The following is a 72,089-nucleotide window of genomic DNA, read 5'->3' as shown; positions in this document are numbered from 1 at the left end:
TCACAAGGGGATAAAGGGTCAGACAACCACTCAGCAGAGAATGTACAAGGAAAGGAAAAAAGTTAAATGGTCTTGGTCTGCAAAATCCTGCACCCAAACAAGGCTGAATAAATTTCTTTAAATTTATCTGGAACTTAGGGACATCTATCCCAAAGCAAGTGAAATACAACTCAGAGAAATGTTACGAAATCTGCTAATGTGAACAAAAACCAGTTATGTAACAAAAGAGATGAATATCACCAGTCAATTTGCACAAAGGCCACACACACCACCAACAGCTCAGGGAAACATATTTTGCAATCAAAACATTTCATGGACATTAAAAAGCCTCATATTATAATGGAAAAAGAAATGCACAATCATTTGCATAATAAACCCTGTAGTAACTCTTGTTGTCACGATAAACACCTCTACGTACCTGAAGGAGTAAAACTATCAAAACTTAATACTAACATTGCTAACTTACTGACATAGCTAGCTACAATTTATTTTGATTATATTGTTGAAATCATGATATTCTTATTGATGTTTCATTATTATCTTGCTACTATTGTCAATTCATGATCATTACATGTCATAAGATTCTAGCATGATAAATACTGCATAATAGATGTTGATGTCTTATCTTAATGCATGATGTTTAATTTTACTTACCTGCTTGCAAGAGTTTGACCCTGTTTGTTATGGGGCATAGGTAACAAAGAATGATGCAGTGCAAGGGTTGGATGCGCGGTGGGACCCTGAATCCAAAACCTCCCTAACTAAGTGACGATATTGGAACCAACTTTTGTTTATCTCATTTTTATGGCATATTGTGATTAGACTTTAATGACTGGTTATATTTTAATGCATAGAATGGTTTTAATTTCTTGAGATCATGCAATTCTCTTTCAAACATATTTCTCAACTCTATAACACCACCAGATTTGTTTGACTCTTTTAAAACCCAAATTATTTTCGTTGTACTAATTCAAAAAAGAAATGGGGTTAAAATTCTAAGTTTTAAAGTTGGAAATTTTGGGGTGTTACACTTTATGTATTGTATCTTGCATTAGCTGCATGAATTTTACTGAGACTTTTTAAATTCTTATGCTTTTAAAATAAAATATTTTTAATAAAATAGTTGATCTGTGGAGCGAGTGCAAGATGTCAGAGGGGGCTATAAGGACTGATGTTTTCAAGATCCCAAGGGCTATTTGTCTCTTTTTAGATTGAATAATAATTGACTGCTTATTTAAACAATTGCTTTAATGGTTTAATACTTAAATGTGACTATTTCATGTTCAGTTAATTTCTCTTAGTGGCATGTGCTGATAATGTTTTTAAAATATAATGTGTCTAGGAAATTTAACCAAAAAATCTAGTTTATTAAATTAATTTTTAAAATCAATATTTTTCATTGTGTTTGCTCACGTGAATAATAACTTAAGGATTTTGTCAATTGGATGCTTTATTCTCAAACTTTGTTTTAAGGAGCTATTAAATGTCAGTGCATGCACAGGCTGACTCCTTAGAGCTTATTTTGGTTAGGGCAATGCCATTGATGAAAGACTTAGATTAATGATTTCTTCTATGTAATGATTCAATCAAATTTGTTAACGGTGGTTTTGTACTGGATCTGGTACTAGAAGGCTAAGACACGCTCATGCTTGCGCTCAAGCGAGCCGTCTAGTACTTGGTATGGTTGGAACAAATCTATTGGTGAGACTGATGTATTATTACATATTTAAAAAAAATAGTATTTTTGGTTTGAAATATGTCAGACCGTTACACGTATCCTCATTCATATTTGGATCATCGACAAAATATGATCCATATCACTTATTGAGGAAATCCCCAAGGGTATTTTTGAGATTCTTAATTTATTATACGCATTACGAGGTAGATTTACGATAACTTATGTACATACATGGTTTTAGGTTATTTAAAATGTTTGAATTTTCCTATTTATGTAGTTATATATATATAGTTATATATATAGTTATATATATGTGTGTGTAGTTTCAGAAATTATTTATGTTGCATGATTTACGAGAAAAATGTATATTCACGCAAACACTGAATTTTTATGAGCGAAAATATGCATGTGAGCAAAAAAATTTGAAATTCTCCATACGTGAATATTTCAAATAAAAATACATATATGTTCAAATTTATGAGCATATTCATGTATTTTGAATTTTTGTGAACATGTAAATATGAGTGTATTTCAAAATTTTATGAATAAATATATGTATTCGATTAGCTTTCTGAATATGCGTGTTTTTTAATTATTATAAAGTTTTAAGTCTATGTATGAATGAAAAACCAGATTTTTGTTGCATGAGTATAATTTAAATTTAAGATGTATGTTAGCATGATATCTCATGCTTATAACATGATAAATGATGAAATACATATTGAATGATGTATGTTTGTATTGCATAATATCCATGATGAAAAGCATGTTATGAAATTGTTATTTTACGATGGTGCAAGCTTGGATGAATGGCTTCTGACCTTATGTACGGTTAAATAGATTGATATGTGTAAGTGCCCCAAATGGGTGGATGGGAATGTTATGATGAGTTAAATGTAAATCATATGTGCTTTTGCTTGATAGAGGCTATTGAATCTATAATCGATTAATTATTGTTTAAACATGTATATCAATAGAATTAATAATAAAATATATGCATGATAATTCTCTTGTGGGCTTATAAAGTAAGCAGTACTTCTAGTTCCATGAAATATTGTTAAGCATGAAGGATTGTTTTCTTAGCTACAGAGATAAGAGATAGCTACCACTGATGTCGCGGGGTGGTAGTGAGATTGTTTCAACTGAAAGTAAATTCAGATATATCAGGTTGGGGGTGGTGGGAGCTCTCTCTCGACATGGTCGTCTCATACTTAGAATCAGAAAAGTTGAGCAAAGTTAGGGTAATAAGCCATATATTGATTGAATTTACCCCTTGGGTCGAGCCTCTGATTTAGATATTGTCTGTGTAGTACCCGCAAAGTAATATGAAAGAAAAATGAAAGTATATTTTACATATAGTGAAGCATGACATGCATCTTCTATGAAATAAAACATAAATGAAAGAATCGTAAGTTATCCATGCCTTTTGAGAACGTTTCGCTTGCACAAGTAAGTCATGAATAAATTAAAAGATCATGCATGAGTAAGATTATTGCATATAATATTGAACTGTTATGTTATAGTTATTTGTTTTGCACTGATAATTGCTTATTTACATGAAAAGAATATCATTTTATGTATGCTTGTTTCTATGAAAATATTTTTTGTTATTGTATTACTATTGGGGGGGCTTGTAGATATTGACCCCTTACAAATTAAATGTATAGAATAGTTGTTGGGGTATAGCAGGAAGTTGTGTCGGCATCGAGAGACAATCATCTTCCTTTCTCAGGAACTAGATTTTTGAGTACTTGTTTGTACAAATTTTGTAAAGACCTTATGATTCATTTTGGAATGAAAATACTTTGATTTCTGGATCTAAATCATTTTAAAAATGTTATCCGCTTTAAGGATTCAGCCTTGCTATTATCGATCAAATTTGTAACCCGCCCAAGATTTTCAACCAGAGTCAAAAAGGGTTTTTTCTTTGTTACTTTTACATGTTTTTCTGGTTTTAAATTTTTGGGTGTTACATTATCTCTGTTTTGTATAGAAAATTAGCATGCATGATCATTAATTTGCAAGAACATTGTGTGTCATTTTGGTGTACCTAAAGACCTAGTGAGTGATAACGGTTCTCATTTCAATAATAAGAAAGATAGGAAGATGTGCAAGAAATTTGGCATAACCTAGCATTTTTTGAGCCCTATTACCCCCATGGTAATGGTCAGACCAAAGCTACCAAAAAAACTATCATTCATATCATTGAGAGAACCACAGAAACAGGTCATCATTGGCATGAAAATTTGTTGGCATATTGCACCATCATTCGCAAACCTACCGATGTCATTCTATTTCATTGATGCATGGAACTCATGTTGTGTTGCCTCTACAGATCCAGTTGCCTTCTCTTAGGATAGCTCGTTTAGTCGTTGAACACAATGATGAATATCAGAGAAGAATTGAATGGTACTATGATAAACATGTGATTGAGCAATCTTTTTAAGTCAACGAGATGGTCCTGAGATTTATTCCCTATGCAAGACCACACCCCTTGGGGAAATGATACCCAAATGGGGAAGGGCCTTATGTAATGAAACACATCTTACATGAGAACTCATACCGGTTAATCAATTCCGATGGAGCTGAACTACCCGATGCAATCAATGTGATGTATTTGAAAAAGTTCTATTGTTATATTAGGTGTGTTTTTGAAAAAGCTTCAAAAATGCTCTCCTTGCCTTTGGAAGATTAAATGAGAAAGAAAACTACAAAAGTCTAAAGTCCAAATGGAAAGGTTATCCCTAGGAAAAGAGAATTGACGATGAAGCAGAATTACCCAAATCATATTGATCATGGGTCTTTAGATGTGAATCGCAAAGATTTACAACTCGATGTCCCAAAATGTAGGACCATATAAGACTTCCTTAGATGACCTACTCTATGGGCTTAAAGATAAAATAAAGTTACTTCTTGCTTGACCTTGCTTGTCAACCTTTTTTGGTCGATCAGAAGAAAACCCTAATTACTAACCTAAGGGAGACTCCATCTACTAGCCAAACCAGTTGAGAGGTAAATAAGGCCAAAAAGGTACCAATGAGAGAAAAATCACGTATTCCAAAGTGAGAAAAGGCTTTGTCGTACCTCTAAGAATGGTGATTCCATATAAAGTTATCACCCAGTTATAGGTTCAGGTAGCAATAGTCTAAAGAAACAAAAGAGCCAAAAATAACCACACAAAAAAATCAGAAAGAGCGAAAGAGGCCACATGTGAAAGACTGAAATCAAAATTTTGTTGTTATATCATATAATATGGGAAGGTCAAAAGTTGGAAAAAACTATGAAAGGGAAACAGACTTAAGATGAACCTGAACTTATCTCCAATGTTCTTTTTCTCGGGGGCATATAAAGACTCATAAGGTACTTTTCATGTTTGGCAGCAAATAGAGTCTTAATCTTGGAAAGACCAAATATGACTAGTATCACGAATATCCAACTATAAATCTCTATGACCAGCAGTCTCTTTATCCTACAAATTTTGGACATTTAGATGAGTGATGTCAATGTGATCATCATTCCATGTATCCTTAAATTTTGGAAGGAAAAAATAAAGGTAGTCCGGAAAAGAATTTGGAGTAAAAATGAATCAAAATTTAAGATGCAAGAGAATGTGGGGTTCACTCTTCAAGCAGTGAAATTTCCTCCTCCGATGAGCAAGGGTCAACTGCTCCAAGAACTTCAGAATCTTCAACGGCTTTAATTTAGCATGCAAGTAACTCGTACCTCGAGCATATCCTAAGAAAAAGATGAGGCTGATGGTGTGAGTCACCATTAAGGATCATGTGCTTAGGTAGCCCTACTATGACTTTCGATGAGTATAGGGTGAATCTGGCAGAGGCTTTGTGGGTTTGGATACAGTAGAATGGATGTAAGAACAAGTGATTTGACTTAGATTTGGCAAGTAGTTTTGACAGGGTGTGGATATTTAGGCTAGGTTAAGCTCTCACACTCATGATCTAAATGTTGTAAGAGAAAGCCTGGCTCTATATATAGATTTTTTATCGGGTATGGATCCTAATCTTATTGGGTTTGTGGTCCAAAGATTTGAATCCACCTTTAAATGATGATGAAATTGTATTGGTTGAAAGTTTTGAAGTCTCTTTCATATTGGTTCTTGTTTTTTAGGCCGAATCCTATTGGTTAGAGCCACCTAAAGTGGAACTAAGCATCCAAGCTGACCAAGGTAAATGAATAATCCCTAAGGTTCATTGAATATATACTTGGGTATTGGATTTTGGATCAAGTAAAACAATTTGAATGACAATTGGATTTGGATCGAGTCTTATGATGAGAACAACAATTCAATCTAGATCACGTTCAATGATCCGAATGATAATTGGATATGGATTAGGTCCAAATATCTAAATGATAATTAGATTTGAATCAAGTCCAAAGATTTGAATGCCAAATGGATTTGGATTAGGTTCAAAGATCATTCATGTCAAATCTGGATCCAGATCAAACCCATTTTGACATCTAAAATTGTTTTAGTCATAACTTTTGATCTGTCTGTTTGATGTGATTTTTGGCTTGTTGGAAAACTTATAATTCTTATTTTGAGTGCCAAGCCAGAAAATATCAGTTTCTAAGCTAAAAATATATTTAAAATAGATCTAATTATTTTGGACTTAAAACATCAATGTTGTTAGATGCCTTCAGGTGAGGCAAAGCATTGTGACCTTCATAAAGTGAGGTGAAAGCCTCGAGGCATTGAAGCACAAGTATCATGATTAGATAATTAAAATATTAACGAAACAAAATATTTAAGAAATAGCCAAACAAGCAATAAAAGTTTGTTCATATAAGTGAATGTGTTTGTCCTACAAATTTGGTCACATTCTTGCCCAATTAAAATTAAACAAAATTACAACTATATAGTTTTAATATTCTAATTATTCATGAGTTATTGTTCTTCACATGCTTTAACATTTTTTTGTTTGTTTTTATATTTTATCATTTTTGGTGTATGCAATGGTAGAAACATCAAATTTATTGCACTATTTGTGAAAAGTTGGAGAAGCTACACTTGACATATTACTTTGGAGGGAATCAAATGAAAATAACCCATTAAATTGATGCTACACTTGCCATATTACTATGCAGGGAACTAAATGAAAACAACACATTAAATTGTTGCTATGTGATACCAAACTAACATGAAAAAAATGATATGTAGATATAGTTTCTGCTTTGTATTAAAAAAAACATGGAAAAGAAGATACATGATTGTTTTTACCTTCTTAACACAAGTGGTCAGCAATTTCATTACATTTCCAAACAATAGAGGAAATTTAGTGAGTTTTTTTTAATTAATATTCTAAAGTAGCAAGAATATAACTGTGCATTGTAACCAAGCGGGGTTGACTAGTGGCATTGATTGAATCACAAACCAACCATGGATCTAGTCGAACATTTTAATGTAAGTTGTTTGAGAGAGAGAGAGATGCACCCAGACCCAACATTGGACCCACTTGGTTACTTAAAGAAAGCAAGCACCAAAGAGCCCATCTTCAGTGCCAACCTTTCCCCTCTTCATCTTTTCACTTTGCATTTACTTTTCTATTTTTAAATCAACACTAATGTATTAATCAATAGAGAGATTGACTCTCAATTTAACCAATGTAACATAGGCATGAGACAACTTCAACATGATTGTAAAATATCTTACACTTTGACCCTGTGCTTTGAGGCATAGGTATTTAACATCATTGTAAAATATCGACACTTTTAAGAGAGATGCACCCAGGTATTTTGGAATGAAAATACTTTGATCTCTGGATCTAAATCATTTTAGAAATGTTATCTGCTTTAAGGATTCAGTCTTGCTATTATCAAGATTTTCAACTAGAGTCAAAAAGGGTTTTTTCGTTACTTTTACATGTTTTTTCTGGTTTTAAATTTTTGGGTGTTACATTATTTTTGTCCTGTATAGAAAATCAACATGCATGATCATTAATTCGCAAGAACATTGTGTGTCATTTTGGTGTACCTAAAGATCTAGTGAGTGATAATGGTTCTCATTTCAATAATAAGAAGGATAGGAAGATGTGCAAGAAATTTGGCATAACCTAGCATTTTTTGAGCCCTATTACCCCCATGGTAATAGTCAGGCTGAAGCTACCAAAAAAATTAGCATTCATATCATTGAGAGAACCACAATAATAGGTCATCATTGGCATAAAAAATTGTTGGCATATTGCACCATCATTCGCAAACCTACTAATGTCATTCTATTTCATTGATGTATGGAACTCATGTTGTGTTGCCTCTACAGATCCAGTTACCTTCTCTCAGAATAGCTCTTTTAGTCATTGAACACAATGATGAATATCAGAGAAGAATTGATTGGTACTATGATAAACATGTGATTGAGCAATCTTTTCAAGTCAACGAGATGGTCCTGAGATTTATTCACTATGCAGGACCACACCCCTTGGGGAAATGATACCCAAATGGGGAAGGACCCTATGTTATGAAACACATCTTACATGAGAACTCATACCGGTTAATCAATTTTGATGGAGCTGAACTACCCGATGCAATCAATGTGATGTATTTGAAAAAGTTCTATTGTTATATTAGATGTGTTTTTTAAAAAGCTTTAAAAATGCTCTCCTTGCCTTTGGAAGATTAAATGAGAAAGAAAACTACAAAAGTCTAAAGTCCAAACGGAAAGGTTATCCCTAGGAAAAGAGAATTGACGATGAAGCAAAATTACCAAAATCATATTGATCATGGGTCTTTAGATGTGAATCGCAAAGATTTACAACTCGATGTCCCAAAATGTAGGACCATATAGGGCTTCCTTAGATGACCTACTCTATGGGCTTAAAGATAAAATAAAGTTACCTCTTGCTTGACCTTGCTTGTCAACCTCCTTTGGTCGATCATAAGAAAACCCTAATTACTAACCTAAGGGGGACTCCATCTACTAGCCAAACCAGTTGAGATGTAAATAAGGCGAAAAAGGTACCGATGAGAGAAAAATCATGTACTCTAAAGTGAGAAAAGGCTTTGTCATACCTCTAAGAATGGTGATTTCATATAAAGTTATCACCCAGTTATAGGTTTAGGTAGCAATAGTCTAAAGAAACAAAAGAGCCAAAAATAACCACACACAAAAAATTAGAAAGAGCCAAAGAGGCCACATGTGAAAGACTGAAATCAAAATTTTGTTGTTATATCCTATAATATGGGAAGGTCAATAGTTGGAAAAAACTATGAAAGGGGAGCAAACTTAAGATGAACCTGAACTTATCTCCAATGTTCTTTTTCTCGGGGGCATATAAAGACTCACAAGGTACTTTTCCTGTTTGGCGGCAAATAGAGTCTTAATCTCTAAAAGACCAAATATGACTAGTATCACAAATATCCAACTATAAATCTCTATGACCAGCAGTATCTTTATCCTACAAATTTGGGACATTTAGATGAGTGATGTCAATGTGATCATCATTCCATGTATCCTTAAATTTTGGAAGGAAAAAATAAAGGTAGTCCAGAAAAGAATTTGGACTAAAAATGGATCAAAATTTAAGATGCAAGAGAATTTGGGGTTCACTCTTCAAGGAGTGAAATTTCCTCCTCCGATGAGCAAGGGTCAACTGCTCCAAGAACTTCAGAATCTTCAACGGCTGGAATTTAGCATGCAAGTAACTCGTACCTCAAGCAGATTCTAAGAAAAAGATGAGGCTGATGGTGTGAGTCACCATTAAGGCTCATGGGCTTAGGTAGCCCTCCTATGACTTTCGATGAGCATAGGGTGAATCTGACAGAGCTTCCACAAGGTAGAGGCTTTGTGGGTTTGGATACAGTAGAATGGATGCAAGAACAAGTGATTTGACTTAGATTTGGCAAGTAGTTTTGACAGGGTGTGGATATTTAGGCTAGGTTAAGCTCTCACACTCATGATCTAAATGTTGTAAGAGAAAGCCTGGCTCTATATATAGATTTTTTATCGGGTATGGATCCTAATCTTATTGGGTTTGTGGTCCAAAGATTTGAATCAACTTTTAAATGATGATGAAATTATATTGGTTGAAAGTTTTGAAGTCTCTTTCATATTGGTTCTTGTTTTTTAGGCCGAATCCTATTGGTTAGAGCCACCTAAAGTGGAACTAAGCATCCAAGCTGACCAAGATAAATGAATAATCCCTAAGGTTCATTGAATATAGACTTGGGTATTGGATTTTGGATCAAGTAAAACAATTTGAATGACAATTGGATTTGGATCGAGTCTTATGATAAGAACAACACTTCAATCTAGATCAGGTTCAATGATCTGAATGATAATTGGATATGGATTAGGTCCAAATATCTAAATGATAATTAGATTTGAATCAAGTCCAAAGATTTGAATGCCAAATGGATTTGGATCAGGTTCAAAGATCATTCATGTCAAATCTGGATCCAGATCAAACCCATTTTGACATCTAAAATTGTTTTAGTCATAACTTTTGATCTGTCTGTTTGATGTGATTTTTGGCTTGTTGGAAAACTTATAATTCTTATTTTGAGTGCCAAGCCAGAAAATATCAGTTTCTAAGCTAAAAATATATTTAAAATAGATCTAATTATTTTGGACTTAAAACATCAATGTTGTTAGATGCCTTCAGGTGAGGCAAAGCATTGTGACCTTCATAAAGTGAAGTGAAAGCCTCGAGGCATTGAAGCACAAGTATCATGATTAGATAATTAAAATATTAACGAAACAAAATATTTAAGAAATAGCCAAACAAGCAATAAAAGTTTGTTCATATAAGTGAATGTGTTTGTCCTACAAATTTGGTCACATTCTTGCCCAATTAAAATTAAACAAAATTACAACTATATAGTTTTAATATTCTAGTTATTCATGAGTTCTTGTTCTTCACATGCTTTAACATTTTTTTGTTTGTTTTTATATTTTATCATTTTTGGTGTATGCAATGGTAGAAACATCAAATTTATTGCACTATTTGTGAAAAGTTGCAGAAGCTACACTTGACATATTACTTTGGAGGGAATCAAATGAAAATAACCCATTAAATTGATGCTACACTTGCCATATTACTATGCAGGGAACCAAATGAAAACAACACATTAAATTGATGCTATGTGATACCAAACTAACATGAAAAAAATGATACATACAGATAGTTTCTGCTTTGTATTAAAAAAAACATGAAAAAGAAGATACATGATTGTTTTTGCCTTCTTAACACAAGTGGTCAGCAATTTCATTACATTTCCAAACAATAGAGGAAATTTAGTGAGTTTTTCTTAATTAATATTCTAAAGTAGCAAGAATATAACTGTGCATTGTAACCAAGCGGGGTTGACCAGTGGCATTGATTGAATCACAAACCACTTGGTTACTTTGAGAGAGAGAGAGAGATGCACCCAGACCCAACATTGGACCCACTTGGTTACTTTGAGAGGAAATGTAAGTTGTTTAATCAAAATCCATAAGATTATAATTGGTCAAAATTAGTGTGTTCACAGGATTATAGACTAATGAAACAACAAGAGGGAAGGGATAAAAGACCCACTACGCACTCATGGGACTCATGTTTTAGACAATAGATTTGATGGAAATCGAAGTCACAAAAGAGATACATCCATTAGAATTAATTATTATATATCTAAATGTGGTAATTAAAATTCATAATATGATATTTTTTTTTTATGCCTAGGCTAGAGGATCAATTTCTCATATGATTCAAACGTGTGGCTTTTCAACTGGGGCTACATAATTTTGCTAGTCCATCCATATTTCTTAACTCAATGTAATTTAAGATTTCCATTTGCTTTTTTGGTTAAGTTGAAAGGGTTGTAGATTGATCCCTCAAACAACAAAACGTACGGAATGAATAAAAGGCCCACTATGGACTTGTGGGAGGCAAATGGGTTTTTTTACCACTAATTTGACGAAAATCCTCAGGCACAAAAGAAAATGCATCCATCATATAGAAACAAATTATTATACTTAAATGTGGTAGCCAAAATTCGTAATATAATTGGCTTTGTCCTTTTGGATAGCCAGGCTGGAGGACGATTTCTCATGAACATGAGATCCTTGAAATTGAGAAAACACAAATTTACTAGTTTAGTAAACAATTTTAATGAGTAAACAATTTCAATTGAATTTATGATTCAAATAAATTTATTGAATTCCTATTAGTGAAGTTTTAATACCAAATTAGATGCCCATGATAGGTTTTGCACATAAATTCTTGCATCTATACTAAATTAATGGTTTAAACAAACTAGAATAGAAATTGTTCAATGATAAAGTTATTATTCCATCAAAAAATGAAAAAAATTCTGGAAAGTGGAACGTTGTAGCATTATACAAGAGGCATTTCTTCCAAAAGACATGGTTTTTGGTATAAGCTAATTCGATGGGACATTGCATGTCCATTCTTTTTCATATTAGAAAACCAATAGTCTTTTTTTTTTTTGTTTCTCAGGGTGGTGGTGGCTGGGAAGCTGGGTTAGATAGAACCTTACCGAGTTGCAGCCTTTTGCATGCACCTTTTTTTAAATCGTAGCAATTGTATATGTATATGGTTTTGATTCATGATAACTAAAAAAGCGATGAAGTTTATGAACATGCTCACATTCATAGAACAACTTCTAGTAAAAAAACATGTGCTCATGCTAGACACTAGAAGTTCAAATACGGAATCACTCCCAGGGTTCAATGATCACCCAACTTATCTAAATCAACCTAGCCCAAGGTCAACCAACTCTCCAAATTCAACCGAGACCGAACTGAGCCACCAATCTTAACCAAGACCTATAACAGTAATGTGCCAGTGGTTGCTAGGCAAGCTGGCATTTGACTAGGACCAAGTTTGAGTCCACTGCCAACCTAGACCAGACTCTAGGTTTAGAGCAAAGATCCAAAATACAAAAACCTAAGTCGTCGAAACACAAGTCAATGCCTAAGCCAAAAGAAGTCCAAGCAAGAGCGAGGTTGTACAGTATATATATATATATATATATATATATATATATATATAGAGAGAGAGAGAGAGAGAGAGAGAGAGAGAGAGAGAGAAAAGAATGTAACAGTGTAACGCTCCAAAATCATGAACTTGTAAAATTTTAGGAAAAAATTGAAATTTTACAATCAATCCATTTTCTGAGTTAAAAATGATAATTCAACAAAAAACAATATTTCAAAAGAACAAGTCGACGGACCTTTGACGCATTACAAGCAAACTTCATTTTCAACACTTTAGGTTTGTATCTTCATACATTTGTTCTAAGCAATGTAGATTAAAAAAAACAAGATTTTATATAAAAAGAGTTATTACAAAGGAACTCTTATACAAAATTATAAAACGTACTCAGGAGTGAACAACAAAGAGAGTGAATTCTTGATATTATCACATCATCGCTTGCAACGTCAACCTAATCATCACCCATATCTTATAAAATAGTTCAGACTCATAAAATCTTGGTAGGTGTATCGATATCAGACGTCAAAACAAGACTAACATATACATTAATACATTTCATAACATTCAGTTTTAAAAGAAGCAAAGTAAACATGATAATCTCATTTTGATAATTATAACATGCGGGTACTCACATGGTAATACATAGAAACAACTAAGATCATTCGGGAGTTTATTATTTTATGTATTTTGATACCTTATATGACTAGCTGAATCATTTTCAAATGAGACAGTCTAGTGACCGAGAGAGAATTTTTCAGAGACAACTTGAAACTGGTGGTCTGCAGAAGTCAATGGGATTTACCACCTATGATAATATTTGGTAGCCCAATCCTCTAACTTTGATTACTGGGAACGTCGAGTCATTGTCACTCGAGGAGCATAGTTGTTAACAACTTGTCCATCGGTGTTTGTATCTCCTATCCTCTCTCTTGACAAAACCAAAGGATAAATGAGTACGTCAAGTCTTATTTTATCTGACAAATCATTCAATATGATTTGGTCTATTAAACCAAATTGAGCAACTTGCTTGTGACGATAATTATCTCTGTTTATGTGATTTTTTTTTAATATGGTGCATTGTTGCACTACGAGGTTATCATAAACCTTCAGTCTATTCAGCATTGTACTAGCATATCGTGCATGTCTAATAATACTACAATGATAAAAAAGATATTGGCTTATTAGAAAAAAGCCCAAACACAACATTTGAAAATCATGATATCTCGCTCCTTAGGCCATGGAGTATTCGAGTCATTCTAGATACAAAAAAGAAGGACCTAATGTACGTACCTACCACCTAAGGCTACGTAGTCTGAGCCTTTTTGCTATGTTGGTTCAAAGAGAAAACTTAGTTATGAATTCATGAGTCGTGCCAATCTCAACTGATTTTAAAGTTCAAACCAGGTTGGAAAAGTATTTATAAAAAAGCTCCAATGTTAGGGAGTTTGTTCGATAAGCACAGATGCAACAATAGTGATCATGTATGCATGAGCGCCTTACTTTATACTTAAGATAAGCTATGTATGAAATTATTGGATATCACGAATATGCGAATGCAAAACACTCATTTTGCTTTTCGAGACATCGGGGCACGCGAGCTTGAAACCTCGCATCAAGATTCTTTTAAAAATTGAGTTTCATTAAGGATTGTGTAAATTTGAATCTTTAAATAGGTAAATGCTGACATAATATAAAGCAAGCAATAGTACACAAACTACGTACTCTATATAAATGTGTGTGTAATTGAAATAGTGCAAAAGTATGTAAAACTACGTACCTGTATAATTATATATATGATATATATATATATATATTAAAGCAGAAGTCGATGCACATTACAACGCAATGACAAAGTAAATAGCGTAAAGCAAGGCTAGGTGTGTGAAACCACACATCGAGCTAAATAAATTGCATAAGCAAGACCCAATGTATGAAACCATACATCGAGCTAAATAAATTACGTAAGTGAGGCCTGATGTATGAAACCATACATCGGGCTAAGTAAATTGTGTAAAGCAGGAACATGTGCACGTTACAACGCGATGATAAAGTATTTAGAGTAAAGCATGACCTAGTGCGTAAAACCACATATCCGACTAAGTAAATTGTGTAAGCAAGGCCTGGTGTACTGTGATTGTTGCAAATTTTTTCTCTTTTCCTTCTTCCTCCTTTTTGAGGGAAAAAAAAAAAGAGAAGAGAAACTCTTTGCAAGGTCTCACTTGACCTTTTGAAAAAGATGTTTTGAAATTACTCGCCTCCGTTTTGAAATTTTAGCAGAAAAATAGAGAGACGGGATTCGCTCGTCGGTACGAGATCCAACCGTTCTTGGCGCTTTTACCATAGGTAATTGAACCAAGGATGAAATTAATGCCTTTTGCTTTGCCTAAACTTGTATAAGTGATTATTTGAAATCCTAAATGCACAGAAAATCATACTTGTGTTGTATGTTTTTAGAAATATTTTAGAAATTCCGGTTTTCCAAGTGATTTTGAAATAGGTTTTGAAAATACCATTTAGAAAATGGTTCAGAAATTGAACTTGATTTGAGAAAATTGAAATTTGAATCTAAAACTTGGGATTTGAAATGAACTTGAGATCAAAAAGGAAAATTGAAATTTGAAATTTGAAATTTTGAAAATTGAATTTGTAACTGAGTTCGAAAGTTGAAATAGAATTTTGAGAATTTTTAAAATTTAGAACTTAAAACTTGAATTGAAATTGAAAATCGAAAATGAAATTGGAAGAAAGTGAAATTGGAAAATAAAAGACTGAATTGAGTTTTGAAAGTTAAGTTCACTTCTGAAATGGAATTTGAAATCAAATCAGAATTTGAAATTGAAACTTTGAATTGATTTTGAAATTTGATTTGATGTTTGAAATCAGAATTGAACTTGGAAAGTTGAATTTGAAAAAGTGAATTTCCAAAATTTGATTCAGGATTGACTTGAGAATTAAAATATAATAAAAAATTTGTGATTGAATTTTGTAATGAATATAGAGTTTGAAATTTGGAATTTTGAAAAGAAATAAATAATTTGAACTTAACATTTGAATTTTAAAGTGAAATTCAAAGTTAAAAGGTGAAGTTCAAAATGTGAAGTTCTGAAATAAGAATTGAAAGTTGAAATTTGAAGTAAGATTTAAAACTGAATGGAATTGAAGAATAAAAGATAAATCTGCATTTGTAAATGGAAGTTGAAAAATGAATTTGAATTTTAGAAATAAAAACTGTGTTTTTGAAAATTTATTTCAAAAATCACTTAGAATTTTAAAAATGACTTAAAATAATTTGAAAAAGATGGTAAATAATGATGCAAAATGATGAATGCATTGAAAGATTTTATTTAAAATTAGAATGTTAAAAGCAAATTTTATTTTTTAATAGAATTGAAATGAGATTAAACTTTAATATATTCATGACTATGGTCACAAATATATTTTAATTTAATCTTCATTTAAATTCTAAGAAAGAATAAAAAAAATATTTATGCTTTTATAGAATTAAAGCAAGATTAAATTTTTATATATTCATGACTATGGTCACAAATATATCTCGATTTGATCTTTACTTTGAATCTAGATAAAAGAAGAAAAAGCATTTTTGAAAATATGATGATTTTTAGAATAGACCTAAAGTGTAGGTCAAATTTTATTCCATAAAAGATAAAAATCCTAAGTATTGTTCGCATTTTGACTATGGTCATAAATGCAAATCATTTACTTAGGGTTATTTACCTTTTATTAGAATGGTGCATGTGTCATTCGTGTTTCACCATAGTGCTATTTTTTGAAATAAAAATAAAATAAAATGTCACAAGCGATTATGAGAATTTAAAATGCAACTATATACTCATACATTCTATTCTAAACAAAAAAGTGAAAATTTCCATTAATATGAAATTATTATAATCTTAAATTAAAATTAAATATTAAAACTTCCTATTCTAGGAAAGAAATCAGGATTTTTCAAGCTTTCCTACAATTACAAGATAGCACAAAGCAATAGAAATGCAAAATATAGAAGGAAAATTAGAAATGTTATTTTAAAACTAACATGCGTATGGTTATGCTTATGCTATTATAGAAATGCATATATATATGTGGGAAGATGTAATGCTTATGCTTATGAACAAATGTATATGCATATGCCTAAGTGCAATGCTTATGCTTATGAAGAAATGCATATGCATTTGTCTAAGTGCAATGTCTATGCTAGTGAAGAATGCATATGCAATTGCCTAAGCGCAATGTCTATGCTAGTGAAGAATGCATATGTATGTTCAAAATGGAAAATGCATATGGCTTGTTAAACTTGGATTGCATATGCATAGTAGGGATGCATATGCAATGCTTATGCTAATGGAGAAGAGCCTACCTATATACAAAATGGAAAATGCATATGGCTTATAAACTGAGATTGCCTATGCATATGCATAATAGGGATGCATATGCAATGCTTAAAGGGGAAATACAGTGAATTAGGCTTTGCTACTCAGATGGCTTCGGTTAAAACAGGTTGAATAGCATGTGCATGACGATATGCAAGAGATGAGCCAAATGAGAAATAGGTTTTTGTTGTAAAAAGGCAATGAGAAGACTAACACGCAGTGACTGCATGACATGAATAGTGATATGCAGCAAAATTTTGATGGTGCAAGGAATGGAGTGGATACACAGTGAATCAAAAGGAAATAAAAAAAAATCTGGTTTCAGGTCAACAAAGCATGTTTCCCAGTAAACTGAACGTAATAGGGTACACACAGTAAAATAAGTGGAGTGGGTGTGGTAATATGCAGGGAATTAGCTATTAGGAAATGCAGGTGGATGCATATGAAGTTACCATGAATGCTCATGGAGCTACATCAGCTCATGGGATGTTGTGAATTATGAAATGTAGGTAATGTGCAGGTATGTAAGGATTGATGATATGCAGGAAATGATGGTGTACAGGTGCTGAATGTGAATGACACTAATGTGCTGAATGATATGCAGGTAAGGGATGCACAATGAACACAAGGAATGAAAACAAAGGTACTGTGTGCAAAATTACAGGGAATGATGTATAATCCCTATACTGAAGTAAAACTATATATGTATATGAGAATGAGATACGAGCCTCATATTGAAATAAAATGCATGTGCCAGATGTGAATTAAGATGCAGAAACACACACAACCGTAGGCTAATGCAAAGGTAGGCATGACAAATAAACTAATGCAAATATATATACAGGCATGATTAAGATACAAAATCACACACCACCATAAATTAGAATATCAGTGAAAAACCACCTGCATCTGAGGCATATGGATGATATTATATAATGAATGGAAGAAGGAGAACTAATGCACAACGAACCTATGTCTTGAATTTGATGGAAGTGGGTCTGACAAGGTTATTCAGCTGGAAGCTCAAGACCCTACTGTGTCAAGTTTTTCTGAACAGAGAAGTTGGTACTCTGACCAATTCAACAGACTCAAAATGGACCAATGGGACTGGTAGCAGGGCAGAAGATACAATTGTCAATGTGTCTTTGGAAAATGATATTTTAAATGTTGAGGCTATAACTAAGGGTACTACCCACGTCTTGGATACAATAACAGAAAGTAATCGTGTATGGGTTACATGGTTGTATCATATTTTAGAATGCAAAGAATATAAGATGACATGCCACAATACATGTTTGTATTTTTGGTAGATTGCCCAAACCACTACTTCTTAAATCCTCAACTGAAGCAAATAGCTTTATTTTGAGGATGTGGATTATCCTCATTCTAAAAAATAATGAATTTTAGGCCCTCATTGTCTCTGCAAACTTGAACCAGAGCAGCAGCTTTGTATGCAAGCATCCCAACCATTGCTGGGGCCAACTGTATGATCATAGAGGAGCTGAAGATACAAGCAGCTGAAGGGAAACTATTGATACTAATAACAACTTCAGAGCATCATATTTCAGCAGGATACAAGCAGCTGAAAGATGATTATCTTTCTATCTCTCCACATAATCACCATTCTCTTTATGAGAATAGCCCTCAAATGTTGGCAAAACCTGAAGCTTAGCATACTTCCACAACCACAACATAGTAAAATATATTTAAGAAATTAAGTAAAGTGGTGACGATCATATTAGCAAGAAAACCCAGTGCAGAAAAGGTTTTTTCAAGAGGCATCCAATAACCCCATAATAATGGCTTCTTGTTCAGATTTTCAAGTGTAAGACGATGATGAGAAGCATCCAGAGACATCCATCCATCTTGGTTATGAGTTTTATCAAGATCAACAGGTGAGATTTCATCAAAATCACATATAGCAACTCTTAGGAAAACCTCCTACAAGGTTGTAACAGAGATACAAAAACTCTCAATCCCAACATGAGCTTCGTCATTGCAACTGCTCTTCTCCAGTAAAACACCTTTCTCCCTCATGCAACTTTCAAATTCCATAAATATATCCTCAAAGGATGAAAAAGATGACAAGGAAAGTCTAAAGGATACCTCAGTGCTTACCTTTACTGGTAGGATTCATTCAAGCTTGTTATCATATATTCACTCATAGACAAAAGTGATGGTCCTAATCTTGACTCTGCTACGTCAATAGCATCAGGGAGAGCTCTCTCCGAATTAGAAAATGTGTAAGACCTCGGCTTCATACTTCTGAATCCACCCCCTTTGTAACAAGTGATGCCATCTGTCTAGATTAATCCTTGAAAAGATAAAAGGGAATAGGACCACCATTACCAACAAAGGATGACTTAAATTTTATCAGATGTATGTGAAAGTGTCTATAATGAGAATATGTGCGCAAAGGCACAAAATGAACGCGATGTTGATGAGATGGAGATGCCCAAAAATGGGTAATAACTCGAGCAATGAACGTAGCTCGATGATGATGGATGAAGGATCAATGAAATGATGCTGATGACAGTTTAAAAATAAAAATGAACAAATGCAAAGATGATGCTGACCAAACATAATGCCGAAGAAGTGATAAAATGTAAATTGATGCAGATGAACCGGATGAATAGAAATGATGCAGTGTGTAGGGGAAAAGGGAAAGTGCAGAATAAAGAACCTATGAGAAATTGATGATGCAAAGATAATGCTAGATCAAATGCCGATATGTGTGGAGTGCAGTGGATCCAAAGTGGAAAAGAAGATGCAGAAAGTGCATAAGCAAATGAAAATACATCAATGAAATATAAAAGGAAAACCGAAATACAAGTATCACAAGAATGGAATCAATACTCTGTTGCAACATGCACATCGATGCTGCTATATGCAGACCGATGTTGCATCAGGTGCTTCCGATGGATAATGGGAAGTGAAAGAAAGGAGATAGCGATGCAAACTAAAAAAAAACACATAAGATATAAATTCATAGAACAACAAAGATGGATGGGAGAGGATTCTTACCGTGGCTACTGTTGTAGGATCAAACTTCTTCACGAGGTAAGAAAAGAAAACAGAGGAAAAGGGGGAAAAAAAGAAGAGAGGAAGGGGGGAAGGAAGGGGGAAGTGAAAGAGGGAGAGTAGGAGAGAGCAAGGCTCGAGAGATCGTAATGCTTGGTGGTCTGCTCGATGGATGATCCTCCCCTCACCTCCGATGGTGGTTATAAAGGGGAGGACCGTTACAAATTTCTCAGAAGCAGTCCCTCATTCTTTTGAATTTTTTTAAAAAGAGAGTTTTATTTGCAAAGATTTCTCAAAAACCCTAAAATCTACTTTTTCTGAAATTTGGCCCCCTTCATACGATTTCTGAAAGAAGATCTAAAATACGAGGGACTTAAGAGATGGGATCCAAATGAGGTTTTTGAAGAATTTAAGAAAATATTGAATTTGGAATTTTAAGGATTTTTACAAAAGGAGAGTTTTTGAAATAACAGAGTTGATTTTTTATAAATTGGGTTTTCAAAATAGATCTGGATCCAAGATTTTTGAGTAAATATCGAGCTTGGATCTCGAACTGAGGAAAAATGAAAATAGTGGATCCAAATGGAGTTTGGATCTGGATGAAATATCTGAGCCATACAGAGAATTAATTTTGGATTTTTAGATTTTGAATTGAAATCATGAGAATCAGGATCAAAATTGGATTTGGATGTCTAATCTAGATCTGAGATTAGGTCAAATATAGGAAAATGAAATTGGGCTTCAGACCTTCAGCCAAAAAGTGAATTTGATAAATAATTAGAAATTGATCCAATTGCTATTCTGACTGACTCAGAAGGTGAGTCCTAGGGGCAAAAGGGAAAATTTAAAAAAAAAAAAAATTGGTGTTCACATGTACAAAACCGTACATCAGGCTAACTAAATTGCGTAAGCGAGACCCAATGTACAAAACCGTACATTGAGCTAAGTAAATTGTGTAAAGTAGGAGTCTTTACATGTTACAATATAACGACAAAGTAAATGACGTAAATAAAATGGGACAAGAATGCTCAAAATTGCACCATTGAGTTAAAAGCATACATATATGTATATGTATATTTTACGTAAATATAATATATGTATTAAAATATTTTTTGGCAACATCTTGTGCAACTTTTCCCTATATCGGAGATGGTCAAAATCTTTGACAATTTTGAGCGTAGGTTATCAAATTGTTTGTGCCTCGATAATCATGGCAGAAATATAGTCTCGTCCATTGCGCTAATGTGGTGCACTGCAAATGGTTTTTATCATATTGTGTAAGGAACAAGGTTAAGTTCTTAAATTTAGTAGAAGTGGCGATGATCACATCGCAATAGTTGAACATGAGCCTAGTTCGAGTCGACTAGGCCGAGCCAGACTTGGTAGAAGTCGAGCCCATCTCGATGGCTAGCCGGGATGGGACAAGGAGAATCGAAGGAGCGGGACAGGATCCGATCGAGCCGGCCAAGGGGAGCTGGACCCAATCAGGCTGAGCTCGGCTTTAGCTAGGCTCAACTTGGTTTGGCCTGACTCGTGACAACAATTGTTGGTGTTGCTCGGGTACAACAAGAGGTCCGGGGTGAGGGCTCAGCAGTCAGGCCGAGCCACACCCGATTCCAAACTGAGATAGGACGGAGCCTAGCTCAGCTCTCCAACAAGGGGGAAAGGGTGAGAGGGCCGATGACTAGGCCACTGCCAGAGGTAGTGGCCATGGCGGCCAATTGACAATATAGGGGAAAGGGAGAGGCCTACGGCCAAGCCACTGTGAGAGGGTTGAGGGGGCGAGACAGGAGGGCGACGCCCTCTTGTCGATGAGAGAGAGAGAGAGAGAGAGAGAGAGAGAGAGAGAGAGAGAGAGAGAGAGAGAGAGAGAGAGACTTAAACTGGAGAGGGTCTTAGCGAGGGGAAGAAAGCTCTCGATGAGGGAAGCTCCTGATGAGAGGAGAGTACAAAGAGAGAGAAAGGGTAAGCAGAGAGAGAGAGAGAGAGAGAGAGAGAGAGAGAGAGAGAGAGAGAGAGATGGGGCGTGCAAGCTTTTAAAATAGACCCCCCCCTAGGGGGGTTAAATAGAAAGTAACGGGGGGAGGGGATGTCGACAGGGGTGTTGACATCCCAACCCGGATTCGGTTGGATCCAACCTAGATCCATCCTAACTTTAGGGTTGGAAACCCAAAATTGGACTAGGTTGGGTCCAGTAGGACCTAACTCAGTCCTTTATTATTAAAAATGTATATATATATATATATATATATATATATATATATATATATATATATATAAAATTTAAAGAAAAGGCATTTTTGATTTGGATCTTTCGAACATCCAAACCAAAACAACAAACAACCTAAAATGAAGGGTGGTTTGTAGTTGGATATCCTAAATGTGTTTGATTTAGCTCCAACCCTTTTTAACATCCAAAAGTTCATCAATTTGTCAATAGTCGATGAATTTCATAAAAATACTAGAATTAAACTTAGAAAATTTGTTGACTTTACAAGGACGACATATATTGTCCACTGTTAGTGGACACACATGCCATTTGTAGTAGGCACTAATTTAAACAAAAAAAAGTGTTTTAGCATTGTTTCTTGACTGCTGCTAAAAGCATGTTTTTGCCCAATGCTTTAGCGACAATCAAGACAACTGCTAAATCACTTGTTTCATGATTTTTGCATGAAATTAGATGATTAGCAAGTGTCTAACGATTGGGAATCTAATATTACACTTAATAGTTTATATATATATATATATATACACACCAACTAAAAAAAAGGATGACTCCATTTTCATTATCTCTATCTCTCTTATATAGAAGTTAATAAAGATACAAAACCAATGAGCTAAAAATCATAGGTGCAAGTTGTATCGGCTCAATCTAACCACATGGATGTATTTAACATGGTTTGTTTGTTAAGGATCAAGCCTTGGAACCTGTTTTTATGAAAAAAAGTGATCTTTTGAGTTATGAAATTTTGGTGTCCGCCATTGATTTTTAAACCCTTTTAAAAGCCTAATTACTTGTCATAATCACATGATTCAAAACAAGTTTCTAGATCACATATGTAACATTTGATCTACAAAAAAATAGAAAAATTTTGCAGAAGAAAATTACTCACGTATATATACACTTGACACAGCCTGAACCCAGCCCCACCCCAGGGTGGGGACTCATTGGGCCCTCAAAGTGGTGAACTAGTGGTGTGGGATAGTTTTGGCCTCTAATGGGGGCTAGTGATGTTCCGTCACTGTCATTGTCAACCTAACCTACGTGTGGGTAGGCATGTCAACGGGTCGGGTTTACCCAGACCCGACCTGGATGAAACCTTATAGGATTCAGGTATGGTGACAAATAAGAAGACCCAATTAAGACCCGGTTTCGAACCTGAATGACCGATTAATACATTGACCCATGTATAGTTTGTGAAATTTTATACCAGACCCGGACCTGACTTGAGCTTCGATTAAGACTCCCAAAAATATTATTTTATCCGGTATGATCCGGGTCCGGTTCATGTAGTTTTTATTGGATCTGGGTATGATTTCTGTTATGGTACACCCAATTAGACCCGGGTCCGAACCCGATATCATATCTGAAAATCTAGTTCAAGTGTGGTTTCACCTGGGTCCGAACTAAACCCGACCCGTTGACACCCCTACCCGCGGGGTAACCGTCTCCGTTAGATCGGACGGCGCAGCGTTATCTCCAAATCGAAAAGAATTATTTAAAACCACAGAGAGAGAGAGAGAGAGAGTCGATTTCCCGGAGACTTCTAGGGTTCCTCGCCTTTTCCGATCCTCTACTTCCGGCATCCGATCGATCAAATGTACGGTGCATCTTCCTCCTCCTTTTTGTTTTTTTTTCTTTCGGGATTTTTGCCCTAGTTCGCCCCCTTCTTCTTTTTCTTGGGTTCTTGATTTTCTTTTTTTTTTTCTCGTTTATTTTTTCTGGATCTTCGTTGCACTGAATCGATTTTTGTTTCTTTTTTTCAACATCTGTCGTGCATGCTAGATGATTTGTACCGATTAGGGTTTCGAATTGGGTGTTAGTTTTCGGGATCTGTTGTGATTGATGATTCATATGCATTTTTTGGGGATTTTTCTGTGTAATTTCTGGAGGATTATCGATAGGAATGCGCATTTTGGTGAGATTGTGTTTTTCGTTTTTTCCTGTCTCGTGTGTTTTTTAAGGTTTTTAATCGACTTTCGCTTCTATAAATAATGCAAATTAACCAGCTGCGAGTTGCGTTGTGGATTTATTTGGTTTTTGTTGAATTAGCTCTTATATGATTGGTCGTACCTTGGAGGTTTCTACTTTGTTTTGTTTTGGGGTGGTTGATCTTTGGTGGGGGATTCACTCATTGTTGGTGTTGCATGGTTTCTTGATTGGTGGTTCAGGTTTTCAAGTTAAAATAACGATGGTGATGGTTTTGGGATTGGTTTTCCGTTATTTCCGGTTCTTTTATGCCCAATGTTTGTTGTGGAATTAGGGTTTTGAGGTTGCTTGTGAAGGCGTGCTCTCATTTTGGTTGGTCCTCGTTTTTGAGTTGTGGCCGTGCCTGCTCTCTTGTTGTTCTATGTGTGTCTGAACTAGGATTTTATTTATAGGAACTAGAAGCATGATGCTGGTGTGTGATTCTGCCGTTTTTATTTGCTATTCTTATTGTTCTTCCATGTCATTTTTGGTGGTGGAGGTTGCCATATTTATTTAGATAGTTTTGCATATCTTTCTTGTATTCTGTTCACAGGGCAAGCATGAGGTAAAGCCATTCAGGTTTAAGTGTTACAACCATTATGATTGTGCTTCTCTTCGTACTGCTTCTTCCATGAAAATTAACATGAAATTGCATGATCATGTATTGGTTTAGGTCTGTTGTCAGCCTTAGATACATAAAGAGTTGAACATTAACTTCCTATGTTCCTCAATCATCTTATGAGACAGACAATGGATCCTGCAAATTGTGCATGTCTTGTTTTGAACTGTGTATTTGTTTTCTTTATGCATATAATAGGCCAATGTGTTGTTGTGTGCATTTAAGTTAACTACTTTTAAGAGTTAACCAATGATGATAATGTGTTTGTCACTCTTGATTTTTATTGTAACTTGTTTTTTTCTTTAGGACCACCATGAGTGAGGAGGGAGAAAGATTATGCCCCTTGTGCACAGAGGAGATGGACTTGACGGACCAGCAGCTGAAGCCATGTAAATGTGGCTATGAGGTCTGAATTTCATTATTGATTCTGTCACTTTTGTATGCTTTAAACATGTGCAGATATTAAAACAAGCATCTTGTGTAGTTGTGTGGATTTAGATTTAGAACTTAGACTGTAGCTACAATTTGAGATAGCATGATGATTTTGGCTTGTGGTGTTTTGACTTATTGCTCAAGTACCATTCCCCTTTCTACTTTCTTAGCTCTCCTAATTAATAAATTGTCTATTTGGAAGTTGTTTTGATCATTGTAACTATTCTTTTCCTTTCTTGATTGAGTCCCCTTTGGTATTTCTTCATGAGAAATGTTTGGTGTATGCTTAATTCACTTCTTTTAACAAACAGGTATGTGTCTGGTGTTGGAACCATATCATGGATATGGCAGAAAAGGATGAAACAGAAGGGAGATGTCCTGCTTGTCGAACACCTTATGACAAAGAGAAAATTGTTGGAGCAACTGTCAACTGTGAAAGGTATGCTTCTTTGTGGCTCTTACTTTTCATAAAATTACTTAGTCCATGGTTGAGATCATTTGGCCTTTTCCTCTTCTTCCCATGGGATGCGAATGAAAATGAATTTCTGTGATTCATGGTTATTATCATGATTTTTCATTTAGTTTGCATCAGACTGTAAGTTTTAATCTTCTTTCCTGTTCAACTAGGTTGGCAGAAATGAATTCTGAGAGGAGACAGAAATTGCATAAGTCAAAGTCTAAAGCATCAGAAGGACGTAAGCATCTCAACAATGTCCGGGTGGTTCAGAGAAACCTGGTGTATGTTGTCGGAATACCTCCTAATTTAGCAGATGAAGAGGTATATCAATTGACTCCAATCTATTTTTCCTGTAACTTACCCCTCCATATCCTGCAGTGCATCTAAAAATTCCCATGTATTGATGTTTGAGTTTTGGTTACCATTCCTCTGGAGGTCATGAGGAATGTGCATGGTCATGATTTTTGATGGATTTTATCATTCTATGCAGATTCTTGAGCGGAGAGAGTATTTTGGCCAGTATGGGAAGGTTCTAAAGGTGTCTATTTCTCGAACTGCAGTTGGTGTTCCACATAGTACTAACAGTACTTTTAGTGTGTAAGTTGGATTAGCATCTCTGTACATCCATTTTACTTGGTATGATGTTTTCCCTCTGTTTTGTTGTAATGTAGTGATGCTTTTGGAGAAGTGATTGGTGATAAGGGATGCCTTGGGATGAACATCTGATTCTACGACATCTATTGTCATCAAATTAGTTCTCTTCCACTTGTGCAGTTTTGTTCTCTTTGTTTTCTACCTCTGTTGCCCACTTTATGCCATTCATCTGCTTGATGCAGTGATTGTGCTTTTTCTCATCTTTCCATTTTTTTCTAGATATATTACTTATACAAAAGAAGAGGAGGCGATTCGATGTATTCAAGCAGTGAACGGTTTTGTGTTGGAAGGAAAGCCTTTGAGGTTAATTGCATGCATCTTTTAAATGGCATTGTATTGTTTGATAACGTTATTTGGATGAAAAAGGTGGATTAAACAGGACAGCCAATTGATTTTTTGAACAAATAATGCTTCCTTTGCAGGGCACATTATGGAACTACAAAGTACTGCCATGCATGGTTAAAGAATATGGTATGGGGAGATTGTGTTTCAGAAAAAATCTTCAATTCATGTTTTGACATATAAGTGCATTGCATGCATATGTTGCTGTATTTTACTCCATTTATTGAAGCATATCATTTTGTTCAGCCTTGCAGCAATCCAGATTGTTTATATTTGCATGATATTGGAACCCAAGACGATAGTTTCACAAAAGATGAGGTGCTAACACCTTGTATCAGGTATGATGCAACACTTGCCTTTATTTGGATATTGCTTTTAATTATTATATTTGAATATGTTTTTGATGGATATCTTATGTGCTTATATCTGCATGATATTTTAAACTTTTTCTAAACCACACTTTAGATCATTTCCCCATTTCAATATGTTAAAATACATTGTGCTTGGATCTGCCTAATATGCTTTGTTTTCTAAAAAAAATGCCTAATATGGTGTAGGATTTTACAGTTGTTATTTTCACTATACATATCAGCATGATTTTGTGCAGAGTGTATATCAACTACTTGTACACTTTATTGGTATCTAGCAATGGTGATCCGAAAACTAAGTTTGACAAAAAACTGTTGTGCTTTTTGACTTGCACCATTCTGGCATTCGATTTGAAACCAAGTGCAGTGGCGCCGATTATCATGCTCAATGCCTCTTACGGTTCCATTCGATCCAATGTTGGATGGTACCAAAGAATGCTAAGGTTTTCTTGTTGTGAAGCATAGTCACCTATATCGTTAAAGGTAATTTCTTGTCGAGGTTTTTTCTTGAAGAGATTTTCAAAAGTTAGGGTTTCTTGGGAAAATCTTGGGAGTTTAAAAAATTGAAAAAATATAATAAGAAAAAAGATAAGAAAATAATAAGTCTTGTTTTTTTAAAATATAAAAGAAACAAAAAAATGTAAGCCTAAAATATAAAAATACGAGTTTTCCCTTAAAATATCATGATCAAGGTTGTAAGTATTGTATCGATACCTATATCGGTTGGGCCCAAAGTGATACCATATCGTATTGTATTGTAAAATATCATAATTTTTAATAATTTTTTTTTCAAAAATTGAAAAAATTAAGAAAAAGTAGCAAAAATTCTAAAAAAATCATATCACATGAAACAATGATGAATTGCACAAAATACAACCATAAAATCACATATGAAGCAATTATGTCTCCATGAGCTACTGCTATGAATGCATATATCATAAGAAAAATGTAAATTGTGAAATAATAAACAACAACACTAAGCTAACAAGTCATAAGATCCATAACAATGCATGTTTATATAAACTAAAAAAAATCCCCAAGTGTCTCAATACTTAAAAATTTTACATAACTATTTTTTTTAAGTTCAAACAAAAATGAAGAATTCTTCTTCTTGCAAGAAATCAAGCCCTAAATCACTCTCAAATTCTTTAGGAGTGAACACAAACTTACCTTAAGGAGTTTTCTTATATATTTCAAAAAAAAAAAAAAACCCGAATTGAGTGCAATATAAAATGGACTAATAGCTAAGTCACACGGATTCGGCTAAAAGGTCGACGCACCCGCGTCGACACGCCCCAACACGGGTGCGACTTCAGACACAGGGCAGACACGATCAACTAAGTGTCAGACTTGGTCAACACACCGGGGCCGAATTCGTCCACATTTTGGACTTGGTCAACTTTGACTGAGTCTATTTTTGTCCATTTATTAAAATTAATTTGGACTCGGCAGACCCGACCCAGATCCAAGATGGTATCGGGGTCGTATCTTATTATTGTTATATATATATATATATATATATATATATATATATATATATATATATAACCGTGTCTCCGTGTCCAAATTTTTTGAAATTGCTCCGTACCCGTACCGCACCCATGTGACATAGACTAATAGTGTATCGTGGTGATACACCCGATACAGGTACGGTACACACCCGTATCTCGATATGGGTGTGTATCGTATCAATTAGGCCCAAAGTAACGATACGTATCGTACAATACAATACGATACTTACAACATTGATCCTGACATTATCATGATATTATTGCGATAATATCATGACATTTTGAGTTTTGGTGATATTTTGAAAATATCACTATATATTGCCTATAATATTGGCTGACCTTAAATCACTAATATTATTGCGATATTTCAAAATATCTGCGATATTGTTGACTTTAGTGTCAATATATTTCAGCTTAGACCTTTACATTGTCACAATCAAAATGCCATTCATATTGCTACAATCCAGAGTTTAACAAATGCACCAAGGACATTTATATTGATTGTCACTGCTGTCGCCAAGAGTATCTTGCAGAAACTATCTCACTACCATGTGTACCATCTTCACCCCAAGTTGCAGATTTCTTCACCAAAGCACACTCATCTTCATGTTTTCATGTTCTACTTTCCAAACTCTTGATGATTTCTTTCACATTGCCTAGAGTTTGAGGGTGTGTTAAAACTAGTATTTATTATGGTGTGTGTGTCTATATATTATATATAGGACCATCATGGGTATAGTGGTCATTTTTTTCCTCATGCACATATCTATCTATCTATATATATATATATATATATATATATATATATATATATATATATATATATATATATATATATATATATATATTGGTCTAGAGTTTAGTAAGGACATTAAGGCAAATTTTTTTTGTGTAATTTGTTTTCCTATCTTGTATTGTATTACTATACAAGTATCAACCTCCCTACTTGAAGCAAGGAAAGCTATTCAATTATTCATGGCTCACACTTGCTCTCTTCTTTTCCATTGTGAATCAGTTTGCTTGAAGAATAAATCTAAATCTAAATACAGACAAAAACACATGCACACACATGCAACATGTCAATTGAAGTGCGAAAGTCCCTTTCCTAAGGACATTTATGTAGTCACACACACTTGTTGCTTGCAAACATGCACTATGTAGTAAAAAACACTAGGCAGAAATAAGGTTTATTTTTGGATGAAAATTGAGAAGATAAAACATTGACAATTGCTAAAATGTGGTAAGTTTTCCTAACATTGTATTTCAAAGCTTTAATATTTTCTTCTTAGTTAGCCTCTTGAGGAGTCACCTAAGGGGCCAAACTCTAGTTAACCGATGGCTAGGCATTGGGCCAATATCCTAAACGATACCTAGATAAGCTATTAGGCTCCAAGGTTGTACATATCGTATCATAACCCATATCGGTCAAGCCCAAAATAAAATACATATTGTATCATATCATAAAAAATGTAAATTTTGATTTTCTTTTTAAATTCTAAAAAAATATAAAAAATCAGAAAAAATTAGCAAAATTTTTAAAAAATCATAACACAAAACAATGATGAAATGCATAAAATGCAACTATAAAATCACTTGTGAAGCATTTATGTCTCTGCGAGCTATATAACACATCATCAATTATCAAATCTCACAAGAACAAAGCAAAATAGTAATATCTTTAATTAAGAACATGCCACAAGATTCATCAAAAAGCAAAAAAACCAAGTTTATAAATATTTAATAATTACAAAATACAATACATAACCAACTTTTTAAGAAGTATACCATCCATCATCATCATTATCTTCTTATTTTTCATCTTCTTCTCTTCCTTCGACATTCAAATCATCTCCAATATATGTGAGGTCTTCATCATCTACGTCCTGAGCTCCCTTCACGTTTATCCATTGAATGTCCTCTTCATTCTTGAGGTCAACATCTTCTTCAACCCATTCATCCAATACATCAAAGAACGAGTTCAAATTGTTATTTGTGCCTCCTTGATGACAACTTTTCCATTTGCCTAAAAAGATAACATTAAAATTTAAAATTAATTGAGTTTTGTATGTATAAAAAATATCAAATAACACATGAATCAGACAAATAAACTTTATAAATTTAAAATCACCTTTGCCTCAATCGTATGTTGTAGTGAACATACACAAAGTCATTGAGCCTTTTATGCTCTAATCTGTTCCTTCACTTTGTATGAATCTGCCTGAAGATGCTCCAATTTCTTTCGCATCCACTTGCACTGCATGTTTGACTTAGGATGCGAACAACAAAAGTTCTTAGGTTTGGAACATCACTTCTAAACCTAGTCCACCGCATGTTTGAAAAAAAAACAAAAAAAAATGAGAAATCAATAAAACAATAATTGGTACATATCATACAAAACATCATAACTAAATAACAACATGAAATTAAAATTGAAATAGACAAATAAATTACCTGGCACACTATATCATGCAATGCATTGTCGTAAAATTCTATTTTCTTGTGAATTTGATATTTAATACCATAATCAGGGTTCAACCTTTCAATGCAATCAAAGAGACCCGTGTTGACTTCCTTGTCCATCTTAAACGTAGGGGAGTATCTAAATGCATGATTTAAATAATACACTACAACAGGAATAGGTTGATGAAGTTGCCCGGTCCACCTATGATCAATGATGTTCTATATAGGCAAATACATTTTTTTTTCATTTAAATGATCTCTAATGTCCTCTTTTGCTTTATCCATGGCCTCATAGAGATAACCAATAACTGGTTTGTCTTCGTTGCCAACCAATTGAAGCACCTTCACCAAAGGTATACTTATTATCAACAACTTAATACATGAATCCCAAAATTCACTTCTAAATACCAAGGTTGTAAGTATCTTATCGTAACCTGTATCAGTTGGGCCCAAAATAAGATACATAACATATCATAAAAAATCATAAATTTTGATTTTTTTAAAAACTTCTAAAAAAATAGAAAAATTAAGAAAAATAGCAAAACTTGTAAAAATTCATAACACACAAAACAATGATGAAATGCACAAAATGTAAACATAAAATCACATATGAAGCATTTATGTCTCTATGAGCTACATAAGACATCATCAAACATTAACTATCTCACAAGAACAATGCAAATTATTAAATATCTTGCAATTAAGAACATGCCAAAAGACTCATGCATTCCAAACAAAAAATATTATGGCAATAGATGTACTCGATTTTCAATCGGTTTTTGCTTACTACTTGAGTGCCTCATTGTCATGCTGGATCATCTAATGACATCTTTGTTGGAGGAGTGTGGTGCCTGATTTCTATCTTGATATAAATATTTAATTTTCGCGGATCGAACTTTGCGGTAAGTTGGCGAGGGGTTGTAGGGGGCAGCCCCCCCGCCCCCAAGGCAGATTTTTTTGGAGTAGCTTTGTAGTTTTACTCGTAATAAAGATTTATACCTTAACCCATTTTCTTGAGTGAAAAAAATGTGGAATTGCATTTTTTTACCTTAACCTACTTCTTTGGTGTTTGTACGATATATATATATATAATATAATATAATAATAAATAAATAATTTAAATACATGTGCAAGTGTGTCAAAATTATTAAATATACACTCATTTACACATGATAAGATAACTATGCAGGTTATGGTAAACCTCTCTTATTGTGCTTGCTGGTTATGGTAAAAGAGGGTAACTTGTGTTGGTTACGATAACCCCCCTTGCAGGTTACGGTAAAAGATGGTAACCTGTGCTTGTTACAGTAAAATAGGGTAACCTGTGCTGATTACGATAACTACCCTTGCAGGTTACAGTAAAAGAGGGTAACCTGTGTTGGTTACGATAACTACCCTTGCAGGTTACAGTAAAAGAGGGTAACCTGTGCTGGTTATGATAAAAGAGGGTAACCTATGTTGGTTACGATAACCACTCTTGCAGGTTACAAGTAAAAGAGAGTAACCTGTGTTGGTTACGATAACCACCCTTGTAAGTTACAGTAAAAGAGGATAACCTGTGCTGGTTACGGTAAAGGAGGGTAATATGTGCTGGTTGCAGTAAATCAGTCACGTATCACCCTCCCAAGCATCTACCTATGTCGTGGCTGGTACCCATAAAGTAGGAAGACAAGGAGGATGTGGTGGTTACACACAATATCCATGATGGAATGACTTCCATCATGGGATGCTAAATTTAAGGAAACAACTCTATAAAAGAGAGAAGTTATGTAAGTTCAAGGGAGAAAAAAAGAGGGGATAGATAAAATGAAAAAGCAAATTGCCAAAATGACATTGAATTCAAGGAAGCCCAAGAAGACACGAGGATCCGATCGACTCACAAGCCCTCATCTTCTTTTCCCTTTATCTCTCTTTTATTTTTCTTTTCACTTGTAATCTAAGCTCTGGGAATTAGAAGCTATTGTAAAAGTGAAGAGATCCCAAAATAAAGTTTGAAGTTTTCATATTTCAATTTGAGTGTTAAAAAATCAACACTCTAGTTTGGCACGCCCGGTGGGACCTTTGCCTACTTCTTATCTCCCTCTAAGAACTGCAATAATGGTGGGAAGAAACAAGAGTTCAAAAATCAAGTTGGTGCTCGCAAGCCAATTAAATGGCACCAACACTTTGCCTACTTTTGCGTACAACACTTTTTTTACTAGAATCCAAGCCAGAGTTACATTGATGCCCTTCGATAGCTTAGAAGGCTTAGCCTTGAAATTTGAAGCTTCTTCAAAGAGAAAAATGCTTAAAAGTATTTTCACTGCAACAAAAAATGAGATGCTGAAAGGCTCTCCTATGCAAAGAAAGCTGAAAGGCTCCTCTTTTTCACCAAAGAACGAGATGCCGAAAGTCTCTTCTACGCAAAGGATGCCGAAAGGCTCCTGTTTTTCACCAAAAAATGAGATGCCGAAAGACTCCTATGCAAAGGATGTCGAAAGACTCCTTTCTTCTATCCAAAAATAAGATGTCGAAAGATTCTCCTACAAAGTGGATGTCAAAGTGCTCCTAAATATTTCAAAGAAAGGGATATTGAATGGTTTCCCTTACGTTCAAGAAAAGATACGTAAAAGTCCTTTCCTTAACATGAAAGAAGAAAATAGTTGGACTTTAGTGGTTCCCAAAAAATTACGTTCCTTGAGAAAGAGATCTTTGAAAAAATGCATCTTGTGTTATGTCTCCTATGGTGATGCATGAAGGGAAACCAACATCCATGCTAGTAAAGGTGACATCACCAACCTGCCAAACCCCTTTAACACCTGTGCTAGCACAGATGGCATCACTGGTTGGAAATATGATTCACCAGTCAGCCATAGCTTACTCGTACAAAAAAGGGTAATGTCATGTGCTGAAAAGGTGACATCACCAAAAAGAGAATTTTTTTTTCAACAAAGTTGACATCACCTACCAGCCAAAGCTTAGAGGTGACATCATCAATGGCAAAGGTGACATCACAAACCAACCAAAGTTCTTCAAGAGGAAAAGTGACATCACTTAAACCAAAGGTGACATCACTAACAACCAAGGCTCTACAACACTTGTGCTAGAAAAAGTAACATCACCAACCAACCAAACTTCATCAGCATCTGAGTCAGCACAAATGACATCATTAGTTGGAAATATGATGTCATCTACCAGCCAAAGCCAAGTAACTCCTGTCGGAGAATGGTGATATCATCAACTAGCCAAAGTATTACAACACTATCGTACAAAGTGATGACATCACCTACTTGCCAAAGTCTCTCAACGCCGTCACTGGAGGTACCTTACAAGGTGGCATTAATTGCCAAAAATTATCATCACATGCCTTATTTTACTGCTAACCAGCCATGTAAAAAAGGATTTTGAAAAAATACTCCTAGATCCGAATATTCAAACCCACTATTTGAAGAAGATCCAATCTCACTTCCAAATACTGCAATGGCAGTGTCTGTTATGATGGACGAAGCATAAGAAGTATTGACCCCAAAAGAGCAATTGACATTACTCAGAAAAAAATTAGAAGAGAAAGAACTTGAAATAAATGCTTTGCTTAGTAAAGTGATGGAAAAAGAAGGAACATCAAATCCTCCTCATGCATCATCATCAGTATCACAATCCAGAGAAGGATAATTTCTTACAGAGGAAAGGTTCTTAAAAAAGCTCAATAGAAAATTTGAGCAATTTAAGGTAACAATGACTTTTGGATCTTCTTAAAGTTATTCTAAATCATATCCGGAACATGTGGATAATGTCCCTTATCCTCCAAATTACCAACCCCCTGTGTTTACTAGATTTAACGGGTTGGGGTGTCCAAGATGACACTTAACTCATTTCATAGCCTAATGTGGGGACACAAGAAATAACAAAGATTATTATTTAAGACAATTTGTCTTATCATTGGAAGGACCTGCATTTACTTGGTATGGCAATTTAAGTCCACACTTGGTAATGAGTTGGGAAGAAATGCAGGATAAATTCTTGGCTAGGTTTTATAGTCAACAAAGAATCATCACTACCTCTGATTTAGTGGAAACTAAGCAAAGACCAGATGAACCAGTCATGAATTTTATATCCAGATGGAGGGATATAGTTGTCTTATGTGAAGAGCAATTGATTGAAGCACGAGCTGTAAAGATGCGTATAAAAAACTTGCAACCATCTATCTCACGTTACATGATGTCAATAAAACAAAAAACATTTATTCAGCTCTCAAACATTGCCCAGAATATCGAAAGGACCTATGATAGGTCTAAGATAAATATTGATGAAAAGAGAAAAAATATCCGCAATAAGGGTAATGCATATTGCAATGTGGCTGACACGATGTCAAATCTCAAACCAAGGGTTAATGAACCTAATGAAAAGAGTAAAGACACCAAAGTTGATGGTAACAAAAAAAGTAGTAAAGATCGTAAGACCAAGATTACCTTGGAAGAGAAGTTAAAGAAGAAATACTCTTTTAATGATGATGACGTAGAAGAGATTTTGGAGTACATGTTAGAAATGGAAATGATTGAGCTTTCAGAGTGCAAGAGACTAAGGGAAGCGAAACAGATAAACAACCCTAAGTACTGCAAATATCATCATCTTACTAGTCACAAGACAAAAGATTGCTTTGTTCTAAAGGACTTTATTCAAGACAAGATTAATAAAAAAGAGTTATGCTTAGAAAGATGGGCACCATCCAAAGAAGTATCGGCAAATATGACCACCATACAATTTGGTTCACTTCCTAATAGACTTGCCACAAGCTGGATTGGCTCATCCAATTCCGCCTCTTGATGCCCAAATGACTCCCCTCTGAACCTCAAATAATAATACAACCAGATTCTTTAGAAACACAAGAAGTTCAATAAACAGAGATTGTTGTTGGGATTTTAACTCATGCTATGAGAGTTCTGGTACTACCTGATGGGTATGACGACAATCCAAGGTATATAACATGTGCTCAAAAGTTGCAAGACCAGGAGTGTGTTCGTGCCTGGATTGAAGAAAGCCAAAAACAAAATTCTGAACCAATCGTACCTACAGGGTGGGGAGAAGAATTTAAAGTTGAAATGGTACCTTACAATGTAAAGATTGAAGAAATTCAAGCAAAAGATGAATGATCAAAATCCATCGCACTAGGAGCTATGAAACTGAGGTCAAGTAGGCAATTGCCAGAAAGACAAACACCTACTCATCAACCAGTTTAAGAAGAAAGCCAAAATCGAAGGGGGCGTCTACCTATAGTTCATGAAAATGTTGAAGTATCTGTCAAGTATAATGTAACCGCTCATCTAAAAAAGATACCAGCATTATTAAGTCTATATGATGCCCTCACGTTATCTCCTGAGATACGTCAATTGTTAATACAAACACTTAGTCAACTAGAGTGACATATGACAGAAATTAAGGAAAATGGTGATGAATCTGTTGGAGAGATATTAAGTTGTTTTGCCTGCATATCATTTTCTGAAAAAGATTTTCAAAATGTTAAGAAACCCTGCAATCGACCTTTGTTTGTCACAAGAACATTTGAATCACAAAGGATTTCCCGAATCATGATTGATTATGGATTCAGAGTAAACCTCCTCTCTTTAAAAGCCTTATCAAATCTTGGATTTTTTGTGGGGCAACAGATGAGATCCAAACTCATGATACAAGGGTTTAATCAAGATGGTCAAAGATCCCTTGGGGCTATTGAACTTAAAGTAACCATTGAAGAGCTCTTATCAATGGTTAAATTTCATGTCATTGATGCTACCACATCATATAATGCACTTTTAGGAAGACCATAGATACATGATAATGGAGTGGTGATATCTTCACTACATCAATGTTTCAAATTCCTTAAAAATGGAGTCGTAAAAGCAAAAAAAGTAGATCTTAACCCAGTTTTTGGAATTGAAGCAGACTTCGCTGATGCAAAGTTCTATGAAATTGCCTCCTCATTGATCAAAGAAACATCATTATCTAAAAATGCATGGAGTGCAGTTTGTCCATTGACTGATATAGATCAAGAAATGGTTGAGTCTCCAGCCATAATGATCCTTCCAAGAAGAAAGAAAGATAAGGCAATTTGCTTTCTAAAAGAAAAAATATTGCAATAAGAGATATTAAATGCCCTCAAAAGGAAGAAGAGCCTCAACAAATCAAAATCCCTACTAAAAATATATAGTCAAAATGTTAGAAAGATGATGCAGAAGATGGGATATGACCTTGATAACCCTCAAAGCTTAAAGGGTGGAGGAATATCCCTATCTTAGACTTAGAGAAAAAGAGATCCTACCCAAAGATGGAGTCTTAAATCGAAAAGGTAAAGTGGGAATAGGTTACTAACAAACCATCATGTTAGAAAAGAAATATAGAGTACATCACATCTTTGCAGATGATACAAAGGAGGATAGAGAGTTTATTCAAGAACAACTAGCACCTCCTAGCATCGAAGATGGAACACATGCAACAATTGATGAATTACAAGAAGTAAACCTTGGCACAAAAGAAGATCCAAAGATTACCTTTATAAGTGCATCTCTATCAGAAACCAAAGTGGAACAATATATTGCATTACTAAAGAAATTTCAAGATGTATTTGCGTGGTCTTATCGAGATATGCCAAGATTAGATGCAAATGTTGCACTGCATTGATTATCGGTTTTACCAGGTAAAAAGCCGATCAAACAAACCTAACGAAGAATGCGACCAGAACTTGTTGAGCAAGTCGAAATTGAAATTAAAAAGTTGATTGCAGTAGGTTTTATCCGTGAAGTCAAATATCCTATTTGGTTGACAAATATTGTGCCTGTAAGAAAGAAAAATGGCCAAATCAGGATTTGTGTTGACTTCAACGATCTAAATGCTGCATGCTGCATGCCCAAAGGATAACTTTCCTCTTCCAATTACTGAATTACTTGTGGATGATCTAACAAAATACCAAATCTTATCCTTTATGGATGGGTTTTCAGGGTATAACCAAATCAAGATGCATCCAAGCGATGAAGAGTTGACAGCGTTTCGAACACCAATAAGCATATTCTGTTATACAGTTATGCCTTTTGGATTAAAAAATGCAGGTGCAACTTATCAACGTGCAATGCAAGTAATATTTTATGGCATGCTTCATCAAATTGTTGAGTGCTATGTTGATGACTTAGTTGTTAAATCTTCAGATAAAGATGATCATATTGCTCATCTGCGTAGAGTTTTCTGCAGATTTCGTGGGATGAAGCTTCAAATGAACCCATCAAAATGTGCTTTCAGAGTAAATTCAGGAAAATTTCTTGGCTTTATTGTCCGGGATAGAGGTATTTAAATTTATCCAATTAAAATAAAAGCCATCGTGGACATGCCTCCACCAAGAACCATAAAAGAATTAAGAAGTCTGAAAGGACAATTAGCCTATATCAGAAGATTTATATCAAATCTTGATGGTAGGTGTCAACCCTTCTCACATTTGACAAAAAAAGGGGTCCCATTTGTATGGGACCAAATGTATTTGATGCTATAAAAAAATACTTGCTATCACCTTTAGTGTTGTCAGCTCCTATTAAAGGGCAACCTCTTATCCTATATATTGCAACATTGGATAAATCGCTGGGTGCACCTCTTGCCCAACAAAATGACAAGGGATAGGAGAATGCTTTATACTACCTTAGTCGAGTTCTGCTAGACACAAGAACTCAGTATTCAACAATTGAAAAGTATTGCTTAGCACTAGTGTTTGCCACTCAAAAGCTTAGGCACTACTTACTCACTCATGAGATCCAACTAATCTCTAAAATAGACCCCCTTAAGCATATGCTCTAAAAAACATTATTGTATGGTAGATTTGCAAAATGGGTAAGGATGTTACCAAATTTAGCATTTCTTTTGTCCACCAAAAAGCAATCAAGGGTCCAGCATTGGCGAATTTTCTTGCTAACCATCCAGTCCCAGACAATTCACCTTTATGTGATTTACTTGATGAAGATGTGTTAATTGTAGGAGAAAAACTTTCATGGAAATTGTATTTTGATGGGGCATCACAAAACAACAAAGCTGGAGTTGACGTAGTATTTATTACGCCCGAAAACGCTATGATACCCCATGCATATACAATTCCAACCTTTGGTTCTAATAATGATGCCGAATTTATTGCTCTCACTTTAGGATTATCGATTGCAGGTACCATGAAAATAAAGAAACTTAAAGTTTATGGTGATTTGAAGTTGGTAATCAATCAATTGAAAGGTATATATGAGATTCGAAAACCCACTCTTGAGCCTTGTTACTTAAAAGTAAAAGGTTTACTGAATAATTTTGATGAAGCCATCATTACTTATATGCCGAGAAGTTTTAATTCTCAGGCTAATGCACTTCCAAAGTTAGCAACATCATTTGACATCAGCAAGGAAATACAAGAAAAAGTCTTGGTGGCATTGTATCACACACTACCAAAAGATCAAGAAATGCAAATTCTATAACCAAGTCAACAACGTTCCTAATGCATTTGTGAACATCATTACTTATGTAGATGACACATACCTGAGTGATGTTGTTAGAGAACAACTTATTTAGAAATTGTATTACAAAGCGATATACGCTTAAGGTGAATATGTTGGCATCATCCTATCTGGGCAAAAGAGTATTTACATGCCTTCACCCTCACGAGTGCAATAGATTTGCCTTCAGTAAGCTATGAGGCATTAATAGTAGGCTTAAAAATGACTGCAAAAAAAAAAAAAAAGAAGAATTCGGTGCCTCATCATCCATGGAGATTATCAAGTCAAAAGGGCACACATTGATGCTTTAAATGATATTGAATGATCTCAATTACCATATATCATAGGATACTAAATAACTAACAGATTCATTTGATATCCTAATTTTTGGTATAAATGATCCGGTTTCACTTGATCATGCTCTACAATTAGCTCGATATGCCAAAAAGCATCAATTCTAGAAGAAGGTGAATTTCGGATAAGCATAGGAACTCAAACAGTCCTAGCCAGGATGTATAATCATATGCCAATACCAATTAGGCCTTATTCCATGCCAAGACATATTGAGCATGAAGGCAATATAATGGGGCAAGCAGGACCTTTTCGCCTATCAATCACGAGCAAGTGAAATCGCTTCTCGAAGCATACAAGATAACGCACAATATACTAATTTTGTAAGTTCAAAGTTCTCAAAATAGTTGTTCCCCAATCCCTAACGAGGATGAGGTAGCCACAGTTAATATGGTAACAATATAATTCACTGAAGAGGATTGGCAACAACCTATTTATGACTACCTACCAAAAGGGCAATTACTTCAAAAGCGAGAAAAATGTATACGAATAAGAAGGATGCCCTCTATGTCCGTGGTGTTAAATGACACCCTCTATCGAAGATCTTATGATGGAATTCTTTTGAGATGTCTCACAAGAAGAGAAGCTACTATAGCATTACATGAAGCCCATCAAGGATCTTGTGGTGCTCACCAACCCGGGCCAAAATTGGGTAATCAATTACGAAGAGTCGGTTACTATTGGCTCATCTTGATATCAAATGCAATTAAGTTTGCACGAAGTTGTAAGGTTTGCCAAATTCATGGTGACTTTATACATCAACCACATGACTACCTTACATGCCACGACTTATCTTAACCTTTTGCACCTTGAGGCCTAGATGTTATTGGTCCTATTGCTCCCAAGTCATCAATATATTTTGGCAGCTACTGATTATTTTTCTAAATGGGCTGAAGTTATACCTGTCAGAACGATAACTCGAGCAATAGTAGCAAATTTTCTGCGGGCCAACATCATTTATCGATTTGGAATCCCAAAGTCAACAACTTTTGATAATGAGACTCCATTTAAAAATCAAGTGATAGAAAAACTTTGCATAAAGTTCAAAATCAAGCAAAATTTTTCATTGCTTTATCATCTCCCAACAAATGGATTGGCCGAGGCATTTAATAAAACTTTGTGCAAGTTTTTGAAAAAAAGATAGTTGGCGACAACAAAAGAAATTAGCATGAAAAGTTGGGTGAAGCTCTTTGGGCGTATCAAACGACATACAAAACGATCACCAATTGTACCTCATATTCCCTTGTCTACGATTTTGAAGCAATATTACCCTTGGAAGTCCAGTTCAAATCTTTAAGGGTAGCACTTAGTAACTCATTGACTCAAGAAGAAAGAGCTCGAATTCGTTAGGTTGAACTTGATTCTTTAGATGAAAGAAGGTTTCAAGCTCATCAATCTTTTCAAGTTTATCAAGCAAGAACGGCTAATGCATATGATCAAAATGTAAAGTATAGGTCATTCAAAAAGGGAGATCTAGTGCTGATGATGTGACACCCTATTATTCCATCTCAACGTTCTCGTGGTAAATTCGAGCTCAAATGGGAGGGGCCGTATGTGGTTCAGAAGGTGTTTGCGAATGGGGCTTATAGGGTGACATCTCTAGATGGTGAATATGTTTTCCTGTCGTAAATTACCGCTTTTTAAAAAAATACTTTGCATGAAAGGAAATGCTCCTAGCCGCAAGAGCCTAAACTGCACGGAGAGCGCTCTTTGCTGCAAGAGCTTAAACTGCACGAAGACTACTTTTACTACATGAGTATAAACTGTACAGATAATTACTCTGAGAAAAAGCCTCGCACGAATATAAACGGCTTAGGAGCATTAAATAGTTTTGTTTTCTCTTTCAAATGTCGTAACTCCATGCACGAGTATAAACTGCTAATAAAAATATGCCTAATAAATTGCTTTGTAGTTTAAGTTAAAAAGTTTTTCCTCCTTGTCGCATGAGGTTAAACTGCATGGTAATTGTTAGGTCATTCTCATATATGGCCTAATAACACGTATGGTTTGTTGATGAACATGAAAAATGCCAAGGAGTTGTTAAAGAAGCGTCAAAGGTTTGAAATGGAGAATGTCATTGAAGACAACAATACAAAATTAAAGAACTCTAAAATGTAAATATCAATTCTCCATATAAAAAAAACAAAGGAAAGAAACTGTTATTCATAGCTGGAATAATTTGTCTTCGGTGTTGCTGACGACATTATCTATAAGCTAAACATCACATAAAAATGTTAATGCGCTCTTTGAGAGTCCTTTCTTCTTGGTGGATAATACAAATCCACTGGATGCTAATAAAGTTAAAGTTTTGACTTTTTGAGTTGGATTCACCTGTTCGATATTGTTCATGGACCCGACTAAAGTAGGCAACACTTATAATCTATGGGCCTAGATCCATGTCCACACACGTTCAGGTTCGAATCCAGCTTGAGCCCTTTTGAGGATCGAGTCCAGATCTATGATTTGTCAAACACTGAATCCAAAGAAAAAAAAAACGAATCCAAACCTCGTGCCCTTTCGAGAAGTGAGTGAGGATCCAATCCAAGCTTTTTTCGGGTCTAATAAGAAAATGGATCCAAACCTCATGTCCTTTCGGGACGTGAGTGAAGATTCAACTCAGGCCCTTTCGGGTCCAATAAGTAAAATTGATCTAAACTTCACGCCCTTTCGAGAAGTGAGTGAAGATCTAACTTAGGCCCTTTTGGGACCAATAAGAAAAGAAACAGATCCAAACCTCACGTCCTTTCGAGAAGTGAGTAAAGATCCAGTCTAGGCCCTTTCGGGTCCAAGAAAAGAAAATGATCCAAAACTCACGTCCTTTTGGGAAGTGAGTGAAGATCCAACTTAGGCTCTTTCAGGTTTAATAAGAAAAGTAAAATGGATCCAAACCTCATGCCCTTTTTAGAAGTGAGTGGGGATCCAATTCAAGCCCTTTTTCGGGTCTAATAAGAAAATGAATCCAAACCTCACGTCCTTTCGGAAAGTGAGTGAGGATCCAACTTAGGCCCTTTCGGGTCCAATAAGTAAAATGGATCCAAACCTCATGCCCTTTCAGAAAGTGAGTGAAGATCTAACTTAGGCATTTTCGGGTCCAATAAGAAAAAAAAAAAACAAATCCAAACCTCACACCCTTTCGAGAAGTGAGTGAAGATCCAGTCTAGGCCCTTTCGGATCCTAGAAAAGAAAACGATCCAAACATCAAACCCTTTTGGGAAGTGAGTGAAGATCCAACTTAGGCCCTTTCGGGATCAATAATTGATCCAAACCTCACTTCCTTTCGAGAAGTGAGTTAAGATCCAACTCAGGCCTTCTTGGGTCCAATAAGAAAAGTAAAATGGATCTAAACCTCACGCTCTTTCGAGAAGTGAGTTAAGATCCAACTCAGGCCCTTTCAGGTCCAATAAGAAAAAAAACAGATCCAAACCTCACACCCTTTTGAGAAGTGAGTAAAGATCCAATTGAGGCCTTATCGGGTCCAATAAGTAAAATGGATCCAAACCTCACGCATTTTCGAGAAGTGAGTGAAGATCCAACTCAGGCTCTTTCAGGTCCAATAAGAAAAGTAAAATGGATCCAAACTTCATGCCCTTTCTAAAAGTGAGTGAGGATTCAATTCAAGCCCTTTTTGGGTCTAATAAGAAAATAGATCCAAACCTCACGCTCTTTCGAGAAGTAAGTGAAGATCCAATTCATGCCCTTTTGGGTTCAACAAGTAAAATGAATCCAAACTTCACGCCCTTTCAGGAAGTGAGTGAAGATTTAACTCAGGCCCTTTTAGGTTCAATAAGAAAAAAAACAGATCTAAACCTCACGCCCTTTCGAGAAGTGAGTTAAGATCCAACTAAAGCTCTTTCGGGTCCAATAGGAAAAGAAACCGATCTAAACCTCATGCCCTTTCGAGAAGTGAGTTAAGATCCAATTCAGGCCCTTTTGGGTCCAATAAGAAAAGTAAAACGGATCCAAACCTCATGCCCTTTCGAGAAGCGAGTTAAGATGTAACTCAGGCCCTTTTGGGTCCAATAAGAAAAAAAACTGATCCAAACCTCATGTCCTTTCGAGAAGTGACTTAAGATCCAACTTCAGGCCCTTTTGGGTCCAATAAGAAAAGAAACGTATCCAAGCCTCACGCCCTTTCGAGAAATGAGTTAAAATCCAACTCAGGCCCTTTTGGGTCGAATAAGAAAAGAAACAAATCCAAACCTCACACCCTTTCGGAAAGTGAGTAAAGATCCAATTCAAGCTGTTTCGGATTTAAAAAGTAAAATAGATCCAAACCTCACACCCTTTCAGAGATCCAATCTAAGTATCACGGCCAATCCCAAACTGAAGGTCATAACCAAAAAATTTTTGATCGCAAGTTTCTGGTTTCTATGATAACAAAGAGGATGACTTAATTGCAAAAAAAAATTGTGGATACAGGGACTGCTATTCTACCAACATCTACGGTTGAGAAAGAAAACAAAGAAATAAAAAAAGAAAAAAGAAAGAAAAAAAATGGTTACCATACATACCTATGTGGGCCTGACCGATGTCCTTTGTCGATCAACTCAACACTAGACCGTAGCCTCGAATTATGAATCAAAAATTGACTCAAGGCAGACTTTTGCTATTTGGTGTTAAGGGATGCTCGTTTATAGATGGCTTTCTAAGAGATAAGTAAGAGAGTCCTTGTAATAATGTTAATCCAAAAGGAATCTTAATTATTTGGGTTTCTAACCAGCTCAAAAGATGAGAACCTTACAAAAAGATGTTGGGTCTCATGTTTTCTAATCCTAAACTTGGTAACCTAAATTTTCAAAGTCATGGATAAACATATAATTAAAAATAAATAAATAAATACAAAAAATACAAAATGTTGGGCACTAAAAGAAGCCCTAAAAAATAGGAAAACACACCTTAAAAAAAGAGGGTGTGAATCCTATAAAATGTTGGAGATTTCTCATAAAAAAAGGGAAGAGTCCCAAAAGTGAGTTGATTCCTCATAGTAAAAAAAAAAATTACGAACCCAGATCCGACAAATTATATCCAAATTATGGATCAAAATTCAAACCCAAATAAAATAGAGATTTAAATCTGAATGGATCATGTGTCAACTCCATGATCCAAATGAATAAAATTTATTTAGCAAAAAAAAGGGCTAAATAAATGAAGGCGATTTCTTTACATTTGAAAGTACATTCAAACATAAAGAAATCAAGGGGCAAGCTTTTTGCACAATATATATATATATATATATATAATAAATAAATAAATAATTTAAATACATGTGCAAGTGTGTCAAAATTATTAAATATACACTCATTTACACATGATAAGATAAATACACAGGTTACGGTAAACCTCTCTTACTGTGCTGGTTATGATAAAAGAGGATAACCTGTGTTGGTTACGATAACTAGTCTTGCAGGTTACAGTAAAAGAGGGTAACCTGTGTTAGTTACGATAAAAGAGAGTAACCGATGTTGGTTACGATAACCACCCTTGCAGGTTACAGTAAAAGAGGGTAACCTGTGTTGGTTACGATAACCACCATTGCAGGTTACAGTAATTGATGAGCTTGCAATTGATATGCTTTTAAGGTACTTAATTCATGTCAAGACCATGGTTATTTTAGTTCTTCATTTACTGCTGGAAGTGATGGAGACTAATTTTTTCTTTCATATGCATAGTCAAGACTTTTATTTAGATGTAAGCTTGTGAATGAATTTTGATTTGAGAAGTGGGTGAATGTTGACTTACTAAGTACAAACTATTTCTTGCTGAAAGTTTGTGCCTTTAATGGACATCTAAAGCAATTTTTTAATTTGCTAAGTTAATTTGTGATGGTCAAGTATCTAAGGCCTTTTTGGGAAGATGCATTTTTGCGAGACATGGGATTTGAAGGGGTATTTGGGTCAAAATATTTTATCTTTGGTAGAACTGTGTTGGAGAGCTTTGGGAGATCAAGTAGGAGTTGATGGATTTTGGCCTTCTGGCCAGCATTCAGAATGAGTTTCAACGAATCTCTCATTGTTGAAGAATTATTTTTAGAATCTCTGCGATATATCACATACTTTCTTTTCCCCATTACCCCATTCCATTTGACAGCCTCATGAAGCCACCTCCCAAGGTGATCTTAAAAGGTGCGTCTTTCTGTTGGTCAAGTGGCACTTCTCATTGTTCTGTTGGTCATTTCAAGTTTTACTTTAAAAGTATGGTATCCTACCAGTGGTTCTCTTGCATATTCATGTGGAATTTAGTTTGGTATCTATGCATGGTTTCCCAGTTTAGTGTTTGTGTGTTGGTTACCCTCCTCAAGACATTGAAAACTATGGTGCCCCTAAATTGGGTTCGTCTTGTGTGTGTAACAAAAATGCTGAACAATTTCTTAAGATTTGATGGTGTGCTTGTAGGAAACGTTTTTTGTTTATTTGATGCCTTATTCTGATGTCAGTATTTAAGAATAATCAATAGCATTTAATGTGTAGCAGCAACATTTTAATTGATCTATATTTGAATTGGGTGTTTCCATCTGTTTCTGACTTCACTTTGTTACTAAAGGACTAAAGTTCAACAAATACCTAGTGCTTCCAATAATTTGCAACGGCGTTCAGGAAATGTTTTGCCACCTCCGGTGGATGAATTTTGTAATAATAACATTCCTAGTTCAGGCAAAGCGTTGCCCAAGACTCAGGCTTGTGTAAGTCATTGTGTTTCAGTATTCCCAACTTTTGACAATGGTGTGGTATTTTTACTCATCTGTTTCTTGAGTATGCTTCCATATTCATTTTTAGCATTAATGGACGTTCTTGCTATGCAGAACCCTTTAAACCACATAATATCTCCTCCTAATGGTAACCCAGTAAGATCAAGTGTCCTTCCTGTGGCCGCCTCCTGGTATTCTGCATCCATTTGTATGGTTATTTTCTTGATAAAATATTTTAGCTGTTGCTAAGATTGTGATCCTTGGTCACAGGGGCTTGCGTGTTGCAAATGACAGGGCGACATCTTCAAATGCTGTTTCTTCACAGGGATCTGCTGCACATAATAAACAAGGGTTGTCTGATGGTTCATCTGTTTCTCCACCTACAGATTCAGCCTCATCTTCTATGTGTGTTGCTGATGAGCATGCTACAAACTTGGAGGGGGGTCCTGTGGCATTGGCAGCTAGCAATACTGACATCTGCAGTAATGAAAGAAGTGCATTGGATGTTCTCAGAGAGGTTTCAATAAGTACTGCAGCTACAACTGCTTCTAATCCGGGGTCACATGTGGCTTCTCCAGGGATTGTTGATCTTAGAGGCATCATGGCATCTGTAGAGCATGAAGATCTTGATTCTCATTCTTGTAGTTTGTTTGTTGTTAAAGCTACTGATGAGACTTCTTCAATTGATGAAGCTCTACCAAACTTGTGCCATGCATCATCTTCATCAAGCTCTAATAACCATGTTGCTAGTGGTCGAGTTGGCATCAGTGAGGGGTATAACTCAAATTTTGGTAAAGATCCAGTCCATGGAGGTGAGATAGCTGTGAATTCACTTCAGATTAATGTCAAGTATGAACATGAGCCTTTGGCGTATCAGACTTTAAAAGGAGCTGCTGAGATGTCTGAGTGTGCAACATTCCAAAGGAAAACAGAATATGGTACAGATTGGGAAGTACCAATATTGGCACATGCAGTAAGGAATAAAATTTCTTTATCTGATGATCGAGGAACTCAACATCTAGAAGCTTCCGAGAGCACAGTAACACAGCATTCATTCAGCCCTCCATCAGTCTCAGACCATACACTATCTCTTTCTAGACAACACAGTGATGTTGCTGGTATGAATGATTGGTACATGTCTGCTAACACATTTAGCAGTGGACATGGTCTTGATGGGACATTCAATCATGAACTTGATTTTGGCCCATTGCCTCGTCCAACAAGCAATCCAATAATGCAAGATGATTCAAAGTTCAGCAGTTCCCCAGATGTGCATGGCTGGGTTGATCGGTTTGACCTTGGCAATAAAGTTGAACATGCCAGGTCATTCAGTAGTCTTGATAATGACATTTTTACAGTAGATAAGAATGAGTTTTTAGTGAACTCTGGAGAAAGGGGCATTATTTCAAACATTTTATCCATGAACTTTGATGGCTTGGATGATCCGCTGACCTCTGAACAGAGTATTACGAAATTCTTGTCAAGTGAAAATGATATGGGCTCTTTGAAACTTTCTGCTGCAAGGAAGACATTAAATAGCAACCAATCTCGGTTCTCATTTGCAAGGCAGGAAGAATATTCTGGCCAGACAGGCTACAGTGGGCCCAAGAGGAGTCATGCACAGAACAGCTTTAATATGCTACATGCTGGGGAAGTAAGAGATGCAAATGTGCTTAATCAAGCAAGTATCTTTCCAACCAATAGTTTGGAGAATTCCTATTCTGTTGCCGGCAGTCATGCATTTCTTTCTTCAAATAAGACTGGTGAGTTTAAGCCTATAAAATTCTATATTTAATTGTTATACGGAAAGGTCTGATCATTTTTAGATAGTTGGAAGTTTCTTTTTCCAGATGGTGTATTCCTATATGCTCGGATTTAAGCACCTCATTTGACTCAAATTTACCCCTGAGCTTTTATAGTATCTGTTGCTTGTTTGTCTCTAGGGATCATGCTCTTCTGTTATTCTGAGATTTACTAAAATTTAATATCTCTTGGATATGATATAATTTTCTTGTTCTTGAGTCGAGGCATCTGCATTTAAATTTTTGAACTTTGGTTCATGTAAACTGTAATTTTAAAAGTTTAGTTCATTTGTGCTTCCCTAGAGGCCTTTGGACAGCAGGATAAGCCTCCACTATCCTGCACAACGTGGTCCTTTTATATGGTGTTCTCTTAGATGGTTCTGATTTGCCGACTGATACTTCTATCAAAAGTTCATGCTTGGTTTATTTATCTTTATTAATTTTTTGAGAGATAAAGTGTGAGTCTAGTCATTCCTTATTATTTCTGGTTTCAAAACTTAAACATATCCTGATTTAATCCTCAGCTGACAGTTGTGTCCTTCTCATGACTTGTGCATCATTCACCATTCCATGTTTAATTATTCCATTGTCTCTTTCAATCCTTTGATTGATGCTGCCAATCAATGAAAAAATACAAAAGCACTAAGTGCATACAAAGAGCAATCACAAGAGAACTATGTCACATAGACTCACTGTACAGGCCGCTGCACCAGGTGCGGCCAATAAACCCTGGGTGCAGTCAACCCGTACCCAGGGTTTTGTCCAAAATGGTCGGTCATGAGTCAGGTTCGAGCTCCACCCGAGCCTGGACAGTCCTTGCTCTAAACCGACTCCTGTCGGGTACCGAACCTGACCCGGCTCGTTAGCTCGTAAAGGCTCTGCGCAACGGACCAGAGAGAGAGAGAGAGAGAGAGAGAGAGAGACTTCCCCCCTCAATTGAGAAGAACAAGAAAGAGAGGGGAAGAGAGAGAGTCTTCCCCTCTCTCCCCTCAATGGGGAAGAACAATAAAAGGAGAGGGGAAGAGAGAGAGAGGACCTCCACCGCCACCCAGCAAGAGAGAGGCTCAAGAAGTGGCCTGGGGCTGGGCTCGGGGGGGGGGGGGGGGGGGGGCGCAGGGCGGGTTGGGTCGGGGGGGTGGGACGGGTCAGGATGGGTCGGGCTTACCAAACTTTATATATATATATATATATATATATATATATATATATATATATATACACACACACACACACACACACACACACACACACACACACACACCTGCATCCCCGTACCCAAGTTTTTTTTTTAAATGGCACATCGACGTACCCACACCTATGTACATAGCAAGAGAACAATATTAAAAATTATAAGATTTTATTGATGATAAAATTCTTGGGGGGAAAACTCTCCTATTTATAGAGAATACAAACAATGGAGGCTAGCCAATCTAGCAGTTGGAATAGTCTCCAACAACTAAAAACTGAAAAAAATAAAAAAATAAAAGGTCTAAAGTGCCCCTAATGGGCACTACCTATTACAAGCATATTAAATGCCCCTACATGGGTAAATCTATTACAATAAAAAAAGTCATACATATATATATATATATATATATATATATATATATATAAAGGAAATATACATATATAGGTATACATACATATATGAGAATATGCAACAATATATTTTAACACTCCTCCTCAAACTTACGGTGTGATCACCGAAAGTTTCCCAAGAAGAGAAACAAAACAAGGTAAAGGTAAGGCCTTAGTGAAAAAATCCGCCAACCGACATTCTGAAGCCACATAGGGCAACTCAATCGTTCCTTTCAAGTATTATTCTCTGACATAGTGACAATACATCTCTATATGCTTGGTTCGTTCGTGGAAGGTGTGGTTGCTCGTAATATAAATAACACTTTTATTGTCTCAACACATCTTTGTTGGACTAGAGTTGGCGATGCCCATATCATTGAGAAGATTCCTTAACCAAATAATTTTTATAGTTGTTGCCATGACTCGATAGTCAGCTTCCGTTGATGATAAAAAAACCTGTTTTTTATACCTCCAAGATATAATAGTCTCTTAAGAAAACATAAAAGCTAGTAATTGAGACTATTTCATTAGGATTACCTTCCCAATGTGCATTTCTATAAACCAAGGTTGTAAGTATCGTACCGTTACTCGTATCGGTCGGGCTCAAAGTAACACCGTATCTTATTGTAAATGTATTGTAAAATTTTAATAAAAAATTTCAAAAAATCTAAAAAAATCAAGAAAAATAAGAAAAAATAGCAAAAATTCAACAAAAATCATGTCACATGAAACAATGATGAATTGTACAAAATACAATCATAAAATCACATATGAAACATTTATGTATCTATGAGCTGCATAAGACATCATCAAACATCAATTATCTCACAAGAACAATGCAAAATATTAAATATCTTGCAATTAAGAACATGCCACAAGATTTATACTTTCATATTATAAAAACAAAAGTATTTTGTCAATAATTGGACTCGATTTTCAATCAGTTTTCACTTATTACTTGAGTGCCCCATTGCCATGCCAGATCATCTGATGCCATCTTTGTTGGAGTGTGGAACCTGATTTCTACCTTGATATAAATCTTTAATTTTCGCCGATCCAACTCCACGGTAAGTTGGCGGGGGTTGTAGGGGGGTAGCGTCCCGCGAGGCAAATTGTTTTTGGAATATGTTTATATTTTTACTCATAATAAATATTTTTTATCTTAACTCTGTTTTTTTGAGTGAAAAATGGTGAAAATGCACTTTTTTTTACCTTAACCCACTTCTTTGGGTGAAAAAATGGTGGAAATGCACTTCTAATGGCCTCTAGAAAAACAAATAAGTCGGCCCTTAAAAGGTATTTAAAACCCAAAATGAAAAAGTAAATTTTGGCCTTTTTAAAGTGCGCCAAAGGTGCATCGTAAGATACATCTGATACGAGTACGATACACACTCGTATTGCGATACAAGTGTGTATTCTATCGCAGAACCCAAAAGTAACGATACATATCATATCGTGTCGTACGATACGACACGATACATACAACACTTACTATAAACAACTAAATCTAAAGATGAGGATAATCAAAAGGCCCTTTGGATATAGAATTTTTGATATATTTGACAATTCTTGATGCTGCACTCATATGCAATGTAGTTGGTGCATGCTGAAATTGATTGGTTAAATAGACAATATGAGCAATGTTCGGTCTCGTAATGGATAAATAGGTCAGAGATCCAATCAGTTGTCGGTATGGAGTTGGATCTTCAAGTAGAGCTGCGTCTTCCAATCTAAGTTTCACGTTAATGACATCCGGCGTGTCAACCTTTTTATCATTCAAAGATCCTCGATTTAGTGAAGAAATCTGCAGCCAACATTGTTTGAGATAAGATATCCTTTAGGTGAGCAAGCCACTTCTATACCTAGAAAATATCTCTAAAAACCAAGGTCGAACATATCAAAATGATTTTTAAGAACAATTTTAATTTCATTCTCTCACTTTTTGTCACTTTTTTCAATAATCATATCATCCACATATAACAAAAGAATAATAATATTCGAACTTGTATCTTTGACAAAAAGAGCATTGTCAGTGTAACACGATCTATAACCTAAACTTAACATTACTTTGCTGAATTTATCATACCAAGCTTTGGGCGCTTGCTTAAACCCATACAAAGTTTTTTTAAAATGAAGAACTATTCCTCTCTCGATCTGAAGACTGTGAGGGGGATCCATGTACGCTTTGTCCTTTGGATTACCGCTCAAAAAGGTAAATTTGACATCAAATTGGCAGTTTAGGCCACTTCTTAATGGATGTTAAGGCAATGAGTGTTCTCACGCTAGTCGTATGGGGTACGGTAGCAAAGGTCTCTTCATGGTCAATTCCATACTCTTGAGAATAACATTTGGCTACTAACATAGCTTTATATCTTTCTAAGGATCCATCTCCCTTTGTTTTGATGTTTTGAGAAAGGGAGAAGGAACCACATATACCTGGTTAACGGTTATCCTTATTTCTGCTTTTGGTCGTGTTTAAACATCTTGCCATGATTTTTTGTTAGGAACTAGGTCACTTTTCGTGATAAGTGTGGCATGGTTCACTTTTTTGTCTATTTCTTTTTGAAGCAGTGCTCTGTTGAAAGTTCCATTTATTCAATTAATTATAATTTTCTTTATTGATTTGTTTCTAACAAATAAAATGCTTTTGAAAATCAGCATCAAGGGCCCCGGTTTCAGCTCCTCCTGGTTTTTTTATGCCAACCAGACCACCTCCTGGATTTTCTTCAATGGATAGAATGGATCCACCTGGCTTTTCAACTCAATATATTGTGGAACGAGCTTTGAACATCACTTCCAGTTCGTATCATTTCATTTATGTTAATAATGTTAGCATTTGGTTAGATCTGTCAGGTTGACTTTATTATCTCCTTGTGTAGGAACTCAACAGTTCGATAATGGTACAGTGCCTAAGAGTCAATACCAGATGCCAGTGAATATGGATGCTCCAACCTCTATTGACGTGGAGTTCATCGATCCTGCCATAATGGCAGTTGGTAAAGGAAAACTTCCAATGGAGTTTCATCAGTCAGGCTTGGACTTGAGGTCCCCCTTCTCTCTGCAATCTGGCACTTTTGAGTTGGACCCAAGAATTCAATTGTTGAAGAGGCCCTTTTCTGCTAGTCAAAATTTGGGATTTCCAGACAGTGTTGGGAATGACCTTTCCCATCTGATAGATTCCCTAAGCAACAACATGTTTGTTCCAACCTCCTATCAGCAGTCCATAAGGGGCTCCCAGTTTGGTAACATTCAGCAGGAGGGTTGGTCTGGGGTTCAAGGTAGCAATGGTATCAGCCTGGTAGAAATTGCACAGAACGGAAGATTTGGCTTTGATAATCATTTTCCCGCTTATGCTGATCTTAGATTTCACACACAAAGCTCTGGTGATATCTATCACAGAGCTTTCAATAAGTAATGAATATCGGATTGTCAAAATGATCAAAGGGTCCACCCTGCCAATACTGTAAAGATGGTGTGAGCGACATTCAGATGAAATTGATCAGAGGGTTGATAGATATGGCTTCATGTCTATCATTGCCGTCCTCAAATAATTGCAGGTAAGGCACCAAAGTTTTTCTTCCCACCAATTTGTCAATTATATTTTGCTTTGGTTACGTGGTGCTTACTCGGTGAACTTTCAGGGTTTTCATTCTCGCCGGATTCGTCTACATATTGCGTTTGATGATGAATGGTGTGGTCAATGGCGAGCTATAGTGTGGAGATTTCTAAATGGTTATGCCAACCTTCCTAGATTAGATTTGCCTACTCTTCGGCTAATTTGGCAGGTGTAAACAGAACAGACTGGGTGTATCTTTCTGTACATATGGTTTTCCTTCATTTGCTATATTTGTTGGTCTTCGAATGCCTTCCAAGTTGCAAGGCGATGATGAAGTCCTTTCTCTAGTGTTTTAGCCTATTGAAACATCATAAACGTTGGCCTCTTTTTTTCGGTTATCAAAAGATACGATAGACGTTTTATGTATGCTCCCTCTTGATGTGAGTAGAGGCTAAAAATAGTCAAAATTTCCGGACTTCATCCTCGCAAACCAGGACAAACGCTTGGCCTGTTAATTGAATTTTGGCTTCTCGGTCCAAGCTGGGGATGGCAGTGGAATGGGGGGAAACGGTGCCCTGCCTGCCCCACCTCGCTCCGTTTGGACCGCGGATGGAGAATGAACCTGGGATGAAGGTTAAAATCAAAACCTGTGCGGGAAATGAACTTACTCTTGCTCTCGTCGTTTCTCATCTCCGATCTTGATCCCTGTTAAGGAATATATATATATATATATATATATATATATATATATATATATATATATATATATATATATATATATATATATATATATATTCTTGAATCTCTTCTCAATTCATCTCCTTCTTTTAACGAGCTGTACTAGCTCTTATTTCTCTCCATTTTTTGCAGGGGTGGAGGTACAAAGTCCCAGCCATGGGGATGAAGGCAGGGATTATGGATGACAGTGGGATGAGAAAACGGAGCTCCGTCTTCCCTTGCCTTGTTTGAACGGGGGATGGAGTACATGAAACGGGGAATGGAGATTAAAATAAAAAATTGTGTAGAGATAGAGGGCAAAATTTTGACACGGGGTGGTCTGTGCTTTCTTCGTATATCTCTTGAGCTCTTTTTCTTCAGGCCTTAGAAAAATCAATTGTTTTTTGCAAGTAGGGGTGTGCATGCACAAGATGCTTGACATGTTTAAGCAGGTTCACATAAACATTTTTCTGCTTCACGTCATCCAACATGTGCTTGCTTATGCAAAGTTTTTTAAAGAACTTTGCATGCAAAAAAAAAGTGAGGTCATTGCTTAAGACTATCTTCTCGACTGAGCACGCAAGCTTTGTGTTTCGTCACTAAGCTTTACCTAAGCTCAAAGATCTTGGGGCACTGATTATCTTGTGTGTTATAGGGAACATGACTATCTAGCGTGCATTGTTCGATCTTGGAGCAAGTGTGAACATATTTTCGAGTTTCTTATATGACACTTTTGAGATTGAGGATTTAAAACTTACGATAATTGTTTTGTAGTTGACTGACAAGTCTACCAAGTATTCGCGAGGAATCTTGGAAGATGCGTTAGTCAAGGTCGATGACTTTTATTTTTTTGTCGATTTTCTTGTTCTGGACATGGAGGGCATTAATGTCATTTACCATATCCCTATTATTTTAGGTAGACCATTCTTGGCCACTGCCTACGCTCGTATCAATTGTCATAGTGGGGAGATGGAAGTTTCTTTCGGCAACAAGCAGATACGATCACAGATCTTTAATGTTGCCACGAAAGTGACAGGACATGATTGTTTTCAAGTGATAGCCGTCACATGGAATCAATTTGAGCCACAATTGGATGCATATCTTGCTAGTCATTCGGTTCATGACTCACCATCATTTGAGAATAGTCTTTACGTGGAGACTAAACTTCGTCCTTCTAGTCTAAAGTGTCATCATAGGGTTCAGAGGAGTAGAGTTAGAGAAAACATAGTATGCAGTGTCACATATGTGACTTTTTTTTTCAGAGCCCCTGATTGAGCATAATTTCACGTCCATTGATCTCATGGACGATGGAGGGTCTCTAGAGATCCGTCTGTCTGAGAATGTAAAACTTAGCGCTTTATGAGAGGCAACCCATATTTGTGATCAGATCCTGTATGCATTGCATTTTTTGTGTATTTTTATGAGTTACAAACTGTGAGGCAGGTGAAACCTCTGCAGAACCATTCACATGGTATATCAGGTAATGTTCCACAACGTAGATTAGGTGACTTCTACTACTTTTCGCTCATTTATTTTTGTTTTTATATGCATTCACTCAGTTTCATGTAAGCATGGTGGAGTGCCACTGATGACAATGTCATTCAAGCATAGGAGATGGTATAATTGCACACCCAAACTTTTTGTCTTTATACTTGCACTTTTGATGTCAATTCATTAAAATTGAGCTTTTAAGGAACGAGTTTGATCTTATATGAATGCATTACATAATCTAATATTTTTAGAGATTTTTTAAGCCCCCAATTTTTTTTTGACACTGATATAGAAAAACATGGTTGTTTATGTGGATTTCAAAGAAATGGTTATAGATGCATGTTAGAGTTTATTTTGAACCATAAGTATGAATATACATAATTTTATTTTTGAAAAACTAAGCAAATGAACAACATTGCATTTAAGAGCTCAAAAAAAGAAAAGAGCATACATTTAGTTGTTTGATGTCTTCGTCTCTCCTAGTAGCTGGACTCAGACATAAGTTGAAGTGTTTGAGTTCTATGTCAAAAAAGATAATGAAGGAAATCACTTCTTTGCCTAAGTTAATATCTGTGACCAATTTTGTTCGAGCAAGTAGAGCCTGAAGGGTGTTTACACCTAGTGTCCTAAAGCCATCTAATTTGGGAGCCACCGACCCAAAAGCCTATTATATGAACTTTATAGAGAGTCTAATAGATGTTGACATTGCACATGACAGAGAAGTAAGCTATACATAAAACTATGAAAATTAAAGGTCTTGTGACTTGAGCAATTAAGTCTGAGGGATACTTTGTATCTAGTGCCTTAAGGTCGTCTGGCCTGGGAGTCACTGACCCAAAGCTCATTGCACGGGTCACAAAATTGAAAATTTGAAAACGTGCTTAATAAGAAAAAAGAAAAAAAATTAAAATTAAAAGAAAAAGAAAAAAAAAAGAAAAAGAAAAAGAAAAAGAAAAAGAAAAAGAAAAAGAAAAAGAAAAGAGCGTAAAAGAAAAAGTTCAATGCTTAGAAGCAAATATTGAGAAAACTTGTGCAGAAAATATATGAGTGATGATTAGTAAATAATGACATGTTTATATTTGATTTTTTAAAAATAAAGCATAAATGATTATGATATTTAGAAAAATAAAAGAAAAGGTTTTCTTCTGTGGTAGCAGGTAAAAAACTCTAATCATGTTTTGAAAGTGTAATGACATAAAATATTTGTGAAAACAAACTCCTCAATTGCTTAATGCTTTCTAAAGTTGTATTTTTATGCATATATGACAAAGATGTTTATGAGTAGCATCAGTGCAAACCCTCACGAGACCTTACTCGTCCACTGGGATAACCCAGGGGTTTAAAGAGTTTGTTGCATATGCTAAATGCAACCGTGATTCTTATGAAAGTGAGTTAGGATTTTGTTTTAGTTAGTTTGTTATTTTTGTTTTTTACTTCAGTTTGCTCGAGAACTAGCAAACGATAAGCATGGGGGTATTTGATCATGCATATATTTTGCATGTTATTCAGTTTTAGTTATGCATGATTTATGATAAAATCGCTTTAAAAACCTATTTTTATCATTGCTTTTGAGAAACCGCATTAGAATTGAAATTATCAGAAAATCATGTATTTTAAAGCTTGCCCTATATTTTTAGTGTTTTTATTAGTTTAGGATTTTCTTAATTGTATTTTAATTAGGTTAAGTTTTAATTAAATAATTTTAATTAGTTTAAGAAGTTTGATTTTCAGAAAAATATGTTTTTCTAATTAGGGACTTTTTGAAAATTATTAAAAATCTTTGGACTTGTTTTAAAAAATTTGTTTTAACCTAATTACACTAATATAAATAGGAGGTTTCAAGGATAGGATTTTTTTCCACTGAAGAAAACGCCCCCTTTGCTCCCTCCCTCTCTTCTCTCTCCCTTGTTTTCGATCCTTGCCGATTTCTCCCCCTCTTTTATTCTTTTTCTTCTTCTCTTCTCTTCGCATCCAATACATCGTCGACAACCATTCTTTTCATCGGGGAGGCGTGTATTCAACTAGGATTAGCCACCTTCTCTTCTCATCCAATCTGTCGAAAGCGGATTGTCAGGTTTGCTTCTTTCTCCTTCGTTTCACCGTAGTTTTAGGTTTTGCATCACATAAAGCATAACATCACATGTTGTTCTATTAGATCATTACACCATCTGCATATTTAGATTAGTTTAGTTTTATTGCATCTAAAAAATAAAAAGAACAAAAAATATGTTTTGTTTTGATAGTTTAGCCATTTCTTGATTTAAGCATTGAATAATCGTGATTTAGGTAGATCGTAGTTTTAATATAGGTTTTATATTTGGTTTCTGTGTTTCTTGATTAAGTTCTTGATTAGTTTAGGTTATATCTTGTTTAGAATAGCTTGTTTCGCATTTTTAATTTCGGTGCTTTTTAGATCTAGTAAATAACGTTTTTTTATTTAGCCAATAGGCCTTCTTTTAGCAAGTAATCATTTTTTTTCTGTCTTAGAATAGCTTAGATTAAAGTTAGTTTGTTTTATTTTATCAGTTAAATAGTACTTTCTTTTACTTACAGAAAATTTTCTTTTCATAGATTAGATAAGAAATAGTCATTTTATGCAAACCAAAAACAAAAGACAATCGGCTATTCTCCACTCATCAATGCTCCCTCTTGGAAAGCGCCATGATGGGTTTTCGAAAATCTCATGGGGCGCAGCCCCATACTAATGCTTGGAGGGGCGCCTCACCCTCATGATGATGCCCCTTGCATCATCATGAGGTCGTTCTTATGGGTAGGGCCAATCGTGGCCCTCCCTTTTGATAACACTCCATCCCTTATAAGATTGCCATTGTCCCAGCTGGTCAACTTGACCAGCTGGTCTTCGTGGCTAGAGACGTCCAATCTTGCCAAGAGTAGACGACCATGGGCTTGGGTCAACCCTTTAGTCGTACCTCTGGCTAAAACGAGGTAATGCTTCACAATTAAAAATTGTATTTAAGTCATCAATTATAATTAAAATATCATGATATATTTTTATTCTAAATTCCCAATTACAATCAAATCCTCAAGCTTATCTCAAGAAAAAATTGATCTCTCGCAAAATTTGCTCTCGTTATGACTCTCGTTCTATCGATACATGTTTCCAGTAATTCATATGAAATAATGAGGTTTTTTCCTCGTTTGGGCCTCAAATTTAAGGATAAATTAAATATATATATTATTAATTTACCTTAGAGTTCTCAAAAGTTAATTTGTCACGGAGTGCTTTCAATTGTTATGTACATCTTACTTACACGATCTCGGACCTCGTTTATCCATATGTATCTAATTTTTGAAAAATTATCGTAATCATACCAGAAAATTCATTAACTGAAACACATCATATTTCATTATCTCAAAAATGTTGTGAGTTTTACATCCTTCCCTCCTTAAAAGGATTTTGTCTGTGAAATCACCAACATTAGGCTACAAAAAGATCAAGATATTTCTCTCATGCTCGCTTTTGGCTCCCATGTGCATTCTTCGATGCCATGGTGTTGCCAACACACTTTAACTAACGGTACAATCTTTGTACGCAACACTTGATCTCGTCGATTAACAATCTCAATTGGTCGTTCTGCCATCGTCAGATCTTCCTGAACTTCCACTTCTTCATAATGAATGATGTGTGATGGATTAGGAATGTATTTTCTTAGCATCGACACATGGAAAACATTATAAATATGGGCGTACTGCTGAGGTAGCTCAACCCGATATGCCACCTCACCAACTCTTCCAAAAATATCGAATGGTCCAACGTATCTGGGACTCAACTTTCCCTTCTTACCGAAACGGAATACGCTCTTGGTTGGTGAGACTCTGACAAAGACCATATCACCAACCTCGAATGATAGTTCTCATCATCTCTTAATAGCATAGCTCTTCTGCCTATGTTGCGCTATTTTCAAAAGCTCTCAGATCTTCTGCATTTGCTGAGTGTACTGCTGAAGAACAATCGATGATTCTCTGGATCTATTGCTGATATCATCCCAATACGATGGTGATCGGCAAGGTCTCCCGTACAGTACTTCATACAGAGTCATCCCGATACTGGCGTGATAACTGTTATTATTCGCAAATTCGACCAAACACAGGTGTGAATTCCATTCACCCTTCCAATCGAGCATACAAGCTCACAACATGTCTTCTAATGTCTGAATCGTTCTCTCCGATTGATCATCGGCCTGAGGGTGAAAAGTTGTACTGAACTTCAATCTCGTACCCAAAGCAGACTGCAATTGACCCCATAGTCGCGATGTGAACCTGGGATCATGATAAAAAATAATTGACCTTGGTATGCCATGCAATCGTATAATCTCTCTGACATACAAGTCAGCTAAGCTTTCACGAGACTGACTGATCCTAATAGGTAAGAAATGGGCAGACTTGGTGAGTCTGTCCACAACTACCCAAATTACATCATGCTTTCGTTTCGTTCGTGGTAAACCTACCACGAAGTCTATAGTAACATCTTTCCACTTCCACTGAGGAATCTCAATCCTTTGCATGGAATCACCAGAACGCTGGTGCTCAATCTTGATTTGTTGGCAAGTCAAGCACCTCGAAACGTATGCTGCTATGTCACGCTTCATATCGTTCCACCAATATTTTCTTTATAAATCATTGAACATCTTTGTCCCACCAGGATGAACTGTGTACCTTGACATATGAGCTTCATCGAGAATCTCCTTCTTCAGATCAGGGTTGTTTGGAACCCAAAGTCAATCTTTTATACGAATACTGCCATTATCTGCCACACTAAAGAATATATCTTCCTGGTCTGCTAGGGCTAGAAGCTTACCATACTGAGCATCGAGCTTCTGAGCCTACACAATTCTAGGCAAAATCTCAGATCGAATGGTCAGACCAGACAATCTGATTGATCCGCTTCCAATCAAAAAAGGCTTCCAAGCCATAAAATCTTCAATCAGCTTCTGGCTCCACACGAGACTAGCCAAAACACTGCTCGACTTGCAACTAAGTGCATCTGCCACTATGTTAGCCTTACCAGGGTGGTAAGACAACGTAAAGTCGTAATCCTTGATAAACTCGAGTCATCGTCGTTGTCTCATGTTCAACTCTTTCTAAGAGAACAAGTACTTGAGACTCTTATGGTCTGAAAAGACCTCAAACGATTCTCCATACAAATAGTGTCACCAAGATTTTAAGGCAAACACCACTGCTGCTAATTTCAAGTCATGAGTCGGGTAATTTCTCTCATGAATCTTCAATGCCTTGAAGCATAAGCAATCACCTTGCCATGTTGCATTAGCACACAACCCAAACCTGTTCTAGAGGCGTCTGTGTACACCATGAAACCACCTCTACCTGAAGGTAAAGCTAATGCCGGTGAGGTCATCAACTTAGACTTCAAGATCTGGAAACTGTCTTCACAAGCATCATTTCATTCAAACTTGATGGCTTTACGCAAAAGCTTTGTTAATTATAGCGCAATTCTCGAAAAGTCCTGAATAAATCGTCGGTAGTATCCTACCAATCCGAGGAAACTATGAATCTCTGAGACATTTTGAGGCTGCTTTTAGCCTAACACTGCTTCAACCTTTGCTGGATCAACTAACACTCCATCTTTCTATATCACGTGACCTAGAAACATAACTTGCTCAAGCCAAAACTCGCACTTGGAGAACTTGGCAAATAATATGTGCTCACGAAGTATTCCCAGAATGATACGTAAGTATTCTCGATGCTGCTCTAGGCTCTTTGAATAGATCAAGATGTCGTCAATAAACACGATCATAAAAGTATCCATGAATGAACGAAAAATTCAGTTCATCAAATCCATGAATGCAGTTGGTGCATTCGTGAGGCCAAAAGGCATCACCACAAACTCGTACAAACCATATCTTGTTCAGAAAGCTGTCTTCACAATATCTTCCTCTCTAATACGAAGCTGATGATAACCTGATCTGAGGTCTATCTTCGAGAAAATCCTCGCTCTTTGCAACTGATCGAAAAGGTCTTTTATCCTTGGCAACATGTATTTATTCTTAATAGTCGCTTGGTTGAGCATCCGATAGTCAATGCACAACCTCAAAGATTTGTCTTTCTTCTTCACGAACAACACGAGTGCACCCCAAGGAGATGCACTAGGTCGGATAAAACCTTGTTCCAAAAGTTCTTCCAACTGTTGTTTTAACTCTTCAAGCTCTGCCGAAGCCATACGATATGGTGCCTTGGAAATATGAGTAGTTTCAGGCAACAACTCGATGCGAAACTCGATCTCGCACTTCAGGGGTAATCAGGGCAATTCCTCTGAAAACACATTGAGAAACTTTCGAACTATATCCAAGTCCTCGATCGGGACTAACTCAGGCTCAACTGGGGTGATACTGACCAGAAACACAATACCCCCATTCCGCAAATACTTCTGGGCTTTGAAAAAAAAAATCAAACGGCTATCTCACAATGGTCGAGAAAGCTTGATTTCCAAAATAGGACGATCATGCAGGAATAGGACTACCCTGCCTTCTCTACAGAGAACTTGCGCATGATACTCAAACAACCAATTAATGTCTAAAATGACGTCGAACTCAGTCATATCTAGTAGGATTATGTCAGCTGACAAGTTCTGTCCTGCCACTGACACCTCAATGCTCAAAATGTAAGAATTACAAAATGACTGATCTCTAGTCGGAGTATGAACCTTCAACGGGAAATTCAAAGATTCTACGGTCAAAGGCAAAGTCCTAGAAAATCTGACAAATATAAAAGAATGGGAAGCGTCACAATCAAATAATGTAAAAGTTGCATGACCAACAACTGGAATAGTACCTTGGACCAATTCTCTGTTGGTCACTTGTTCAACCGTTGCTGCGTAGGCACGTCCTGCAATAGCTTTCTAGTTGCCCTGCCTCGGCTGATGCGACTATTGCGGCTGATGTTGCTGAGGTTGTCTCTATTGTATTGGTTGTGATGTTCCTGGTGCATTTCTCTTCAAATCGTCTGACTACTTCTTTCGGCAGTCCTTTATGTAGTGGCCGATCTTGCCACAATAGAGACATCCCCCGGTATTACGAGGGCAGGGTCGACAGGACACTTGGGACATCCTGATGCTGCTGCAATCTGCCTCTACTGCTGCTAAGGATGCTGATACTGGCATTGTTGTTGCTGCTGGGGTCATCGATACTGATGCTGCTGTTGTTGGTTGTTGTTGTTGTTGTTGTTGTTGTTGAATCGGTTCTTCTTCGTCGGTGGATGGAATTTCTTTCCAACTTGGTACTTCTGGAACTGTCACTTTTTAGGCCAACTCTTTTGGCCTTGTTGTTGTTGTTGTTGTTGTTGTTGTTGTTGTTGTTGCTGACCTCTATAAGATTACGTCCTTTGAGACTCGAACCAATCTTGTTCTAGGAGTGAGAATGTCTCTAATGCTTCATCAACTGTCATCGGAGCACGAGTGTATACCTTCGTGCGTGTGAACATCCCAATTTTTTCAAAGTTTTGTAAAAATGACCTTTTTGCCCCTGACTCCATCTTCTGAGAAAATCAAAGCGATTTCAAAGCTAAATTTCAGTCATTCTTCAGATTTTCGGAATGAATTCCATATTGATATACTCAAAATTCAATTTCGAATCTGAACCCAGTGTTTTAAATACAAATTTGAGCCTCGTTGTCCAATTTCCAAATTAAAAGTACAAAAATACCAAAAAAATGGTTCTAAATGGCTCGGACAATTCATTTGGCACTCTGTTGGATTACCAATCCTATATTTCTCAGTTCGAGGTTGTAAAACTCGAATATTTCTTGAAAATCCGGATATAAATCCGTTTTCTAAAGAAATTTTCTAAAAAATTGCCTTGAGTTCTCAGAAAAACCCCCTTGTGTAAATATTTTACAAAAACACAAAAAATTAGTTTTAATCTTTGTTTTCCCGTAAGATCTTAGACTTTTATTCCAAAAATACAAAAAAATTGAAAAAAAACACAAAAACAAAAAATTGGAAAAAACTACGAGGAAAACAAATGGTTTTTGAAGCTTTTTAAGTTAATTTTCCTGAAAACCTCAATTTTAAAACATTTTTACAAAAATTTCTTAAAAGAAGACCTCCTTTTTGAAAAGAAGGAAACTTTACAACGAACTTCTCCCGCGCATTTCCCTCTCCTCTCTCCATCGTCTGATCTCAAACAACCCCCTTCGTTCTTCTCCATTGATCCTCAACTAATCTCCCGCTCGAATTCTCCACTGCTCCTTTAAGAAGAAGCCTCCACCGCTACTCGAGGGCATCCATCAACTTCATCCAGTTTTTCTATCGATCATCTACATCCACTTCTTCATTTTCGAGCATCCCCTGCGAAACATTACGGAGCAACTCTCTTCTGAAGCATTTCCTCTGCAAAAGATCGCCCACCTTCAGCTTTGGAGTATCACATCAGAAGTTCAGCCTTCCTCCGGATTGCCCTGGTTATTCCTCCAAATATCTCCTTCATCCAGAGTCCTTGCAACGCTTCGGTAAATCTCGCATTCTCTGCTGTTTTCTGTAAGCCCTCTATTTAATTTCTTTTGATTTCATTTTGGTCCCAGTTACGCACCAGGGATGGCGTTGGGTTGCCTGTGCAACACCAACCCATCCATGTGCTATAGCAAGAGGAACAATCTTGTTATGATAAATTTATTTATTTATTTTTTCTTACTTATTCTATGTTTTGCTGGTTTGGTTGACCTGCAACTTCATTCAGTTTCAGCTATATTGGTGAATATATGTTTCATATCCCATCCTACTCTTGTGTTAATTCTCGACCTATGCTTTCATTTTCAATTTTCTGAGAATTTCAAGCTTTAGATTTAAATTATTGTCCATGTCTTAGCAACTTGATCTCCCATTTTTCATTGATAACTACCCTTTTTTTTCTGTGATTTCCTATTTTCTTTTCTTTTGGCATCTCTATTCCATCGTAGAATATTGATTATATCTCCATATCAATTCTGATTTATCAGAATATCGTTAAAAATTTGATCCGATTGATGCCTTGGGGCATCTATTGGCTGTAGTTAGGTATCCAGTAAATTCTGGTTGGATGATCTGATCATTAGAACACTGGACTATCCACCCGTGGGACCATTTTCTTTCCTACAGCCACCAACGGGCTTCTGATGGTTAAACACTACCCGAAACTGACGGGAGTTTTCTTTGGAAGAAATCTAGCCTCAAGGCTATTTAATTAACTATATGAGAATAACCAATTGGGAGTCTGGGTTAATTACTAGCCGCTGACTCCTGTTTTGCACAAGTTGAGCTCCAGCAAATAGCTTTCGTTTGTCAATAGGATATGGTCGTAAAGGTTGTGAGCTCTTTTTGCCATCAGAGATAGTGACAGAAGGTCAGAATTGAATCTGAAATGTATATCCATCAAATGGTGGCTTCCACTAATAAAAATTCCTAAGATTTTATGACTGGAAGACATTTACTGTTGGGAGAAATTTTCTTCTACTTCTAATTCTGGCAGTCCCATAGATGCAGAGATTCTATCTCGTTCCATGTGTTATGCAAATGGGCCGTTTGTTTGTCATATTGTGGCCGAATCCATTTAACTCTTACATTTTTTTGGGGTAATGTTTTCATTCAATACTGAATCTCCTGTACATTAATTTCCTCTCATTATATACAGACTCCCCTCCCAGACTCTATGTTTATTTATTTTTTAGTTTATGTAAATATTTGTTTATGCTGTTTAAGTTCAATGGTCATTTGTAGTCTATTTGAATCCTAATTCATGCTCTGCGTTATTCTGATTTCTTTTGCTATCTCTACTTTTCTTGTGCATCTGATTCCCAGTTTCCTGTGAATAATCGGTTTATGTCTCGATCACATATCGATATTCAAACTCTTGTTTTGTTGATTTTCACATTTCTGCTTTTATTTTGATAATTTATTAAGCTTGATTGTCGCGATTAATTTAAGATCTTATCGGATCCCTTATGTTATAACTGGTTGGGTCAATGTAATTTTGAATACATTCACAATATCCCCTGTATTACAGTTCAATCTTCCTGTTGTAGGATCTGCAACTTCCAATGTTGTACCTAGAGACATTCATCAATATCCTCTGCACTATCCAGTTCATCTTACATTGGCTGAATTCCTTTGCTGGTAGCATTCCCTCAATAGGCATGACCACTGAGTTCATTCCTTGAACTCCTCTGCCGTCCTGCACATTTATTCATAGATACGTTCATTGCGTTGCTCATCATATACATACGTTTCCCACATTGTTATCCACTTCATGTTTTGCACTATTACGGTTCAGCCATTTCACCTAGCACACCTACTGCTATGCTCGTTCCATCTAAATCCCTTATATATCTGATTGATTAAGGGTCAGATTCACTATCAATTCATTCCCCTAAATTAGCTGTCAAAATCCTCTGCTATCAGAATTTTTTTCTTTAATATTGGGATACCTCTGTGAAATTCTTACTTGCTGCAAAAGACTCTATGTATAATCTATATTTGTTGTATTTTAAGTCATACTACCTCCAGTTTATTTTCAACATTTTATTGATTTTGTTAATGGTATTTTATTCTCTCTAAAATCTTACTCCACTTTTAACATATGTATAATTTTAATATCTGTCATCTTCCATCTCCCTATCATTTATACCTTGACATATGAACAATTTTCCCATTGACATTCATGTGACAGGTGCAAATTTCTTTCTATTTTTCATATTAATCAAGTGTTTTGCAGGGAATATGTGGAAGATATCATCATTGGGAGTTGTAAATTCAACTTTATGTATTGTAATAGTTAGATCTTAATGAGAATTTATATTTTCTGCTTTAGATAGAATGAATGAGCATTGTAAACATCATAAATTGCTTATTTTCATTCTTTTTGCCTGTTTTCCCAAAATCTCACAAATGGAAACACGAATGACACATGCACCATTTTGTAAGAGGTAATTAACCCTAAGTTGATGATTTACATCAATGGCCATAGTCAGGATGTAAACAAAACTTAGGATTTTTATCTTTTATAAAATAACACTGGATCCACACTGGATCTTTTTCAAACATCATCATATTTTCTTTAAATATTTTCCTCTTTTATCAGAATTTAATTTAAAATTAATTCAATATATAGACCAATGGCCATAGTCAGGGTATATTGAGAGTTAATTTCATTTTAAATTCTATAAAAGCACCAATAAAATGTATTTTATTCTTCACTTGAATTTAAATGTGGTTATTATATAATATATTCAATGACCATAGTCAGGGATATATTATATCTTCAACCTCATTTTTAATTCATTTAAAGAATGGAATAGCTTTTCAAAGTCCAATTTCAAATCTTATTCATTCACCATTTAGGATAGAATTGCATCATTCTTTTCAAAAACCCAAGTGATTTTGAACATCTTTCTTCAAATTTCTATTTCAAAATTCCAATTCTATCTCAATTTCAAAGTCCAATTTGACTTTGGAATTTTAAAATCATTTTATATTCAAACTCCAAAATTCCAATCCAAATTCAAAATTCAATTTCGAAGTTCAATTTAAAACTTTGAAGTTTCTGATTCAAAATCAAGTTTTCTTCAAATTTCAAAATCAAAGTTGATTCTGAATCTCAAAATGCAAACCTTCCTAAGTTTTAAATTCAATCTGGGTTTTCAAAACCTAGATCCATCTTTAAAAGTCCTATTTGGACTTTTCAGAATCCAAATCTAAAGTTAGGCCCTAAATCCCAACTTGGGTCCAGATTCCCAAGCATAATCTCCACTTTTTGGATCTCAGACCTCAGATCCAAAATCTATTTTAGGATCCAGAATTCAACTCCATCTTGGATCTCAAATTCAGATCCAATATCCATTTTAGGATCCAGAACCCAGTTCCACTTTGGATCTCAGACTTCAGATCCAATTCCATTTTAAGATCCAGAATCCAATCTCATCTTGGATCTCAGACTTCAGATCCAAATCCATTTTAGGATCCAGAATCCAATCTCATATTGGATCACAAATTTTAGATCCAATTCCATTTTAGGATCCAAAATCCAATTTCACTTTGGATCTCAGACTTCAGATCCAATTTCATTTTAGGATCCAGAACCCAGTTCCACCTTGGATCTCAAACTTCAGATCCAAATTTCATCTTGGATGCCAAATTTTGGATCCAATTCCATTTAAAATATTAGAATTCAATTCCGTTTTCATCTCAGATTTCAAATCCAATTCCTATTTCCGGGTTCTAAATCCAGAATTCAATTTTGAACTTTATTTAGAATCCAGACTTTGGATTCAGATTTCATCTTGAATTCCAACTTTCAAATCAATTCTATTTCTCAATTCTATTTAGTTTCCCACATTTCATTCTGATTTCAAACTTCAAAAGTTAGAATTCAATTCCATTTCATCTCTATTCTGATTCAAAGTCCATTTACAACTTTGAAGTTTCCTTTCTCCTCCTTTTATCTCAATTTCAAGATCCTTCCTTTAAAAAGTCTAGATTATTTTCCCAAAACTCTGATTATTCCAAAAACTTAGAACTTTAAATCTTAAGTTCTGAGTTAAAAACCATTTCTTTACTCTATCATCAGATTCATCTCAGAAACACTTGGAAAATTTTGAAATCATTTTCAAAAAGAGCATACATCCTTGCATTTGCACAAGCATGATTCTTTGTGCATTTAGACTTAGAATAAATTCTTAGATAATTTATTAGCAAAGCAAAAGACATGAATTCAACCCTTGGTTTGATTACCCCTGGTAAAGGCGTTAGGAACGGTCAAACCTCGTACCGACGAGCGAATCCCGTCTCCCAGTTTTCCCGCAAATATTTCAAAATGGAGGCGAGTTATTTTCCTAAATATTTTCAAAATTAAGGTCAAGTGAGACCCCGCAAAAGAGTTCCTCTTTCTCTTCTTTTCTTTTTCTCTTCTCTCTTTCTTTCTGTATTTTATTTTCTCCTTTCAAAAAGGAGGAAATAGGGGTTAGAAAGAAAAAGAGAAGGAAGAGAGAGAATATTATGAGAGGAAAAATTTTGCGATGATCATAGTGCGTAGAACAGGTTTCAATCCTCGAGCGAACTTCAACGCTCGGTCCTTCTCCATGGCATACAAGTTAGGACAATATCGCTCAAGACTACAAAAATGAGTAACATACTTCGCCAAGGTAGAGTTTCCTTGCTATAGATCAAGGAACTCTTGCATTTTCTTGCTCTTTTCGTGTGTTGGGAAAGATGCCACGTAAAAAGTCTCTATAAACTGTTCCCAAGTGACAGGCTGGTTCTCGAATTTGATCTCCCAGGTGGTAGCCCACCACCTCTCTGCATCCTTTTGGAGACAGTATGTCCCAAAATCAACCTTACAGTTATCGTTCACTTGTAAGACATGAAAGATTCGCTCAATCTATCGTATCCAGTTTTTTGCTACTTCTGGTGTTGATCTCCCGTCAAAAGAAGGAGGGTTCATACCCATGAACTGTTTATAGGAAACCACAGTAACATGAACTGGTGCTGGAGTTGGTGTCTCTTGACCTTGAGTGGCCTGCTGAATATGGTCACCCATGTTCCGCATGGTCTCCGCTTGACGGCCAACCACCTCTGCGAGGTTGTTGAGTGATGCCATCAGATCATTATAACGAGCACGCCATGCCATCTTTAAACAAGCAAACATCGTATAAGCAACGAGACAATTTTTCAAAAGCAATTTTTTATTTCATCAATAAAGAAGTTCATGCATTACATGACAAAAATACCCTTTGTCAAAGATAGGGTTACAAAACCACATCCAAATACATAAGCAAACTTAAAAATGGAACACTGACTTAGTGTTTCCAACAAAACAACAGAACATCATCACGACTTGTTGGTGTAAAAGTCTCGGTAATTCTTTCGACTTCCATATTGTCGCAGCCTGACACGCAGAGGAGAAACAAGAGTTCTTAGGGGTGTATATGATATCTCTTGAACTTCCATCAGTTCTGGAAGAACAAAAGGATCAGGCATAAATTTTGAGAAAACTGCATACGAATAGGATTTCGGTGAGTACTGAGGAGAGTTCGGCGAACCACTCCTATCTACTTCCTGGTTGTTGACTTCCACGACTTCTGGTCCAGTGATCGATGATACGTCATCAATATCGTTTGCATTACTCTTCCAGAGTTCATCGTGAAGCTTTGTCTGGCATTCTGCTTCAATATGCCCCTTCAGACCACAATAGGGGCAATCACACAACTCACGGGGACAAATTTGTCCCGCATGATCTACAAGACACCTGGCACACGGTGGTGCCTGTTGTGCCATCATATTAACACCTCGAGCAAGGAGTTGAACAACTCGGCCCAAGGATTCCTCGCTTCGAACCAAGTCTTGGAGAGCTTCCAGAATCTTCTCGTAACTTGGGTTTGTCGACATCTAACTCATGCACATTCAATTAAGCATACGATTCCAACTAAGAAGTAAAGAACATTTAAATAACATAAACTTGAATTTAAACATATTTACAGTGTGATGGATGATGCAGGTTGAAGTCTTGGTCCACACTTAAAGTTGCTATGATACTAATCTTTGTGACACCCCAAACCCCGACCTTGGAAAAATCCTTTGATTTTTTAGGATTTTTCTTTTTTTGAAACGGTTTTTATGACAAACAACAAAAATCATCTAAAGAGAGGGGTAAACAAGGGAAAAAGGCTGCAAGTCTGAGCGGGCCACAGGTAACTCATATATATTCATCAAGTCTAAAATATACAACCCAAAGTATTAAATACAAAATGAGACAAGTACATCAATTCTCATAGTCTCTCAAAAATAAAAGGAATATCCCCTCAAAACCCCAAAACCAACAAGGAGTCAGGATCTGTTGCTAAGTGTGGATACCCAAGCCTCTACGTGTGTCGTCGCATCGTCACTGTACCTATTCATCACCTGCATCCCCATGAAATGGGGTCAGTACTCTTGCGAAGTGGTGAAGAAACAACATCATATATCCATTTCTCAAGAGAACAACATGTACATAGCATGGAACATATGAAACAACAGATGCATGTCCCTGTGTCAAATAACTGCACATGTAACAAGTGAAAACAAGCTAAAGCAGTAAACGAGACTACGCAACTATTGTACACAAGTAGCTAAGAACAGTAAAAGAAATCAGAACGAAAGCAGCAATAACAAAGTAGCAAGTAAAGAACTAACAAAGTAAGTAAGTTGTGATTGGTTAGTATTTAAGTTCTTTTGATTACTCCTTCGGGTACACGAAGGAACCTCGCATCTTGTGAGTCATGCACCCGACGTCTATTATTCAATATCTAATATGGTAATCGGAGATCTTACAGACCGAGTAAACCTCATACGAGCAGCACGCAGCTGAGAGAAACCCTCGCATAGGTAAGAATTAAAATTTATACTACTGCAGTAGTGAGGTATCTTAAAATATCACCTTGACCTCCCTAACTCTGAGTGACTGGACATCAAAGGATGCTACAACTTTTGTCAAAACACGTGTCGTAGTAACGACTAGTCACTCAGGGTTATACCATCCACCTCTCTAAGGTGAACCATTTTGTGAATGGGGCATGACGGTTTATCTTTCTTAGGCTCATTTATCAAGTCATACCACCTTTCGAGGTGTTTATGCCTCGTGGTCTTCGCGGGGTATGCAAATGAGGACTTAGCCTGCCCATTCACGTGCTCAGCCTCACACGACCAACAAAGAGCACATCGCCTGTGAAAGCAATCATAACACTATTTTATTATTTTCATATCTAGGGTATAGACATATGTGAGCTCACTCACAAACAAGGGGCCATTGCCCAAAGACTCCAACTGAGTCTAAAAACCACAACAGTGTATTGCTCATACCCTATGGTGTTTAAGTCTACATCATTCTTTACATCACATGCATAATGTATACTTCATGCACTCATCAATGCCTCAAGCATGAGACCAAGGTGTACCTCTCAAGTACTAGTGTCAAGTTGTGCTACGTGCAGGTGCGAAACTAAAGTCACACTTCCTCAAGTCATTCACACAAGTAAAAAAACAGAGGCAAGCTACATATGCATAATTATTCTAGCAAGTGACAATGTGCGAGTGAGTGTACCAATTCACATTCCGAAGAGATAAACAACTCTAATAGTAGGACAATATCAGGAATATGTGAACATCAAGTTATAACAAATATCATAAACCAAATTACAATTTTCCAAGCTCAGGATTTCTAAGTGTCATACCTTGACAATTTCTATTTAGCAGGACCAATTCTATGATTCTCGACACACTCACGTGTTAAGGTTGAAATCTAGAATATTCTCATTTATAAGGGAATTACATTCACATTTCTATGGTTGGTCGCCGCACTTGCAGGAAAAAATGATGC

At 35.9% G+C, this 72,089-nt stretch overlaps 1 protein-coding gene across 1 annotated transcript; it reads left to right on the top strand.

The window, feature by feature from the left end:
* Window positions 1–23,765: 23,765 nt before the first annotated feature.
* Window positions 23,766–53,952, top strand: LOC149821300 (uncharacterized). Its single transcript, XM_089983527.1, has 14 exons — window positions 23,766–23,860; window positions 25,154–25,253; window positions 25,591–25,718; window positions 25,907–26,057; window positions 26,227–26,333; window positions 26,610–26,693; window positions 26,813–26,861; window positions 26,979–27,070; window positions 46,446–46,584; window positions 46,705–46,781; window positions 46,861–48,353; window positions 52,629–52,769; window positions 52,850–53,527; window positions 53,612–53,952. Coding segments are annotated over exons 1-13 (3,099 nt in total). The 5' UTR covers window positions 23,766–23,858; the 3' UTR covers window positions 53,386–53,527; window positions 53,612–53,952.
* The last annotated feature ends 18,137 nt before the right edge of the window (window positions 53,953–72,089 follow it).

Source organism: Nuphar pumila, chromosome 12 (genome assembly GCF_984573655.1).
Source record: "Nuphar pumila chromosome 12, dmNupPumi1.hap1.1, whole genome shotgun sequence".
Taxonomy (NCBI): domain Eukaryota; kingdom Viridiplantae; phylum Streptophyta; class Magnoliopsida; order Nymphaeales; family Nymphaeaceae; genus Nuphar; species Nuphar pumila.
The sequence above is the reverse complement of the archived record's forward strand: the minus strand, read 5'-3'. Positions and strand labels throughout refer to the sequence as shown.

Excerpts from the sequence above, each read along its gene's own strand:
- LOC149821300 (XM_089983527.1), top strand. Across the intron at positions 25,254-25,590 it reads CATGTAAATGTGGCTATGAG|GTATGTGTCTGGTGTTGGAA; the intron begins GTCTGAATTTCA and ends TTTAACAAACAG. Across the intron at positions 46,782-46,860 it reads CTTCCTGTGGCCGCCTCCTG|GGGCTTGCGTGTTGCAAATG; the intron begins GTATTCTGCATC and ends CCTTGGTCACAG.